Source organism: Ostrinia furnacalis, unplaced genomic scaffold (genome assembly GCF_004193835.3).
Source record: "Ostrinia furnacalis isolate ACB-3 unplaced genomic scaffold, ASM419383v2 OfSCF3993, whole genome shotgun sequence".
NCBI classification, from domain to species: Eukaryota; Metazoa; Arthropoda; class Insecta; order Lepidoptera; family Crambidae; genus Ostrinia; species Ostrinia furnacalis.
The window spans coordinates 1-69,845 of NW_021134232.1; the positions used below are offsets into that span (position 1 = coordinate 1).

At 35.9% G+C, this 69,845-nt stretch overlaps 9 protein-coding genes across 13 annotated transcripts; 4 read left to right on the forward strand and 5 right to left on the reverse strand.

The window, feature by feature from the left end:
• Nucleotides 1–244: 244 nt before the first annotated feature.
• Nucleotides 245–3,243, reverse strand: LOC114358556 (uncharacterized). The gene is made up of 4 exons (XM_028312551.1): nt 2,791–3,243; nt 2,372–2,523; nt 1,551–1,712; nt 245–454 (listed from the first exon to the last, which is right to left on the reverse strand). The coding sequence occupies exons 1-4, from the start codon at nt 2,855–2,857 to the stop codon at nt 260–262; spliced, it is 576 nt and encodes a 191-aa protein (XP_028168352.1). The 5' UTR covers nt 2,858–3,243; the 3' UTR covers nt 245–259.
• A 415-nt stretch (nt 3,244–3,658) lies between these two features.
• Nucleotides 3,659–7,769, reverse strand: Nmd3 (60S ribosomal export protein NMD3). The gene is made up of 10 exons (XM_028312555.1): nt 7,606–7,769; nt 7,456–7,512; nt 6,878–7,012; nt 6,556–6,706; nt 6,115–6,358; nt 5,600–5,893; nt 5,387–5,496; nt 4,957–5,114; nt 4,176–4,358; nt 3,659–3,902 (listed from the first exon to the last, which is right to left on the reverse strand). The coding sequence occupies exons 2-10, from the start codon at nt 7,503–7,505 to the stop codon at nt 3,716–3,718; spliced, it is 1,512 nt and encodes a 503-aa protein (XP_028168356.1). The 5' UTR covers nt 7,506–7,512; nt 7,606–7,769; the 3' UTR covers nt 3,659–3,715.
• A 375-nt stretch (nt 7,770–8,144) lies between these two features.
• On the forward strand, nt 8,145–23,287 carry Atpsyn-beta (H+ transporting ATP synthase beta subunit). Of its 4 annotated transcripts, none has more exons than XM_028312547.1 (2): nt 8,145–8,386; nt 13,644–15,116. In XM_028312547.1, the coding sequence occupies exons 1-2, from the start codon at nt 8,254–8,256 to the stop codon at nt 15,050–15,052; spliced, it is 1,542 nt and encodes a 513-aa protein (XP_028168348.1). In that variant the 5' UTR covers nt 8,145–8,253; the 3' UTR covers nt 15,053–15,116. The 4 variants fall into 4 exon arrangements, with proteins under 4 accessions (XP_028168348.1, XP_028168347.1, XP_028168345.1 ...); XM_028312546.1 differs by having other exon boundaries at nt 8,239–8,331; nt 13,586–15,116; XM_028312544.1 differs by lacking the exon at nt 8,145–8,386 and adding an exon at nt 23,156–23,287 and having other exon boundaries at nt 13,395–15,002.
• On the forward strand, nt 8,822–11,509 carry LOC114358555 (sphingomyelin phosphodiesterase; the record flags this gene model as incomplete). Its single annotated transcript, XM_028312550.1, has 6 exons — nt 8,822–9,205; nt 9,394–9,569; nt 9,884–10,078; nt 10,240–10,410; nt 10,530–10,704; nt 11,131–11,509. Coding segments are annotated over 6 exons (1,437 nt in total), but the record flags the coding sequence as incomplete, so codon positions are not given.
• Nucleotides 11,116–13,053, reverse strand: Uqcc1 (Ubiquinol-cytochrome c reductase complex assembly factor 1). The gene is made up of 5 exons (XM_028312549.1): nt 12,892–13,053; nt 12,612–12,770; nt 12,198–12,476; nt 11,884–12,078; nt 11,116–11,654 (listed from the first exon to the last, which is right to left on the reverse strand). The coding sequence occupies exons 1-5, from the start codon at nt 12,919–12,921 to the stop codon at nt 11,574–11,576; spliced, it is 744 nt and encodes a 247-aa protein (XP_028168350.1). The 5' UTR covers nt 12,922–13,053; the 3' UTR covers nt 11,116–11,573.
• LOC114358551 (zinc finger protein 800) lies at nt 16,341–22,697 on the reverse strand. The gene is made up of 10 exons (XM_028312543.1): nt 22,588–22,697; nt 22,011–22,204; nt 21,746–21,907; nt 21,368–21,649; nt 21,110–21,266; nt 20,741–20,888; nt 20,405–20,558; nt 19,518–19,755; nt 18,208–18,915; nt 16,341–18,107 (listed from the first exon to the last, which is right to left on the reverse strand). The coding sequence occupies exons 2-10, from the start codon at nt 22,194–22,196 to the stop codon at nt 16,843–16,845; spliced, it is 3,300 nt and encodes a 1,099-aa protein (XP_028168344.1). The 5' UTR covers nt 22,197–22,204; nt 22,588–22,697; the 3' UTR covers nt 16,341–16,842.
• A 1,528-nt stretch (nt 23,288–24,815) lies between the features above and the next one.
• RpL24 (ribosomal protein L24) lies at nt 24,816–26,418 on the reverse strand. The gene is made up of 5 exons (XM_028312556.1): nt 26,314–26,418; nt 26,113–26,188; nt 25,718–25,803; nt 25,420–25,581; nt 24,816–24,980 (listed from the first exon to the last, which is right to left on the reverse strand). The coding sequence occupies exons 1-5, from the start codon at nt 26,316–26,318 to the stop codon at nt 24,842–24,844; spliced, it is 468 nt and encodes a 155-aa protein (XP_028168357.1). The 5' UTR covers nt 26,319–26,418; the 3' UTR covers nt 24,816–24,841.
• A 463-nt stretch (nt 26,419–26,881) lies between these two features.
• Nucleotides 26,882–30,924, forward strand: Uba3 (Ubiquitin-like activating enzyme 3). 2 transcript variants are annotated; one of them, XM_028312557.1, is made up of 8 exons: nt 26,882–26,938; nt 27,026–27,132; nt 27,263–27,608; nt 27,680–27,840; nt 27,912–28,080; nt 28,156–28,405; nt 28,568–28,787; nt 30,669–30,924. In XM_028312557.1, the coding sequence occupies exons 3-8, from the start codon at nt 27,271–27,273 to the stop codon at nt 30,881–30,883; spliced, it is 1,353 nt and encodes a 450-aa protein (XP_028168358.1). In that variant the 5' UTR covers nt 26,882–26,938; nt 27,026–27,132; nt 27,263–27,270; the 3' UTR covers nt 30,884–30,924. The 2 variants fall into 2 exon arrangements, with proteins under 2 accessions (XP_028168358.1, XP_028168359.1); XM_028312558.1 differs by lacking the exon at nt 26,882–26,938 and having other exon boundaries at nt 30,669–30,923.
• Nucleotides 30,925–32,100: 1,176 nt separating this feature from the next.
• twr (signal peptidase complex catalytic subunit SEC11 homolog C twr) lies at nt 32,101–33,686 on the forward strand. The gene is made up of 4 exons (XM_028312561.1): nt 32,101–32,262; nt 32,344–32,603; nt 33,072–33,249; nt 33,522–33,686. The coding sequence occupies exons 1-4, from the start codon at nt 32,215–32,217 to the stop codon at nt 33,570–33,572; spliced, it is 537 nt and encodes a 178-aa protein (XP_028168362.1). The 5' UTR covers nt 32,101–32,214; the 3' UTR covers nt 33,573–33,686.
• The last annotated feature ends 36,159 nt before the right edge of the window (nt 33,687–69,845 follow it).

Here is a 69,845-nt window from a genome sequence, read left to right on the forward strand (position 1 = left end):
ATTCCACATTCATTGTAATTGAGACATAAGAATGCCGTTTTCGATATTCAGTATTCCTGAATTGTGTAATGTATGTAAAACACGTAATAAGATAGTATGTACCTACAATTTAATGATACGGGTTAACGGAATAGTGCATACGTGTGGGTGCTCCATAATTATTTTTGCCATCAAATAAGTACACACACATAAACATAGCAGCTTCTATTTGCCTCTTCTAATCATTTTTTATGAATAACACTACAATACTGTAAAACTTCTAAATCCGTGTTCTGATTAATGAAGGTGTACTTACAGGTAATGAGCTGCTTTTTTCTGGTAAATCAACTTGCCATTCGAACCTTGAATCGTTGATCGGGCAAAAATTTGGGTCCGAAACTCTTTGAAGAACTAGCCCGCAAAAAGCGTTCGGTGTAGCTGCTGGTACGGTTCTAATGATGTGAGCTATAATGGGCTGAAAATAGGGGATATTGTGTTTATAAAATCAGTTATAAATTAACCTACGTTTCTCTTGAACAGAGTTGACTCTAAGGCCCGTCATAGCAGCTAGTACTAGCTTCAAGCTACGGCCTGCGACTGCATAGCAAACTACAGTATTCTACGTACACACATAAACACGGAACCGCTAGAAGAGAGACCAGACCAATTCTAAATTATAGAGAATTTCAATAGCAATCAAAAGCTGTTTTTATCAACATTATTATAAACGTCAAGAAGATTGTATTGTCACTTGATTATCAGCATCTGTATCATCATCATCATCATCAAAACTGATCTATCTGGTTGCTGATAGTAAACAGGAATTCAGCAAATAAAATAATAGAGTGACCTAGCATTTTTGTTCAAGTAGTCTTAAAAATTCTTCATAAAAGGGGGCCGGGCGTGTGAAATTGCTGCTTACCTACAATGGAAATTCCATCAAATGTTAATTACAAATTAAAAAAAGAATTTACTGATAGGATAATCCACTTGTTAAGACGTGATAAAAAGTTGATAATATTGACTAATTTATATTCATAACATTTACTTCTCTGGTTTTCTACTGGTTTTACTGTTATTTGCCTGCATGCATGTGTAATCTTAGTGGAACGAGTATAGTTTATTCCATATTTGGTTGAATTACTTTATAGTACCTACTAAACTAAATAAAGTAGTAGTCGTAACTATTATACAGATAGAGTGGGTAAAGTACGGAAGTAAAATGCGTATAAAACGTCACGTAACGTAAAAGGTGGTATGAGGTAGGATTAAATACCAGAATAATCATGTCTTTTCTTTCCTGAGTAAAATTTATTTATTTATTTTATTGGGCTATCAACATGAGATACAGTATTATACACAATTAAAAAAATTAAGCCAAAGGTCTCTAGCTAACTGCTCTCACACAAACGATAACCACAGCATGCATAATATTATAATGTAAGCAACCCGTGAACTTTACGAATGGGAAGGACACTGGGCACATTCTATATCTATGTTTATGCAGGTCTTAACTAATAGTCATGTCTACTAATTTTTAATTTTATCCATTGTTTATACTATATTCTTACAATGTTCAGCGCGACAGCTCCACTGCAGACATTGGCACTCTCGATGCCAAGATTGATACACACTGCAGTCATGTATTCTGCCGCTTCCTCGTCTGTCTGTCCTCGCTGTATACCGGTGAAGAGAGCGCTAAACGCACTTCGGCATATTACACAGTCAAGACTCTGAAACAATGTTAATTGAGGTCGCTTATTACTCAATACAGACCTTCAGGTTCAGAATGTCCAATTAATTACTTAGCCTTCACTGGTTGGGTTTTATTGGGGATCAAGCTGTAGATCCTGGCTACACAGGAGTTACAGCGGTGGGAACGAGAGGTATAGTCCCGTACCCAATGCAGGGATTCCTTTATTTACCACAGATTTCCCTTATCAAATCAATAATTCATTAATTACTTAACCCCACGTTAATCAACTAAAGAAGTGTTACTTAAGTGTTATTATTTTTATCTTTTATATGTACCTACCTATTTATTTTAAACAAAGATTCCTTTGGTTACACTACACTTACGTGCAAACAAAAGACCTAGTTACAACAATGTTACAATATTATCGGGATGATCGAACCACGAAGGTCTTGAAACAATTTGTATGGCTAAACAGATATAAATATAGATAAAGATTAAGTAGGTACTCCTTAGTTTATGTCGAAACGGCGCCGACACAGTTAGACAATAAAATCATTTCATAATATTGTCACTTTTCAAGCATAGTAGCGTAATTACCTTTGTCCAAACGTTGACTGATTTTGTATGGCGGGTTACATCGTGTTTATTGGGTTGGGCATCTTACAAATATTAATTAAGGAAGTAAATAATAATCACCATTCTTGCAAAACTTGCTCTACCAAAAACCGACGATTCTGCCGACCTGGGTTCCGGCAACCGTGCGATATCTAGCGTTTGTTTCAAGACATGTTTTTCGTCTTCCGTCAATTCCTTCAGTACATACTTCGTAAAAAGCCCTTCAATGTCTTCTGTGAAAAAAAAACAGAATAGGAGTTACATTAAAGGTGTTAGCGGTTCGCACTCACTGCGACCTAAAAGTCGCGGGTTTGAATTCGGTCTATTTCCATATTTTTATTTCTTATCTATTGTCATTTTTTTTAAATTCAGTTGATTTATAAATCAAGAAATCTTACTTCCAATATTTTTTTAATTTCAAATGAAATAATTTATTTTTATGTAATAAATTAACTTAGAAACACAATAAAAAATTATTAAGATAAAAAATTGCTACTTACTCGGAGTTAGAATCAAGTTCGCTGCACTAAAACTACACAAAATAAATAAATACACCAACACCTTCATCTTGGCTGCTCACACGTGCCCCAATGACCGATAATGTTAACACAGGCTTTTATAAATGGATGTACCACGCGCGGCATGCGAATTCCTTGAAAGTGTATATCATGCGGGCGCTGTGATGATTTGCTGAGATCTTGGGTGTAATCAAAGGATATTATACTAACGCACCATCCTTCAAAGGAAAATCGATCTGCTCTTGTGGTTTCCAAGCATCTAAATATTTTTTTCACGCACGTAACAACCTCCTACCATTTTATCGTCACCAAATAAGTCAGATACACTATCAATAGTAAGCCGGATTAAAACGAAGATTATTTGTGTTTAATTAATTTCGTAAATAGTATTTTGTTCGACAATGTAGGATCTAGCGAACAGTGCAGCGGCGAAACTAGAGAAAATAATATTATCATCATCATCGTGGATCACGTTTATAAAATACCTATTTCAGATAAAAATATCAGGTAGGATAAGGAGCAATTTCGTAGATAAATTGATATGATTATTATGATTAATACATCTGTTTAAAAAGAACTGACACCCGTGTGGGTATCAGTAAAAATAAGCCTACGACAAGTTCTTTGGTGGTAACTGCTGAATAGGCTTACCTAAAATTGGCATTATTAAAACCAAACAGATATCAAAACTCAATTACTTTCTTTCAATTGCAACTGTCTAGCTATGTATGTATAAACTTGTTTATAATTTAACCAATCACAGAATCGAGTACAAATCGAATGTTATTCAGGACATAAATCAAATATCTTAAGGACTTTGGGACCTTCTCCATGAAATCAAATATCAAAGTTAAAAAATATTATATTTATTATCTATAATATTAATAACAAAGATATAATAGGTATATTAAACTTCACTCATTTCAACATCCTCGATATTGAGATCGTCCAACATTTCTGCGAGGGTGATGCGCGGGAGAGTCGGATCGATTTCATCCGTGTCCACCGCTATCCGGTTTTGATCTTTGAAGATGTTGATGTTCTGTCTGATGGTCGGGTCCTCTTCCAAATCGTCAAGGAAATCGTTGTAATCCCTGCAAAGGAAAAAACGTGGAAATTACTATTATTTAAATAATTTAACATGACATATCAAAGGTTAGCCTGAGCCACTGTGAGCATGAATTCTAGACAAGGTTTGTAGTGTTCTTAAACAGGAATCAAACAGTGGTCTGAGAGCCGAAGATTCGTCTTCAGAGCGTTTACCGAAAGGTTTTTAGTGTGATAAGCGTGCTATCGCGCAGCGAAAAATAAACTATTTTCCCCAAGTAAGTAGACCTAAAGAACATCGCATAGTATATTTTACTTACTCATTAGAAGAACTAAGTCCTTCGTGCAATTCTTCAGCCATGTGTTTCAGCTTCCAGTTGCGAGCGCGACGTCTCGCCGACCTCTCTCCGTAGTGTTTCTTCACTAGGAAGACATCTGGAACCACCGAACGATCTAGCTTGTCGAAATTGCTATCGTTGACGTTGGAATTCTCGAGGTTGTAGCTGTGAACAAATAATTAAATTATTACTCAGGGTTTTTTTGGTTTTCGCGGTTTGCTTTTAGGCACAATGGAGAGGAAGAACTATATTACAGGTCTTGGTCTAGCGCAAACTGAGTCAGTGCCTGAGGTGTGGAAGCGGTACGGGAGGGTGTTTTTGTGAAGTCAAACTCGAGACTGTTATTTGCTAGACCTTAGTACAGACGACGGCACATAATGATTCGTAGGAATTAAAATTCCGTTCTTATTCCCACGTTATTTATTTGTAGATAGAAAATAATAAGATAATATTTAAGCCAGCCATTTTATTTTGAACGTAATGGGGATTAATGAACTTTTTAGTTCATTATTCCCCATTATAAGTTCCAATTTAATGTTAAGGGGGAATAGTGAACAAAAAGTTCACTTATCCCCGTTGACAATCCCCGTCAAGAGTAGTGGAATAAGCAGTAACAGGCTTCGTCGTCCGTCCACCCGTTGTCGTACGTCACACTCACACACTCTGCCTTCTCTTTCACACATCTTAACGTTCCGTTTCCCTCTCATATCCTACACTTAAATGATATTGCTCAAGTAGGTGTAATACGTGCTGGTTTCCTCACCCCAAAACTGTGTCTCCAGGTTTCAGTATGTGTCCAAGATGGGTCCTGGTGTGAACGGGGCTGACGTCTAGCCCTAACTCACTCGCTCGCACCACCCAAACATCTGCGACTACGTGCTTGTTGGATACTGCGCCTTGCCCGGGGAATGATTTCTTTTCCTGGCAATATTAGAACGTTAAAACATTGTCGAAAACCTCTATTATTATATTTAATAGTACCCTTCTTATTGGCTCTTTTAGATCTGCATTTTTATAGGTCTTTTACACTCGTTGGAAACAAACAGTGCTTCAATAACCGGATATGCCTAAACGCGCTCATTCCGAGATTTTGAACGAGTGTAATAGCCATCAAATTAGGCACTGCGCTATGTGCGCGAATTTCAGTGACTGCTAATTTTAATGCGTGAAGACATAGAATAGAAACTACTTACATGCTCTTTTAGGATATCAATGTCCATCACCACATATTCCACCAACTGTTTTGGGTTGCATATTGGCGTGAAAGGGTGTCGCCAATACAACGTTGAGGACAGGTCACACACTGAAAATAAAATGAAATGTGTATGATATAAATATTTGAATACCTAAAAATAATATATTTGACATAATATTTTAGGATTTAATTCATTGAAAAGCATGCCTACCTTGTCCAGAGTTAGCATCAATCAAGTGTATGGTGCTTGTAACTCTGTTCACCAAACAAATTGGCGAAATAGATCCAAGTTGATGCGTCAGTTTCTTGGGTAGACACACCAGACTGTCTTTAGACAACGGAACAATTTCAATACTGAAGGTGAACTTGTAGTTGTAAATGTTGCTGTGAATGTCATGGGATATAAGTTTCTTTGAATGTGTGCATTTTATTGGTAGCACTGATTGCACAAAGTCTACCATTTTGCGTGCATGGCTCTCAGTTGCGTAGAAGAAGTCCAGCCCATCTAAAACAATATGTAGTAGTTATGAAACTACTTTGCAAACTTGACTATGAAGTCAAGTTTGCAAAGTAATAATGAATTAAGTCATCATGGAATTCTCTAGTTTCAATAAAAAAATATGAAAAAGTTCAACTGATAGAGAATACCATAAGGCATTAAGTTCGCCTTTTGTGCTTAATTTTTTTATGTGCAACAATTTTTTTAAATAAATAATAGTAACAAACCATGCTTAGGCTTGATTCCCAGAGTGTTTTCATGCGCCTTGTGTTTCAATATCAGTTGCTCAAGGTAGTAGAATGTCTTCCTGTTATTTGCCCGCTGCCTCACTTGCACCAGAGCTCTCCAATAGTCCTGGGCCTCGGAGCGGTGACAGGCATCACACATCTGATGCTGGATGGTGTATTCTACTATGAATGTCTGTTGGAGAACTGCTCCACCCATAACTTCTCCTTGCACAGTGAGTTTAACCTAAAAATTGTGAGAGTTCAGAGATAAGAAAATTGAGTTAAAAAATAACTAAGTTAATTTAATTACTGAAACTTGTGTCAGGCATAATATTACTTATACAGGTCCCTACTACTACTACTAGGTTAATATCAACATGCTCTACTGTTTATTGGCATGTAAACTACTTTATAATTAGTTTTTAATGTAATACAACTTACTTTAATCCTCTTGGAATGTGGCTCAGTCCAGGCAAAACCAGCATCAACGAGTTTAACTCGGTTCAATCCCTTCAGCCTCTTCAAGCACAGAGCCAGGAGCTCCCTGGACTCCAGAGCACACACCAACCATTCAGCAGGTGGCTGCAAATATCTGTTACAAAACAATAAAAAGAGACATGAAAAAACCAAAGATTTTGGTTGAATTTTATTCATAATGACATTCAGATTTTAAAAATTACAATTAAAAGAAAGTTGAGAACATTAATTAGAATCTAAACTTTATACTTTGTTTCTGAATAAAAGAAAATTGCATTAAGTTTACCTCTCACAGCCCCTGCAGAAAAATAGTGTTGCTTGTTTGGGAATGCCATCTGTGATGTCAACGTGAGCTCGCAAACAAGCCACGCACATGTTGGATGGATTGGCTTCTATGGGCACTGCGCACTGGCAGCATAAACTGTAAACAAAATATAGCCACATAGCTTCAGTTACATGACAAGTTCTCATTGACTGATGTAGTTCACAGTGTTTATCTATTGCATAATTAGTGAAAATGTGTGATTGATTTTCTAAATCAGAGATGGAATTTGCATATTTACTTGAGTTTATGGGTTAAAAAAGGTACACCTTTTGTAGTACTATATGGTATATTAGGTTATGGTATGGTATATAAACATTCAAGTTCTTAAAGCTTTTCAACATCATGATGATGTAGGTATCATGAAAGATCATAGATTAATTCAATTTGTTGTTTCTAATTGGACCTGAGCACTTGTTTATAATATAACACGATAAATGTTGTTTCAGGTTGTTACTATCTTTTCAGTATTACTAAGAGCTTGAACGTTTTAAAACTAGCAGGTAGAATGTATACACATAACCTCAAAATTCAATACTTACATTCGAGTACCATTGGCGTTAGGGATTTCATCTGGTGAAATGTACTCCATATCTGCACTGTAGTTTGATATAAATGTGAATATTTAGAATTGATTTAAAACGTATACACAGCACAACCAAGAAACACGTGCTAAGGTGACGATTACACACCAATTACTCAAATTCTTATTTTGTTACTATCACTATACAGCCAGTAGCTGCTTTATAGATAGCAGGCGCACTCAAATAAAAAATGTAAGACGAAATTGAAAGTAAATACAAGTTTTAAAATACTTTATCGTTTCCAAATTCCTCCCCAATGCCAATGCCCACAGATCAAGTGCACAGATTTTACTTATAGTTCCAAAATACTGGATTGTCCTGTCGATGACATTGACAGTGGGGCGCCACCGTCAATACCGGATCGCTGGTTCAGATTTTTGTCATGTTGGAAACCATATAGTTGAACGATGGTAGCGCCCCCCTGTCATTGAGTTTGGTGGGACAGTTCAGCGTGGGTCATCTATATTTGATCAAGTGCCAAACGTGATGACATTGACAGACATCAGCTGACACCCAAAGATATAATACCTATGAATCAACATTAAAAAAAATACAATGGAGAATATATTTTTTTTGTCTATGGGTAAAGTAAGAGATTGTTTATCTGTGGCCTGTTCAATACTTGCTTGGCCGATTCGGCGACCTCCCCTCCCCCTCAGTCCCTCCTTCCCTCTTACGTAAAGTATTCGTAGGAGATACTTTGCAGTCTTTAATAATTATTATCAAATACTAGTGTAAATCGACAAAACGACGAAAATGTTCTCTACCGTCTGTAGAGCTGGCCGAGTAGCCACAAGGGCGGTAGTAAACAATGCCGCTAAAGAAACGACTCCGGTATCCGGAGTAATTGTGAACAAACGAGATTATGCAGCCAAACCTGCAGGGAAGGGTCAAGGTAAGGTGGTTGCAGTTATCGGNTCATGATCATCTGCCTTATGCTTTGATTTGTGGTTAACGGTGGGTAAGTATAATATATGATATTGTGAAGTGTCAATTTGATCAAACAAATTATTTGGGATATAATATTTGGCAAAATAAAACATTTGCTATATAAACATTTGCCAAATGATAATTTGACCAAATGAATTAGTTGCCAAAAGTACAGTTGCTAAAAGTTCATTTGGGAAATGAAACTTTGGCGATAAGTTGTTTGCGAAGTGATATTTGGCGAAAAGTAATTTGGCCAAACGGAAGGATACCATGTTATTAACTTTTCGTATTATCTCTGCAAAGACCCACTATAATAAAGTTATTGTGGCTTTGAAACTACCTAGGTGTTTCGAAGTTTATAGCGAAATATTGAAAACCAATTTTAAACTAATAATTCCAGGCACCGGTATATGACGAGAAACCACTCAAAGTGGCACTTATAACAGACGTTCACATCGACCCTCTGTACAAAGCGTTCGGAGTAGCAGATTGTGACGAGCCTACCTGTTGTAGAGTAGGACAGAGGCCTAGAAGCAGCTTCTCTTACGTATACAACCATGAGGGGTCCCTCCTCGAGAGAAGCCTAATACATGACCATGGGGAGATAAAATTGAATCTGAGTGCCTCGGATAGCAAAGGAGAACAGTCAGCTCGGATCAGGTACCAGACTAGCAGTCGTCAGTCGCCGCCTGCTGGTTACTGGGGAGACTACAGAAACTGTGACACACCCCTTTGGGCATACGATGACGCGATTGAAAATATTCACGAAAACCATAAGGTAGGCCGAGAAATTTAACATATTGTATAATGGATAATATGTTTTAATGTTTTGTGAGCACCCTGTATAATCAACTCATTGTTTTGTGAGCATCCTGTATAATCAACTCATTGTTTTGTGAGCATCCTGTATAATCAACTCATTGTTTTGTGAGCACCCTATATAATCAACTCATCGTTTTGTTACAGGACATTGACTTGATCTATTACGTGGGAGATACCATCGATCACGGAATTTGGGAGACGTCGTACGAACTGATAAATGATATGAATCTATACCTTGTTAAGAAAATAAAATCAATTTTTGGAGAAGACGTTTTAGTGGTGCCAGCCATTGGAAATCATGAATCTCAACCAACAAACCAGTAAGAAAACTTTAATATCGCTTATGGGCAGTGCCGGATTAAGACTACTAGCTACCCATAAGCAATACTCCTGTGTTGATATCTCCTAACATAAAAGCAACATAAGACACATAGATTAGATAACAGGTCAATAACAGTTATCATAAAATCTTGACTTCAAAGTATCAATATACTTCACTCACCGTCAATACGTCCTTAGTTATACAGGCTGTTATAAATTATCTAATGAAATAGAAGTGCAAATTAACAACTAAAGAATGAAGCAAAATATTTTTATGATTGTTGGTATCACATTAAAATGAAACTTGTTTTAGATTTGCGCCAGCCACAGTTGTTGGACCAAAATTGAACACGACTTGGTTGTACAAATCTTTAGCTGATAAATGGGGACATTATTTATCAGACGAGGCAGTAGATACTCTACTCCAAAGTGGAGGCTTTTCATTACTGGCCAGACCTGGTTTGAGGGTCATATCACTGAATAACAATGTTGCCTACAGAAATAATTGGTGAGTAACATTTTTAGGCTGTGTTTCATACATAACTTAGTCTAGTCTCGTCGACTTTTTTAAATTTCTGGATAAGGAAAGAGAAGGGATATCGTTTTAGTGATGTTTTCCGGAGTATTATTTATTGTAATACATAATTTATTATTTTAAATAATCTGCAGGTGGCTAGTTTATGATCCTCTAGACTCGAAAAAGCATTTGGACTGGCTTATCGAAGAACTACATAAAGCTGAATTAGCTGGTGAGAAAGTGCATATTCTAGCCCACATTCCGCCTGGAGTGCATGATTTGACGCACACGTGGACTAGAGAGTACTACAGAATTGTTAACAGGTGAGAATTATTACTACAGTAATAAAAAAGAAATAAAATAGACTACTTTGGGTACACGTAATAAATCGTATGGCGGCTTTCTCGCAAATGAACAACAATTTTAATTATTTTCGTTTCAGATTCTCAGACACCATCGCCGCTGAATTCAATGGTCACACGCATTCTGATGAATTCAAAGTATTTTATAGTCCTGACAATGAACCTATAAATGTGGCTTGGGGAGGAGGCAGTGTGACTTCCTACACTTTTTACAATCTAAATTATAAAATTGTTACATTCAACCCTCAGAATTTTGTAAGTATTTTAAAATTTAAGTTATTAGAATTTTATCACTGGTTCCCAAAGACTTCGACAAGGCCCCATAACTATTTCACAATTTTGTTAGAATACAAGTTTGACCAATTTTTCAACCTGATAAGAAATGCATTGATCAAATAAATAAATACGAATTAAACAACTCGTCGGGCGCCAACTGTTGCGTCTAAAAGTTAGTCATTACGTTAGGTCTCCTATAGCAGCCGGATTAAGTTCTTTCGGATTAGCTTTGTTAGGACGATAGTGGATGGTGGTAGGACTTGTTCCGCCTGGCTAGCTACCACCATCTTACCTAAGTCTGTCGCCACTCGCCATAATAACAGCATTGTTTGTGTTCCGGCAGTTAAATGTAAATGTCGTTTTAAATTAATATTTTAAGATTTATAATTAACTTTTTGTTCACAGACCCCTGACAGAATTCTGAATTATGCCTACAATCTCACAGAAGCAAATCTCACGCCCAATCGTCGGCCGCACTGGTTTTTGCTGTACGACATGAAGAATACTTTCGGTCTCCCTGACCTTACGCCTAAATCAATGAGTGACCTAGTCTATTCAATGGTTACAACCAATCGTCACTTGCTCGACATTTATAACGCATTTTATTCCAAAATCAGTGACGTGCGCTGGCCTAACTGTAACAATGATTACTGCAAGTTAGACAATCTTTGTAAAATCGTTGTAAATGTACTGTGGGAACGACAGAGATGTGAAGAATTGAGAAGCATGTTTTACTCCTAACAGAAATAATAGATTGTATAATAAATAACCATAATTAATTTCATTTCATATTTACACAACAATCAACAGTATATTACAAAAAAAATCCCTACATAAAACTTATAAAACTAGTGATCTAGTATACTTAACCAAGCAATGTTAGGTTTGAATTTCAAATCTTCACTAGGAATCTTGTCCAATAATGATATCTGAAATTAAGAAATACATTGATTTAATATGTGGAATAAATTCCTGTTTTAATAGTACATTATCAGACCTATGTAAAATTTGTATGTTAACCTTTAATTTAAGAACAGAATAGGATTTATTGCTTTTTCTGTATACAGTCAAGTTTAGGAACTTATGTCTAAAGCTATTAGCAATAATAAAAAAACCAAGTAAAGTTAAACTAGACCAATATGAATCAATATAGCCCACCTGATGTCTGACAAAATGAACAATCCTTTCAACATTTTCTGCCTTGGCATCTTCTGATAATGTATAAAAGCGCCTCCAGATTGCTGCAGCCAGTATTTTGTCATCATTCAATGCCTCATCGTAGCCCACTAAGGCAGCTTGGAACTGCTCAGATAGTTCTGATACTTGTTTTCTTGCTATTGCTGGATTTGCACCCTATAAATTATAAAGGAAATATTTTAATACTGATTTACATGTAGAAGAAAACAGTAAAGTTCTATGAAAATTAATGCAGAGCAAATACTATTAAACTTAAGGAAAGGATCTGTACCAACCTCCAAAAGTTTGATTTTATTTCCAACATCCGCCCATAAAGCTTCAATGATACAGTTCCTTACGAAATGGCCATCTCCTTTCACATATTGTTGATTACCATTGGGTGATGTGATGATATCTTCTGCCATGTATCGCACCATCAACATCCACACATGCAGCTCAGTAATAGTGAACCAAGAAACAAATGTATCTGGCAAATCTAATTTATCAAACCATTCTTTATAAACTACTTTGTCAGGAACACTTTCATACAAGAAGTAGCCAGTTAGTTTGAGACGCTAGAAAAAAAATACACTATTAAGTGACATAATACTGTAAAAATTTGTAAACGAGAAATCTACAGGACATAACCTAAGATCAAGTGTACTAAGTTACTAAAGAACAGATAAGTGATAAACTACAGTTCCACTTACAGTACGTGACTGATCCATCCAACCAACAGCTTTCATGAACTTTTTTACATAACTATCTTCTACGGCAACTGTGCCTTGCTCCCGTTTGTAAACATGGACTTGAGGTTGCAATTGTCTTGCGTAATCGGTGTTAATTTGGTTCCGCTTCAGCCACAAAACCTGAGATATGAAAAAATAATTTTATTTATATAATTATTACTACAAACAGCAGTACTAATAATTAAAAATTGTATTTAATGATTTGTAGGTTATTCGGTAAAGAGAGAATAATAGTACGTACCCCAGGAGTAATAAAGCTTCGACGAAACATTTTTATTAATAGGTACAACCAATTTTAACACTATTATTGCAGATTTTGACTTAATTCATCCATAAAATAGTAAAAAATCTAAATAACTAGACATTTCTCAATGAAGCTCAGAATTTTCTGTTTTGACTTTTTACTTTTTTTTAAAGCGCTCTGTGGTAAAGTGAAGTGAAGAATTTTTAACATAACCATAGAGTAAACTTCTCCATTCATAATGTGAACCAAAGATCTTATAATAGTCGATAGTGAAGGAGAGGTCTTAATAAATTGCAGTTTTTGTTTTAAGCACGCGCTTCAACCTGCATCTCCGTTTTATAATCCTCTTATGATAAAAATGGAATAAATTAATTTTCAATATTTCTCCTCCAATCTCAATTTCAATACAAAGAGTATTTTTTCACTGAGCTCATTTATAGCTCAACTAGTGTGACCAATAGCTGAAAAAGTATAGTCCGCTGTGTTTATGGTCATGTTATCCATTTTCCACCGACCATCCACATTGCATTGTCTATAGTAATTTTAGGTTACATAATTTCGGGCGGCCGCTGAATTTTCTTCGCCCAAGTGCTCCAGATTATTCAAAATGTTCGGGGCTGTAAGTAGGGTTGGAAGCGGCTTTTTAGCCGCTAAAACTGTTGCTGAGAAAACCCTCACAGAATGTGGAAAGGTCGCCGCCGTAACCGCAAGCAACAAGAGGGATTACGCAGCCAAAGCCGCAGGCAAAGGGCAAGGTAAGGTGGTTGCTGTTATCGGTGCCGTCGTCGACGTACAGTTCGAGGACAACCTTCCACCTATCCTAAATGCCTTGGAGGTTCAGAACCGTTCCCCCAGGCTGGTCCTGGAAGTGGCGCAGCACTTGGGAGAGAACACCGTCCGAACCATCGCCATGGACGGTACCGAGGGTCTGGTGCGCGGCCAGCCCGTGCACGACTCCGGCTCGCCCATCCGTATCCCCGTGGGCGCAGAGACCCTCGGCCGCATCATCAACGTCATCGGCGAGCCCATCGACGAGCGCGGCCCCATCCCCACCGACAAGACCGCCGCTATCCACGCCGAGGCGCCCGAGTTCGTGGACATGTCTGTCCAGCAGGAGATCCTGGTCACTGGTATCAAGGTCGTAGATCTTTTGGCTCCCTACGCCAAGGGAGGAAAGATTGGCCTCTTCGGTGGAGCTGGTGTGGGCAAGACCGTATTGATTATGGAGCTCATCAACAACGTAGCCAAGGCCCACGGTGGTTACTCTGTGTTTGCTGGAGTAGGAGAGCGCACCCGTGAGGGTAACGACTTGTACCACGAGATGATTGAGTCTGGGGTAATCTCCCTGAAGGACAAGACCTCCAAGGTAGCTCTTGTGTACGGTCAGATGAACGAGCCCCCGGGCGCGCGTGCCCGTGTCGCCCTGACTGGATTGACCGTCGCCGAGTACTTCCGTGATCAGGAAGGCCAGGACGTGCTACTCTTCATTGACAACATTTTCCGTTTCACCCAGGCTGGTTCTGAGGTGTCTGCCCTGCTGGGTCGTATTCCATCTGCTGTAGGTTACCAACCTACCTTGGCCACTGACATGGGTACCATGCAGGAGCGTATTACCACCACAAAGAAAGGTTCCATTACATCTGTGCAGGCCATCTACGTGCCAGCTGATGACTTGACTGACCCTGCCCCTGCCACTACTTTCGCTCACTTGGACGCTACAACTGTACTGTCCCGTGCCATTGCTGAGTTGGGTATCTACCCAGCCGTCGACCCTCTCGACTCCACCTCGCGTATCATGGACCCCAACATCATTGGCGCCGAGCACTACAATGTCGCACGTGGCGTTCAGAAGATTCTGCAGGACTACAAGTCCCTCCAGGACATCATCGCTATCCTGGGTATGGACGAATTGTCCGAGGAGGACAAGCTGACCGTAGCCCGTGCGCGCAAGATCCAGAGATTCCTGTCACAGCCTTTCCAGGTGGCCGAGGTGTTCACTGGACATGCTGGCAAGTTGGTGCCTCTTGAGGAGACTATCAAGGGCTTCTCCAAGATTCTACAGGGCGAGTATGATCACCTACCTGAGGTTGCTTTCTACATGGTTGGTCCTATTGAGGAAGTTATTGCTAAGGCTGATACTCTCGCCAAGAATGCTTAAGTGTCATTGAGGATGGATGAGAACATGTTAAAATATTCTTATTAAATAAATTAGTGGTAACCTATACTGCATTTTCATTTTTATCACAAATTGGGAATCCATTGTAATAATAACCTATGAATTCTTCTTACATAACCGACATAACATAGCGACATGAACTCGATCAAATCTTGTTTCGTAACATTACTGCGATAATACGAATTTTTATAAGATTTTTCACGCAATTTAATTTGAATCACGGAATAAAACCCTAATAACATAAAGCCTAATAACAATGTCAATAGTATTACATATCTTCCAGTACGAGGTACATAAACCCCCTATTAACCGTGGTCCCACGATCCCACCACCGCTAATACCCACTGGTGGGTCCATTTATTTGCAGCTAGATAAAAAGGAAAGTCATGTGGCCAATACAAATCAATAAATTGAAAAGATAATCCCAGCCAAAAGTTTATTTCCAGCAGAAGAAAAAGTAGGTGGGATAAGTATTCTGGTTTTCAGTTAGCTAGCGCCTTCTAATATTTTCTTAGCAAATCGATCTTAGGCGAATTTCTGGTTGTGGTGATTACCTTGGTTAACGGGTTCGGAACCCTCATGCGGCTTAGATAAAGACCCGGATTGTTATAATAAGAAGCGAGTGAGGCGGGTCGCGGTAATACCCGCATTTGCGATCGTAAATTATAGTTATAATGACGAACATGTTTATCTCCAAGTTCTGTGCCGCATGTATCCTAGGAAGGTTAGACACAAAAGCATGTTAGGTCGGTGGTTAGAGCAGTCACCTGATGCTTACATACTACTAGGCCAAGCGTGAAGAGGGCACCTGAGGTGTACATACGTATGTCTCTTTTCTTTATAAATAAGTACGAGCGTAGCTCTTAACCTATACTGCCCTAATGTTTGTACCCGGGCCCGGCATGCATCTCGATATTCTCAATAAAGTAGCCTTGCCATTGGCCGCCCATCGGAGGTTTTGTCATAAGACTATAGATCGGGACATGAGCTGCCCAAGACCTTTCGCTGTCGCGATATTCGATGTGGCCATGGGCGTACCCAGCTTCTGGCCTAGGCTAGGCCAGTGAGATTTTTTACGTCAGATAAGTAGTTTCTTCAAAGCAACTTCACCCATGGATGTGGCGTACCTACCTACCACATACGATGGGGATCCGTTCGATGCACTCGTTACATTAAATGTAGCAAATTTCGTTATCACACGTAAGGAACCCCAAGCACAGTGCCAGAAGAGTTTCGGGTTTCAGGTATACGATATAGTTAAAAAGATAAGTTCAAGAATAATACATAGGTATTTAATTTCAGTATCTCCTAACTAGCTTATCTAGAATCAATATTACATTTTGAAAAACAAGTTGGAAAATAAAATGCAATTGAACTAAAGAAAATGACTAATTTCCAAATATAAAATTAATAGACCTTTCTAAGTAAAACGAGATGAAATTGACAAACAGAAAAGTACATTGCTAGTCCCTAAATTGTTCAGAGAATTCAACTCATGTCCACAACTTATAAAATACCTACTGAAGATGACTTTAACGATTACTTTATAGTAACCTTCGAAATAATAAAGAAGTGAGTACAATTTTAATACAGTAAATAGTGTTTTAACGAAAGTGCCTAAATGGAACTAGGCAGCGAGGCGTAAATACCATCATTAAAATGAGGTTGAGCAGTGGCAAAAGTAGCATATAAGTATTGGGATAAGAATTATCATCATATAGTACTTTTGCACACATCATTCTTATAAAAGTTAGAATATTTTAACGCACTTGTTATGAGCCATCAGAAATATTTTCCGGAATGTCAGTATCCGTTTTAAGCTCTTTATCTGCACTAACCAGTTTGGATTCCTCAGAATCAGGTAAATTATCACTAGTATCACTTTTTAAAGTTTCTTCAACTTTCACTGAGTCACTTTCGATGTTAGTTTTATCGTCACTAACGTTATTATTTACTGAATTTACATTATTTGCTAAACATTTTGTCTTTTCAGTATTAATGGCATTAGAATCGGCAACAGTTCTAGCAATGGCATCAACTTTAGGAACCTTTACTACTACCACTTGATCAGAAGACTTTTCGTCATTTGACGACGATGAACTCTTTGAAGGATCTTTTAATTTTATAGTCTGGAACTTCAGAGGGGTGTTTGTTGGTGGATGTCCATCTTTAGACCTGTTAATTGGCTTTATTACTAAAATTTTAGTCTTCATTCCAGCTTTTTTGAAATCCGTAATATTTTTATTTATTATAGGATTCTTAATAAATTCTAAACTTTGGCGCCGGAATTTGATAGGCAATACAGCCGGAATATTCATATTTGTAGCAATGGTTTGTCTTACTGTCACGGGTTTTGATGGGTCCTGTTCTTTGCTTGGATTCTCTTTTATCTCCTCACTTGTTTCATTTTCGTTTTCAGAATTTGAAACTGTCTTCTCAACATTTTTATTGGATTCGTCTTCTTTTTGTGGACTAGAGTTATCTTTTGCTTCTTCAACTAATTCCTTTTTTGGGGAGTTCTTTTCTCCTTTAGACATACTTTTAGGTAGCATAGGTCTCACAAATATATTTGAAGGTCGTGATTCTTTAGGAGCAGCATTTATGAAGCTAACATTTTTCATGTGAGCCTTTGATACTTCTACCGCTTTTTTGGACAGTGTGGCCAGTGCTCCACAGCAATCTCTGTTGATGATATCATAAAAGTTATGATTTTCTTGTTGATTAGGCTTTTTCTTGGCTTGATTTGTCTTTGTGGTCACTGAGGACTGGGCATCTCTATAACCTTGTGCTTCCATTTTCAACAAATTTGATAAATCATATTCAAAGTCTTCATTTTTGGGTTTAGTTTTTTTCCTTACTGGTCTTCGCGATGCCACTGATGTAGTCGGTTCCATTGATTGTCTTCTTGATAACTTATCATCAAGATCATCCATATCTGATGAATTTTCTTCGAATGTTTTTGAAATCGATGATGTGTCATTGTCCAACGAATTTGTATCTTTGTCTAAAGAAAGATCTGCTTTATCATCATCCTCATCTGAAAAGAAAAAAGTGTTAATAAGTAAAGGTCTGTAAATATCAGGAAAGGTTTAAAATGGGCGACTGTATTATATTCAATAAAATATTGTTTTATTTACCATTGTTCAAAGACTCCTTCTTTCGTTTTGCGGAGTTTTTAATATGAAACATTTTTCTTTTCCTACTTCCAGCTTCCATGCGAGTGCTGCTTGAGGAACTGTCGTCGGACAGGCGACTCGAGTCACTAGAACATCTGCTTTGACGTCGTGAGTCTGGACTGACATCGTTAGCATCTGATTCCTCTATTACTTCACTCAATTCTAATGCTTCATTACCATCAATAGCTTTAACAGTGCTGAAATAAAATTCGCTATCGCCTTTCAGCTTATGCACCACTTTCACGTGTTCAGGAAGCTTTTCAAATGAGTAAGTCTTAAAATTACATAGTTTACAAGCATACCGCATCCATTTGTAGTGACCGGCCATATGGTCATACAGCTCTTGAACAGAATTATGCTGTATATCACATTTTTTGCACGTTAATGTGTTAACTTCTATGTCTGGTTGAATTTTCTGCCTGAAAGCTGTTAAATTACTTTTTTCTGCTTGTTGTGCGAAAGGTAATTTGATGGTTGGCTTTTTGGAAATTTGCGGAGTCACTTCCATGGGTTTTACAGGTGAATCGGTGTCATCAGATTTTTCGTCGTCATCCATAACATCCATAGCATCTTCTAATTCTTCATTTGGAAGTTGTTTATCAGTGGTCTTATCTTCACTATCTTTTGATGGCTTTGAAGTTGTTGAGGTGTCTTCATTTGCCTTATTTTCTGAAAAGAAATGGTTGATTTTAAATAAAGTACGAAGATTTCGAGGCATTGGGTTCCAGGTTCAATTGCTAGTCGGATCTTTTCCCAATATACTAATTGTCTGATATAAAGGAATCAATACATTATTTCTATCCAGTGAATACTACTCATTCATTCTAAAAAATCGGACTTTCTGTATTTTTTGGTTTACTTTTAAACCAAGTGCTTTTCTGGATATTTTTAATGAACGAATCATACTGAAATTACTTTATTTCTGACATTTGCCTAAACAAAAACTAAATAAAAGCTTGTAAAAAATAGCGCGTCAGAAGACTAAGCGTTCTAGATGCGTACGCGGCATTGTACGATTGTACCCTTGCCTTGGCGTACGCCTGCTTGCAGCTAACAAAACATTGTAACTTTGTCGACGGAGGGGCGGCGTCAAGTACTACTAGTAGCAGCTAGCGTACTTGACGCCGCCGCTCCGTGGACACTCACGCTAAATTATAAATTGCGCTTTATACCGATAAGACCGCCTAGTTGTACCTTGTGTATTTCTTTTTCTTTCTGTTCTGTTCTCTGGTGTACAATAAAGAGTATTTATTATTATTATTGCGCAGTACCTGCAGCCGCATCGGCCTTGACGGGCAGGCTGACGGCGGCGGGCCCCTTATTGTAGTCCTTGCGGATCTGTATCTCGATCTTCTTGGTCTCGGGCAGGCGGCGCGCGGCGGCGAGCGCGCGCGATCGCGGCTGGCACGTGTGCGTGTGTGCAGCCAGCGCCGCGCGCCGCTCGAACGTGCGGCCGCAACCGAAGCAGCGCGGCGTGTCGCCGTCGCCCTCCACGTTGTCCATCCATGCCTGCAACGATATCAATAACAATTTAATCTATTTATAAAAGAGAAAAGTCACTGACTCTCACTCATCACAAAATCTCAGAAAGTACAAGTGCTAGGAGTCTCAAAATATGCATGGTCCTTTTAGATTTAGAACGTAGATGCTCACCAAGACGGGATTTTGCAAAATTCAACCCCTAAAGGAGTAAAACGGGGACCAAGCGTATGAAGTCGCGGGCGGCAGCTAATTTGTCTATATTGACATACATACTAACTATTGAACGTGCTTATCGTAAGAACTACCGGGATTTGATTATTTTCTTTTGTGTTGGATAGCATAGCTTCATTTATTGAGGAAGGCTATAAAGCTATACAACATCACGCTACGACCAACAGGAGCGGAGCATCATTGAAAAATGTTGCGAAAACAGCTTGAATATCAGAAAAATATCTATGTAGCTGAGTTAAAGAGCGTTTAGAAGTCAATCGATTATTCAAGAGAAAAATCTTGGACTGAACACTGATAAAAGTATTTATACAGGATGTCTTTTTAAGTATGGATGAAACAAAAAGGATTGATTCTACTGCTCAAATGCACAAAGCAGATTAGTGATCAATCCTTTGTTTGATCCATACTTAAAAAGACACCCTATAGTATACAGGATGCAACAAACCTGATTCTCTTGATCAAGTCTTTCTTCTTCAGTAATCTTCTGTGCTGCTTTCATAATGTTTTTACGTTTTTCATAGAATGCTGGTGGATTGTTCATTCTAAAAGCTTTAGTTTGTATGGATTCCCTTAGCCTTCGGATTTGAGCAGCTGACTTTCTGCAATGTTCAGTTAAACTAGATGAGTAGGTATAACAAAATAAATGAAGCACCTACTAACTTGCTAAGTATCTACTTATATCATTTTTAAAATACCTAATTTGATAAATATCACTATGTATCATAATAACAGAATAATATTTCCTCTTTTGTAGGTTCATAATATTAGTCTTAGGATATACCGGTGGACTTTGAAGAGATGACGGTATACACTCCAGGAAGTGGAAAATATTTCAAGGCAATCAGGGCATGGGTAGACAAGTCTGCTTTCCAGGTGTTTGTACTTCATATGGAACTTCAATGTTTTTTGGGTGGAGAAGTTCTGATTACCTGTAATGAAACATTTCATACTTTAAAAAGATACAGAATTAAACATACAATTTATAGTTAATAAATTAAGCTCAAATTAAATTTAATAGTAAAAAATGACGTGGTTGGTGTCATGCTAAACATACCAAGTTATTACTGAATTATAGTACCTAGGCATAAAATTATCATAATAAAATTATTATTATCACACTAACAAGATGTTTTGGAGGACATGCACTTACAAATTTTGCACTTTAAATTATCACTGTTGTCATCTTCATCATCACTGATTTGTATAACATTATCTGTCTCAGATGGGACAGAGCTTAGAACACTGAATTTCCCATCATTTTGAAGAATAGCTTTGTCCTTAGACATAAGAGAATCAATCTCCTTTACCTGGAAAAAAAGAGCATTTTTTCATAACAACTGTTACATTCATAATTTAAAATAGTACTTTATTCAATCCTCCATACAATATCAACATCCAAGACTCATACCTGTGCCTTCATTTTATCTTGATTTTCTTCATTATTATCAAGGCTTTGAAAGACAGCCACAGAGCTATTTGGAATTTTTTGTAAGATTACATTTTGCTCTTCGGATATACACCCATTTTCTTCCTTTTTCTTAGCCATCTTTTCAATAATCGTGGTCAGGTCTTTAGTTAAGGGTATACGGTTGTCTACTTCATCAGGATCAACAGTCTCAGTCCCATTTTTATTTTTCATTACTTCCAAGTAACTTTCTTCTAGTTTTTTAATTTTTAATATTTCTTTTACCTGGTAATAATAAAAATTCAATATTAGGATAAAATAATGAGATTATAAGCATTAATCTGGCAAAAAAAAACTTTATTAAGAATAATAAAAACTTACGGTTGAAGTTGTTTTGAAAAAATGTCCATGTAGACAAGAATTAAATTTTTCTGTGCAGTAAATGCGTTTATGAGATATAAAGTTTGCCACACTTCTAAATATATTTCTGCACACTTTACATTCATATAATAAATCACATTCATTGGTTAATAAATCTTTGAGCTGAAAAATTAATGTACTTTAGTAAACAAGATTTAAGAGGAAACATATCACCAAGAGAAGGTGTTATGTAAGCTTTGAGATTGAAGTTTTTTTTTCAACTTACTTCTTCAGTAGCTAAATCAAATATTTTTCTTGCTTGGGCAAATCCTGTGACACTGGTCAGTATTGGTTTTCTGAGTAAAGAGAAGTCCACATCCTCATTATCTTCATTATTTTGAACTATGCTCTTGGTTGCTTTGTTTTTATCCTCCTTTCCCTTGGTTTTTGTATTAATTTTATTTCCAGCCATGTTTGCATCTACAAACAAGATAAAACATGCATTTAATTTCAAATACGTTGCAGAAGATACCGACGCGACATAGGTAAGTGGTACATCGTGAATAATGCTGACCATCAAAATGTCAGTGATATCAACAGTTCCACACTACGACAAAAGTATTTTAGTATACTGTGTAGACTTTCAAGAATAATATGTCAGGTTAAAGAATTATTGTTAACATGAGATACTGATCATAACACATGAATCAAGCATGGTAATATCACGTTACTACACTATCAAGATGCTCAGTCTCTCCCTCAATTTTCAGCAATAAAACTAGTCCTAGGCAGATTTGAATAATTTTATTTAACTTCTTAATATATCTTTCAAACGAAGCCCACATAAAAACACTTCTACTTACTTGGGGTTCACCAATATCGGTAACATGAAAATCCTGGTTTTTCTACAAATGCTCCTTCATCACGCCTCCATTTTCAACAAATGAATATCTCCCACAGAACGTAAATTGTTATGATCGAAATTCTCAACGATAGTCGGTAAATTGAGTGTCTCATAATAAAACGTTGAAAATTAAAAATAAATTTAATAACAAACTAACAAAACTTAATTAATGCAATAATTAATTTTAATGTTCTGTAATAAAATTTAGTGCAATTATTTATTTATTAAAAAATCATGTTAGCTCAAAAGATCAACCACAATGCAATTTTGAGCTACATAATTACAACTCTATTGATCAATGACGGATCACGGCGGATGACACCATGAAGCTACAGATNAAGACAAGCTGACCGTAGCCCGTGCGCGCAAGATCCAGAGATTCCTGTCACAGCCTTTCCAGGTGGCCGAGGTGTTCACTGGACATGCTGGCAAGTTGGTGCCTCTTGAGGAGACGATCAAGGGCTTCTCCAAGATTCTACAGGGCGAGTATGATCACCTACCTGAGGTTGCTTTCTACATGGTTGGTCCTATTGAGGAAGTTATTGCTAAGGCTGATACTCTCGCCAAGAATGCGTAATAAACGAACGAGGTGTTATGTGATGATATTTATTAATAAAATAGTGGTAGTACAAGAAAGACGTCAAGCATCAAGTGTGTGACTCGGTAGAACACGATATGGTGATCATGGAGTAATTCATAAACATGTTGCATATTTATTAGCAATGTTTAATAAACCAATTTATTTATGAAAATAAATGTTTTGTTATTTTCCTTGTTTAATCTGATAGTTATTAAAAAGTATCTGTACCTACGTTATACAATCTTACGGAATTAAATGTTTCTATCGTAATTCATAGAAACAAACTTTAACCAAAGTTTGTTTCTATGATAGCTATACTGGCTAAAAGCCTTCTATGAAATGAATGTATCTTGACAGGTGTTAATGTATTTTTTTAGAGAGATCGCGTCGTTTAAACTTGAATAGGGTGGTGGACGCAAACGGGCGATATGACCCTATAATATTAAGCGTCCATTACTCCATTTTAATCAGGTTTTACGAGGTATTTACCATCATTAAACCCAACTTGCATAGCATCCCATTTTTATAGGACGCTCAAAATGCATTGTTCTCGTAGCTCGCCGTAAGTTTAAATCAACCCGGGCATCATCATATGCGTTAATGTTATTGATGATTACCCTTAGATTAATAAAACGTAATAGTTTTATTAATCTAAGTGATTACCTACCTATCTTTGACGTGAGCAATACTGATTTAATCTAACAATTTAGAGCAAGTTGGTAAATTGAAAAAAAGCTTCGTCTCATATTACCGACCGCCTCTACATAGAAAAAAAATGTGGTCGATACGATATTGCATGCACCACCGACGGCTGGTGGTTCGCGTGGCGTACCCGGATTACCCACTATGCCAGAGTTCGCGGGTTCGATCCTCGCAGAGAAAAAGCAATGTTATTGTGTGTACCTTACCAGTGGCGGGGCAAGACCTAAATTTGATGTGGGCAAGACAGATTTCGCGAGGCCTTGTTCTGTGGCGACCTGAAGACGGATTTTATGAAATAATAAAAAAAACGGGTCAATGGTCTATTCATTGACAGTTTCTGATTTCTTGATTCAGTGATTATTTTTAAAGGAATTTTGCGCCAAAGAATAATGTTTGTCACATAAAACCGTGTTGTTGCTTTGTGTCTGATTATGGCTGAATTTGTTTGGAAAAAAAAATTTTTAACTACATTGTTTAGCTATCAATAATTTATATTTAATAGTATTTAAAAGTTGAATTTGACATGTGAGCAAAATTTTTGATGCGCGAGGCCCCTTGTTCCGCGAGGCCGGCCGTAGGCGGTGGCCCACGTCGCCTACGCCTTACGCCGCCACTGTACCTTACATAGTTTTATTAAATTAGTACGATTGGTACCTATTTACTTACAAACGATTGTACCTATTAGTGTAAAATGTACAAGGATGTTTATTCATTTATTGTGGTAATTTCGAGTGGCAAGTTTATGTATTTTTAACAACTGAATGAAAGTGCTTTGGGTGGTGTGTCAATTTCTGTCTAAATGAAATGTTCATTATGGATTAAGCTTTGTTAGCTGTAGGTAGATAATGATATATTAATGTTCTAGATCTAGTATATTATTGGCATGGGCTAAATGAAAAAAGATATATGAAGTCACTATTTTATTTGAATCTTATCGCTTTCCTCCTACTCTTGGTGCAGACTTCTGACTGACTTTGGCAGCCTTAGCTTTAGGTGCGGTTTTGCTCTTCTGAGGAGGTGCTGCTGCTTTCTTGGCGGCCTTGGTAGATTTCTTTTGCTCCTTGGCGGCTCTGTAAATAGGAAATTGTTTGTTTTTTAGTTATAAAACTTTACATTGTAAGTACACAAACTCATTTTTCACTTCTAAGGCCGAGTTGCACCACCTAACTTTGACCGTAATTTTAACGATAACCGGTGTATTTGTATGTTATATTAAGTTTGACAGATTTTTGACGTTTGTCAAAGTTAAAGTAAGATGGTGCAACCCAGCCTAAGAGTTTGAATAACTAATAACAATCTAAATTTTGCTCAAATCAATGAGTGTTAACAATGCTTTTCTTTATAATTCTTATAGGAATGCCTGTATTCCAGACTAGTCAAACTTTCAATATAATTTTACAAGTCTACATTGAAGTTTGAGATATTTTTCACACTTCAGAGTATCTTTAAAAAAATATATGGAAAGTTTTCTTTAAGTTTAAAACATTTTGCCAGTTTAACAATACTCACTTGATGGCCTGATCTCTTTGAGCCTTGCGTACTTCAGGTTTCATGTTCCTTTTGGCCATGATGTCGCTGAGGGAGGCACCAACGATAGCACGCTGGTACTTCTGGGTCCTCCTTGTGCGCTTCTTAGCCTGTTCTTCTTCTTGGCCTTTCTTGAACTTGCGCCTGGAAATTAAGATTATTAGTAAGTTAGTAAGTATAAGAGTTATTAGTAAGTTAAGGCAAACAGTTAATGTTTAGTACTAATGGATGGATCAGTAAAACTTTTCGGAAGCACAAAAGTTAAGAAATGCAAACATACCTGTAGAGTACAGTCCATGTCACTTTACGAGGATTCCTCCTCATGAGGTGGGCAGCTTCACATTTTGAATTCAAGAATGTGAAAGTCTGGAAATAAAAAAAAAGATCAAAATCATTACTTAGCAGCTATCAGCAATTAAATAGATATTTTAATTTATAACCTATATTTAATTACGACAGATTGCAATACACGTATGATTTAAATGATATTAATGATTTTGAGTGTAGGTGTCTTTAGATTAACTACGGTATTGGAGATTACGAAGGTTTTCCAGAAAGTTAAGGTTATGTTTCAAAACATTGTACACAAACAATTTTATAAATTTCTATGGGATTAATGTCTTAGGTATAATAATAACAACAGACGCGTGAATTATGTTATTTGGTGTAAATTACCTTGCCATCCACCTTAACCATGGTTTTTCCATGGCCAGGATAGATCTTGTATCCACTGTAGGCGCAAAGACCGATCCTGAAAATAGATCACATTTATTACTAAACGGGCACTTTATTCACATCTTTCAAATCATTTATATCAAAATAATTTCAGATCATCATGATTTAACACGATATTACACAAAATTCAAAAAAACCTACTTCATTTTGACTTGGTCAGAAAGAAAAGAGGGTTGACAGTTCTTGTCACTTAAGACACAAATCAAAGACAAACGTCAAATCTTTTTTAATAACACTACGACAGTACGACACAGCAATGAACTCTCTAGTTGTAGCCAAATTGATTGAGCTCAACAGAAAAAAAACACTTGAAAGTTGGCAAATAGGATTGGCATTGAATCACAGTAATTTTCAAACACTATAGAAACCCACAGACTTTTTTTTTCAGCCGATAATTTAGTCGGGCTGTTTATCATGTATGAAAACATATTGGCAAGAAGACCAACCGGTCTGGAAAAAAAGCCCCTCCCTATGTTGTCATTAGTGTCAAAATTGTCAAACAACACCCAATGAACGAAATTGTTTTTTTGGCGGGAAGCTCTCGAGGCGGGAGGTTCAACTTTTTCTTTGCGAGTTAAATAAAATTTAATTAAATAGTTAATCTAACAGTAAATTAGCGGCTGTAGTGGCGNAAGTTTTTGTTCCAACTCTGCCCTCCATTTTTATCTTTAGCTTCATGGATGACACTTATTTAATTTGACAGTGACAGATGTGATTCTTCATTCTATTGTACGTTTTGTGCTCTAATCCATAACTGTGGTTTTGTGTAAGTTATTTAGTAAAATTATTAGTATTATGCATATGCATAATCATTTGTAAAGAAAGATAACTTAAGTTTCTGTCTGTGTTGTAGCTCGCTGGTGATTCATAGCCTAAAACATACTCTTAGAGCATCATAATATCTGAACATTTTCGCCGGTGTTGCGGAATTCAGGCTGGTGGAACTATAACAAAAACTTGGTAAGTATTGGGTTAGATATTACCAATTCCTTAAAATGGCCCTAATTTTTCTGGGCTTGTATTTAAAAATAATGTAAAAATGCAAAGTTTGTAATACCTTGATGAAACCCTTGATTTGAATTGTTCACAGATAAAAAGATGGCTTCTGGTGAAACGCAGACATTAGATTATCAGCAAAGGAGATGGCAACATATCAGGAAGTTGCTGGAGCGCTCGGGCCCATTTTGTCATCCAGATTTCGAACCATCTGCTGAGATACTAGAATTCATTATGAACTCCTGCAAGGTTCTTGTTGTAGGAGCTGGGGGCCTTGGATGTGAATTGCTTAAAGATCTTGCATTAATGGGTTTCAAGAAAATTCACATAGTGGATATGGACACAATTGAACTTTCAAACTTAAATCGGCAATTTTTATTCAGAAAAAATGATATAGGTCTATCTAAAGCTAAATGTGCTGTTGAATTTGTTAACAAAAGGTGAGGAAATCGTGGCTGCATTATTTGTATTATTTTATGATTCATATTTTTGACACATTTTTGTTTTGCAGAATACCTGGTTGTGAAGCAGTTGCACATCATTGTGCTATTCAAGATTTGGATGAAGGATTCTACCGTCAATTTCACATTGTGGTCTGCGGATTGGATTCTATTGTAGCCAGACGCTGGCTGAATGGCATGCTCATGTCATTACTTCAATACAATGATGATAGTATGTCTTTTTCAGATTCTATAGACTTGAGATGATTATGAGTCTTATCGTTAATATTTGACAATTTTCAGGAAGCTTAGATCAAAGCAGCGTAATTCCTCTTGTTGATGGGGGAACTGAAGGGTTCAAAGGAAATGCTAGGGTTATTCTACCTGGAATGAGTGCTTGCATTGAATGCACTTTAGACTTATATCCACCTCAGAAAACATTTCCCCTGTGCACAATTGCTAACACTCCAAGGTAATAGATACATTGTGTACATTTCCATCTAGATGTTTAAAACAACTTATACTTATTTTTTCACTTTTTTTTCAGATTACCAGAACATTGCGTTGAGTATGTAAAAGTAATACAGTGGGCTAAGGAAAATCCTTGGGGCGAAAGTACACCACTCGATGGTGATGATCCACAGCATGTAGGTTGGGTATTGGAGAAGGCTCAGGAGAGAGCCTTAAAGCATGGTATTACAAATGTAACATACCGGCTCACACAAGGTGTTCTCAAAAATATAATACCAGCTGTTGCTAGCACTAATGCTGCCATAGCAGCCGCTTGTGCTACTGAGGTATGTTAGAAACATATTTCTAATTTTCTAGCTTGACAGGACATGCTACCATTTATGTCCTAGATAGGTTCACTGTTAGTGAACAAGACTATCATAAAATATTTTAGTTACACCTATTCCATAAGTGAACAATCTAGGTACTTACTTTAATGCTTTTGGCAGGTATTTAAACTGGCAACGTCTTGCTGCACAAACATGAATAACTATATGGTATTGAATATGGCTGATGGGGTGTACACATACACCTTCAATGCGGAGCGGCGGGCAGACTGCGTCGCTTGCAGCAATACCACGAGGGTACTGGAGATAGAATCTGACGCCACCTTACAAAGAATTTACGACAAGCTTTGTGAAGATCAGGCTTATATGATGAAGAGCCCTGGTTTGTATATTTACTATTTCAAAATCTTCTATTTGTATAAATTATTCGATACCTTCAGGTTCAATTGTCGTATAAACCAAAACCCTACTTTTCAGGAGAGCCAAAAAACGTTTTTTTTTTATAAAAAAATCGTAACTTTTTTATTTGAGAAGTTATAAAAAAATGTCCAAAAGAAAACATTTTTCAATTTTTGCGATGAAAAAGTCTAAATATTTAAAAAATGGGCATCTTCAGTAGTTTTAAAGTTAGCTTGGAGTTACGTCGTTGAAAAAGGCACTTTGTGGTTTATACGACCCATTATATTTGACCTAAAAATAACTCCTTACGTCGTATTTGAATTTTTTGTAAACACGAGACTGAAATTGATGGCTTAAAGACCATTAGATGTTTTTTTTTTGGTTTATATACCCATTGATAAAGTGATTTATTCAAATGTATTATTAAAACTATGTATGTAAATAATGTATTGTTTACTATTTCCAGGCTTTTGTTGTTTAGAGAATTTGCACAAAGATATTTAACAATGTAAAAACTATATTTGGTTGAGGTAGAAATAATAAATTTGCTTGCATACGAAAAATAACATTTTTTTTTACAATTTTGCAGGAAAATTATGGCAAAACAAATAATATTTCTAATAATTCTAAACAAAACTAATCACCATAAATTTTGAACAAAAAAATACAATTACAGCAAAACATTAAGACAGCTTTCCTGGTTCTCTGCTGACGCATATTGATTTCGTTTGGTTATGATAAATGTTGCATAAAGAGAAGAGCCCCAGTATGCTCAGGAGAAGGATTTGTAATTTTTTGAGAATTTCTCTAAGGAATTTATATCTTTACAAGAAACCCAAATTTAAATTACAGCTAAAAGTAACCACTACTGGCAACAATTAAAAGTTGGAGTACTTGTAAAGTAATAAACTATTACAGAGCATCTCAAAAGGGTATAAAATGAGCACACTATGGCTTGTTTTCTTTGTTTAAAAGTCTTGAATTCATCACATTTAGTCGAGATCAATAGGCTAGATGACAAAATTTCAATTATTTGTCCGTCAAACAGATAATTAGAAAATATGAGACTCATATTTTTTATTTTCTTTCATAATTTAATAATAACAGTGCTACATCCAGTTGAAATGGCGCGATACGTCACGCTTGAGTAGAATTTTTGCTCAAAAGTGACGTCACGCGACATTTCAACTCAATATAATACAGTAATTCTTCGATTATGGGAAAAATTAAAAACATGAGTCTAAATTTTCTAATTCTCTGTCTGACGGACTAAATAGAATTTCGATTTCATGACCCAGTCATCATCCTCTATTCACGGATGTACTGGACCTGGAAAGCAACTTTATATATCTAGTTATTATCTTTAAAAGTAGAAACAATCAACTTTCTTTAACTTTATAAATAAGAAAAACTTACTTACTGTACATACATACATATGTGATGCAATAAATAAATGAATATGAATATGAAACAGATAATTACCATATTGAATACGTGGACTTACGACGTTGAATCTGGACATAAAACGCCATGTCTTTAGGCGTAAAAACCATTTTCAATTACGAGAGAGTTTTACGTCCTGGCTTAAAAAAATGTATGGTTGATACATCTTAGCAAAAATACCAAAAACAAGCGTTCGGTTTTTACACTGTTTATAAGGTATTTATTTATCTTTTAGGCTATAGTTTTTTGGGGCGTATAAACATTTTTTTTAGCGAATTTCAATAATTCGAATATACAGCTCGATAGAGAAAAAAATTCTGATTAAAATGGTATATATAACTCGATTTGGCCAAAATGGTTTATACGACAATTGAACCTGAAGGTGTCGAATGCATTCATTCATAACAAAATCTTCTTTCAGGTATAACTACAGTCATAAATGGTCGCAATAAGACACTGTACATGTCTTCAATTAAAAGTATTGAGGAAAGAACCAGGGATAATTTAAAAAAGAAATTATCTGATCTTGGTCTCTTTAATGGAGCTGAAATATTAGTTGCGGATATTACAACTCCTAATACAGTTACAATAAAATTGAAATTTTCGGATAATATTGATGTTGACATGTCGCGTTAAACTTTTTCCAATATACATTTTCCTTAATTGCAATAAAAATCTATATAATCAAAAGTTTTTCCATTGGAGAGTTGCGGTAGCGCCATCTTTGAAAGTTTTGGAACAAAATGTTCGACCCTGGCGCACTGTATTTTTCTCTAATCCATATCTGTGGTATTTTTAGATCGAAAATGCTAAAATTTTTAACGAAAACGTAGTTTAAAAAAAAATTGAAAATATGAAAAAAATCGCTATGGCAACTATAAGTATTTTCGATTTAAAGTGCGCCATAATATGTTTTTGCTGGTTGTGTATGGCAAAACACGCGCTAGAAACCGTAAAGATACAAACTAGGCATGGAAATGATTGCTATTTTTCATTCATTTTCATTCTATGAAATGATGATTTTTTTTCATATGATTTCACATGCGAAATTTCACAGGCAATGATTAATATTCGCAGTGTTTTAATGTAGCTCTCTCATATAATGTGCTACTTTTAATGAAGTATGAATTATGATGAAGGATTGCTTATTAGCTAAAATATGAAATGTAACAACATCTGTTTCATTTATGTCGCACAACAAAAAACAAACAGTTTCACAGCACATCAATAACCGCGCGACTAGTGAAAATCATTCATTTCATCTGCCTGCTATCTAATGAAATCATACGAATGATGACAAGGAAATCTAAACCTTACACCTTTGAGTTTAAAGTTCATATTTAAAATGCCCAGTTTCGTCAGTCATTAATCTCTTGTCCTTTTCTAACACGCACATGATCAAATCATTCCTTCTTACTCGCTCGGTCGCTTCGCAGAGCTGCGCTCACGGACTTCGCTCGAATGAATTAATGAAATTCATGTGATTCGTGATTTCATTGACTGTGAAATTATAGCAGTCTATGTGAAGTAAAATAGCAGGTGTGATTAATGAAATTCATTTCATATGATTTTTCACCTGCTATTCATGAAATGTTCCATGCCTAATACAAACCCGACTTTACCTATTTTTCATAGACAAAACATTATACTATAGCCTAGGTGCACACGGGTAAATTTTGTCACTGTGACAGTGTCTCTCTTTTTCTGTCATTACACGTGCGAAAGAGACAGGTATACTATCACGGCGACAACAAGAACCGTGCGTGCGTAGCCTAAGAGGTAAAGAGCTCATCTGATAATGAGCTCAAACGGCACCACTACCCTGGTAATAAAAAAAATATTGTCTATGGTTGTTATCTGACGTGGATTGTCGAAGTGTCGCTCGATTTGTCGACAACAGGGAAAGGCGAATAACCAAACCAAAAACTTTAGTGTTAAATTCAACATAAAACTATTAAATTATCAAAATGTTGGACAGTTTATTTGATGATGTTAAGCGCATGAACAAGCGACAGGTATGTTTCTTACAAAAATCGCGTCGTTTACAGTTATTTTATACCGGTTGAATAAAATGCAATTTTTTCCTTATTTTCCAGTTCATTTATCAAGTTTTAAGTTTTGGTATGATAGTTTCGTCCGCTCTGATGATATGGAAAGGTTTGATGGTTGTAACTGGCAGTGAAAGTCCTATTGTAGTGGTACTTTCTGGCAGTATGGAGCCAGCATTTCACAGAGGAGATCTCTTATTCTTGACGAACTATCCTGAAGAACCTGTACGAGTTGGAGAAATCGTTGTCTTCAAAGTTGAAGGAAGAGACATTCCTATTGTTCATAGGGTTTTGAAACTTCATGAAAAGTAAGTATAAAATAATAAATGAAAAAATCAAGCATTATTTAATTGCATTTTGTTAAAACTATAGTTGTAAATGTTTATGTGGCCTGCAGAGGTTATGAGTTCGATTGGCAAAATAAGTCTAAATGCAAATCAATTTCATAAGTAAAAGTACAAACTGCGTTATGATATTTCTCTAAAGTATACCTATTAGGTAAAGTTTTCAAGCCAAATACCTGTGTGACCTAATGAGGTTCCTGAACTTCATTCAAAAATGTTTTAGTAGTTTTTGCCTACAATAATTGTAAATAGTTTCTATTACATAGTTTTAACAAAGTTTATTACATTTATAAGTGATCTATCATTTATTTTATATCTTGTATGCTCTATATTTTATGACAGATATCCATAGCAACATTATTTAACTATCTGTCTCATAATGAGAAGCTCTAGTTTTGGTATTTTTAACGTGTGTTTTTCATACAATTCCAGGAACAACGGCACTGTAAAGTTCCTAACCAAAGGTGATAACAACAGTGTTGACGATCGAGGTTTATACGCACAAGGTCAGCTCTGGCTCACCAAAAAAGACGTAGTCGGCCGTGCAAGAGGGTTTTTGCCTTATGTGGGCATGGTTACTATTTATATGAACGAATATCCAAAGTTTAAGGTAATTTCTTTTGTTATAATATTAATTTAGAATTAAGATAGCAATGTAAAAATGTATGTCATAGTGAAATTGTGAACTCCGTCAGTTATATCGCGTGAGATGTAATCTAAATATGTCAGTTTAAAATCTTTATTTAAAAAAAAGATGGAGTTCACTAATATGCTGTGACATACAAATGAAATAATAGTGGGTCCAAATGCCCTCCTAATGTTAAAGTTAATTTAATGAGTCATTTTTTCAATTTAATAATAATGTTGTTTGCTTTGTTTCAGTTTGCTGTTCTGGCATGTTTAGCAATTTACGTGCTAGTACACCGAGAGTGACCACCATACATGATGAGAAGCGTTGTTAAAAATGCTGTATGCTCCTTGGATGAGTTATATTGGCGTTGTGGATGTAATTTTATGATTAAATGAAGTTCTCTCTAGTTTAAAAAATGTTTATTTCGAAAATAATTTCAAGATTCTTGTAATTATAATAAATCAGAGAAATTGAAATTAGAGAGAAGTTAACATTGTTTGAATATCTACACTCGACATCAAATAAATCGACCCTCCCGCGACAAGCACTTTCAAACGTATGCATCCCCACTTCCTTTAAAAGCCTAGTTCTAAACTTCATTTCATTAAAGGATCCCAAAAATGTGTCTGTAGAAGAATCCAGCCACTTCTTCAAAAAATAGGTAGTTACGCTTGAGCCAACTTTTATGGCTATAAAACTGTTAAGTTGGGATTAATCGCTATCCATCTGTTAAAGAGGACACGTGAGATCTTTATTTGGTTTTATAACCATAAAAATTGGTCTAATTGATCCCAGAGGTGAGCCCAAAGTGAGGTCTTTTTTCAAGTCACATTTATGGTATATGTTAATCATTTATTAAGAAATGAAATGTGTTTTTCTTTAAGGATATTTATTGGGCTTTCAAATAACACCAATATTGTTGGGGTACCATGATTGTGTCGGAAGAAAATCTTTTAAGTTCGCGTCGCGGGAGGGTCAAATAAATCATTTGATGTCGAGTGTATTAATCCTGAAGCAAACATGCCAATTAGCTTGTGTAAAAAAAACTTAACTCTTTACTATCAATTTCGTAAGAGTAATAATAAATAAATTATAAATATCCTTGGAGATTTTACACTGCGCCATCCAGTCCCATACTAGCACTATGGGTAACAGACAATGGGTAGACAATATGGACATACTTAAATGTTTTCTTTTGTCTTGTAAATGCATATGTATAATATAGGTAGAAAACACCCAGTCCTTATGCGCGTATATAGTGGGAGGCCGGAGTGGTTTGGCACGGCCCCTCCCCCCAGAATGATCTGGGATAGTCATAGTCATAGGTAGTAATTTATTCCATATCGGTTCAGTGGTTTAGGCGACTAGGCGTGAAAGCAAGACAGACAGAGTTACTTTCGCATTTATAATAATAGTATAGATAATATTCAGCATGTAAATCTCGATCTCTAGTATACCGCTACCTCAGATCATAGAAGGGAATGATCTGAGACCGCTACACATGTTTTAAATGGCATTACAATGTGAAATTTTACTATTGCCTAATTTCACATTATAAAGTTTAGCAAAAGTAGAGTAGTTGCTAAGTGCTATTTTTATGACGTGCGAGTATCATAGTGCGACCTACACGTGGAGTAAATAGTGACTTGGACAATCTCCCTGACTATTGCATCATTACCAAGAGATTTGCAGAAGTACATACCTACATAGGTATAATATTATTGTTAGCTAAAGCACAAGAAACAAACTTACTTTTTTTATCTAGGAAACATCCCTATTGGTTTAGAATTAATGGTTTATTTACTATAAAGAAAAAAAAATACAAATAAAACACTTGTTTAAAACATTTTGAACAGTTTGTTTAAAACTTTTTCAACCTGCATGTAGGTGTACATTGGTAAATTATGTGTGAACTGCACCAATAGTTTAGTGTGATAAAATAAATAATGCTACATATTCATAAAAAACCGACTCCAAAAAACTAACACTAAAAAGTAGAAAAATAATTACCTACTAATTACTTATTTATTAGGACGAATTAATATTTATGTTATACCATGATTGATACTTTAGAGACAATTTTAATTTTAACTAAAATGCTTATTTTGCTTCGAAATCTTTTGTTTTTATTTGAAATCTAACTCGTCTTTATCAAAATAACAAATCTAGAGCCATTTTCAGTTTCGTTGTTAACGAAGCGTTGAATGGCGCGCCCGGAGAGGCTTAGTTCAAACGATCATTGCAAACGTTGTGATAGGGATAGAGATATGCGATTTTTGGTTTTACGAAGGTAATACGATAGAGAATAATACAAAGTAATAAAAACCACCGGTTATAGGGGCATTTTTTGGAGAAATTTATCAAATAACCAAAAAAACACGAATTTTAAAGCAGATTTTTTTCAAAAAGTATCATTTTTTATTATTTGTTGGCCTTTTTTATGTATTTTTTTAGTATTGCCTGTTATTTAGCATTATTACTGTTTTTATTTCATCAAGATATACCTCTTAGTTTAAAAGTTATTACGTTTTCTTTACAATAAGTAATTGGAAGAAAAAAAATTCTATAAAATTTTTTAAAAAAATCTCAAAAATTTTTTGACCTCTTTTTTGTCGATAAAAATAGGTCTAGTTTCATCTATTTTCATATGTACACTTTAACGTGACTCACACTGTATGATGTTTCGTCGGTAGCCATCAGGGTTTCGACTCCAAAATATTTTATTTGCATAAGACAGCGACTGTGTGTACTCACTCGTTGGTTCAAGGAAAATATGTGATATGTTGACGGGATTATCTTCGTTGTAAAAGGAATACAGGTAGGTAGGTATACGCACCTACACACAATGGAGGAAAAATAAACATTCCGCGTTTCTGCGTCTGGTTAGGTATTTCTCGGAACTTGTGCTGAAGCCGTTGTATGGAGATGTGCGTCATTCTACGAGTATATGAAAAAAATCTGCCGATACCGAATTGTGCTTAATGCTAGTCCTGCAAAATACACTAAATAATTTAATTTACACGTGTTTTCATGCGATGGCCAAGTCAATATATTTATGTAAAACGTTAAAGATTTCCTGGCCTGGACTTGGTATTACATGGATCTCACAACTTTTTACCGTAGAACAACTGAGTTGCGAGACTTGGTTTTTTTGACAAGTATTGTTTTTGATGGGATTTTATTATTTGCAGGACTAGCATTAAGCACAATTCGGTATCGGCAGATTTTTTTCATATACTCGTAGAATGACGCACATCTCCATACAACGGCTTCAGCACAAGTTCCGAGAAATACCTAACCAGACGCAGAAACGCGGAATGTTTATTTTTCCTCCATTGTGTGTAGGTGCGTATACCTACCTACCTGTATTCCTTTTACAACGAAGATAATCCCGTCAACATATCACATATTTTCCTTGAACCAACGAGTGAGTACACACAGTCGCTGTCTTATGCAAATAAAATATTTTGGAGTCGAAACCCTGATGGCTACCGACGAAACATCATACAGTGTGAGTCACGTTAAAGTGTACATATGAAAATAGATGAAACTAGACCTATTTTTATCGACAAAAAAGAGGTCAAAAAATTTTTGAGATTTTTTTAAAAAATTTTATAGAATTTTTTTTCTTCCAATTACTTATTGTAAAGAAAACGTAATAACTTTTAAACTAAGAGGTATATCTTGATGAAATAAAAACAGTAATAATGCTAAATAACAGGCAATACTAAAAAAATACATAAAAAAGGCCAACAAATAATAAAAAATGATACTTTTTGAAAAAAATCTGCTTTAAAATTCGTGTTTTTTTGGTTATTTGATAAATTTCTCCAAAAAATGCCCCTATAACCGGTGGTTTTTATTACTTTGTATTATTCTCTATCGTATTACCTTCGTAAAACCAAAAATCGCATATCTCTATCCCTATCACAACGTTTGCAATGATCGTTTGAACTAAGCCTCTCCGGGCGCGCCATTCAACGCTTCGTTAACAACGAAACTGAAAATGGCTCTAGATTTGTCTTGATGTTACCACTGAAGGTAGGCAGTACATTGAGACTATATTCTTCATGTCAAGTGTAAAATAATATTCCCTACAAAATACAGGCTATCATATCGGCAACCTAAAAAGACCTTAAACCGTCAGCCTACCTTAAAAACATGAAATAATACAACTGTGGGTCTAATTGTACCTATAATATTTAAAAAATTATCCTCCAACTCCTAGGCGTTAAGGAGTTGTACCTACCATGACCAGTTCATCATGATGAGATGATGACTATCTGATGCAAACACTTGAATAAATTTAGAAACTATAGTTATCTATAAAATTAAAAGAATTATCCTCCAACTCCTAAGCACCAAGGAGTTGTACCTTCTATCATCAGCTCATCAATATGAGATGATGATTTCCAGGAGCAAATACTTGAATAACTTAAGAAAAAGTTTGAAAAACGATATACGTGCCTATAAAATTTGAGGGTTGCCCTCGATTTCCCTAGGATCCCATCATCAGATCCTGACTTGGTGACAATGGGACCACCTCAGAAGTGTACCCTATCGAACAAAAAAAGAATTTTGAAAATCGGTCCACAATTGACGGAGTAATCGGTGAACATACATAGAAAAAAAAAAACATACATACAGTCGAACATATAACCTCCTCCTTTTTTGAAGTCGGTTAAAAAGAAGGAAATTATTAGGATATCAAGAGTTGATCAGCCAGCCAGCCCTGCTATCTTCAGAATAGACGTTACGTCCGCGCTTAGGTCACCTAAAAGTATCTGGTGCAAAAAATAACTGCCGCATAAGTAGGTAGATAATACAAATTCCGATTTCCTCTTTCTTTCGATTATAATCGAATAATTATTAGAGGAAGTAAGCGCTACGGCACGGTGACAATTTAAAAATCGTTGCTTTAAATTAGTAACTCGCCACATCATAGATTTTCAAGCAGCCCGAAGTTCTATGCTTCATATTTTAACCCTATCAACCAACAGTATCCTTTCCAACACTAAGTAGTCACACTAAAATATAATTTGATGATGTTAACTTTTTAAACCTCCCCCATCAACCATTCATTATAAGCAATAGCGAACGCCTCGGTCTAGCCTAGTGGTTAGGTAAGTAACTGAACGCTCGATGTGGTCTTGGATTCAATTTGGACATTTCAGGCGATCAACGTAATTTTATTGAAGGTGAGTAATTAAGTCATCTTTCCTGGCAGTGCTAGAGTGGTTGGGTCATAAAGTCATCATCTGACCTTCGTTGTCACAACCCAGTGCCCACATGATGGAAGGTAACAATAAATGGAACTTAAAGAAGCGATATCAAGCTTTAAATATTCCTGTGCAGTTTATTAAAGAGGCTCTAGGAACTGGCACACAATATAATATTAAATTAGTATGGAGCTGGGGAATAATTTTATACTTCTTAAGTACTTTATGTAAGTTTGGTTTCATCAACGAGAAATGGTTAGGTAGCCTTGCCTTTCTTTACACGTGGCCAAGTTTAGTTAAAAAAATAAGTACCGTGACACCCACTTATTATGTCTTCGTGACATCTAATAATAATATTTTACTTACCTTGAGTCCTTACTTATTGTGTTGAGCATAAGTACAGCCAAATGCTCATGTCGTTAATATATTATTCATATACTAACAAGGCTCGTTTTTGTACCAAAATATGATAGACAGTATCAAATTACTATGATAGAGCGAACATTAGCTATTATAGATTATGGTGTACCCACGCTACGTGCATTTTCTAGTAGGCAGTTTTTATGTGTAATTTTTACAGTCGATGTAAAGTAAGAAAGTTTATTTTCTGTGTTATTTTGGGAAGGTTATCTATATCATTTGGTAGAGTCTACTATAAATGAATGTAGGTACTACTAAAGTTGGTACTCTAGGTTTGCATTAAAACTTAGCGCGAGTTGTATTTTAGATATTTAAAGAACCGTACTAAAATGTTCTACTAATTTTCGGGGTAGATGTCGAGAATGTTAGATATTGACAGTAACCGTACCTTTTTAAATTTTAATGTTTTAATGTGGCGAGCGAAACCCACCGCTTGGGGCGGCCAGGCAGGTGTCAATATAACTGAACACCAACATTAATAATAGCATTAGAATAATTTATGAGCAAGAAACTCCCCTTGTTTCAACGAAAGATTGCGATTTGAGGTCTCTATTATTCTTCATAATATCAATCTTCTTATAAATAACTTACGAAGTTATATATTATTAGCCACGTGGAAGTTACTGACTGTTCTCTTTTTTTCTTATAGAAGTGAGACATTTGGTCATTAATTTTTTCACAGAATTTAGCCTACTATAAAATAATGAAACATTTTTCACAGTATGTCTTAGTTTGAAAGAAATGGTAATACTTTTTTCTCTTGGGTTTCATTCTTATTCGGGTAGGTATCACGGCTACCACATAGGATAATATTTTGTTTAGAATTTGTCACATCTAGGTAGGCTAACGCCTGGATTAGAACCCAAGACACGCTGCGATACAGAGATTCCTCGCTTACTTAGGTACGTCATGGGCTATGATGCTTGGTAGAGACGTAGAGACACTAGAGTTCTAAATTCGGTTTAATATCCATTATCCTGATTTCGATAACAAAAGATTCTGTACAAAACAGTTAGGTCGAAAACAGATGAAGCCATTTGTGAAATAAGTCATAGAATCCGTTTGTGAAATAAGTAATAGAATCAACAGTATCAAACTCATAAGAATCACCCGATATTAGGTACGTCCTACCCTCCTAAGATGAAATGTCTCATTTAACGACGCTGTGTGCGTTGATTGGTTGTGACTAAAAGGTTGTTTAGGTTTATTTTTGGCTTTAACAACGGTAATCACTTACTGTTACGACCACCGAACGCTTACGACGAGCCCCTAACTTAATTTGTACCTGTCTGTATGATAAAAAGGGGAGTGTTACCATTTGTTCTGTTCCACTGGTTATCATTTATTCACATATAGTTGGTCTCGGGGCGAGAGCTGTATTCATAAACAAGTGCAGCGGAAGTTTGGCAACAAGTTTTTTGTATATATTTACGGTGCTCTGCGGCCATGCGGGACTCTAGGCTGCATCCCAATTCCCACCCTCTATCGCATATGAGACTTTTGGCAAACGTAGCCAAAGTTAAATTTACTTTATTGTTTGGCTATAAAATTGGCCAGTGTTTGTATCGATTCCCACTCTTTTCAGCTTTCAGGTATTGGCTGAAAGTGCACATAGGACTTTCAGCCAATATGTGCACTACAGTGGTGGGTTGCAATGTGATTTAAATATGTTTTTGAACAAAGCGACGTTTCAGCTCATGTATTATACCGGCGGAATACAATTGGAAATGGCGATGTTGGCTCGAATCCCGCGGGGGGTTAAGTGATGAGTACGAGTATTTATTTAGTCATGGAGACTAAGGTAATGTCTTTTATAATATATCTATTCAAGTACTTATGTTTAACTATTATTATTTCAATACTACCAATTTTGCTTAGTTTATTTATATGATTGATGTGATCCGTTTGATCAAACTATACCTAAATTAAAAAGCTCTCTTTACGTAAGTTAATAATGTTTAGAAATAGGTATAATATTATTGACTGATCGCACTAGCTAGACAGAACTCCGTTCCACTCTTAGAAAAGTCAAATAGAAGTCCCATTTCAGTGAGTAGGTAGGTACCTACCTAAATAAATAAGTTATTTTAAAAAAGTTTGGTAAAACTGATGTCAGTATCACTTTACCACTAAATGACTCTATTTATGTTTAAAATGATCCTTATGAAATATGAACAGCAAGTGTGAAGTTTCGCATTCAGCCAAAAAACAAATTCAGAGCAAGAAAGCATATTTCCCTAGCGACCTTTTACAAAGTTAACAAGGTGTAACTTGGGAAATAAATAAGGGAAAGCAACGATTAATATTAAACATACCGTATTTTAATGCTCCAACAAAATAAGGCCATTCAGTTTTAAACGTTTGGCTGTTCTTTATTTTAAATGAGACATTACAGTAATTGAGTCTGAAATGAGTTTGATACAGTTTCACTGACAAAGTTCTTTGTAGGTCTAGGTTAGATTACTTATTACGAGTATTACACGAGCGGTGCTTTTAAAGAAATTGCTACTTATTACTTTAACAAAAGTTCTAATTGAGCTGCAGTAAGCTGACGAATTTGAAAAGATTTATGTAGCGAATATAAGTAGGTAATTACTGGTGTTATGAGTTGGTTTCCATTTTAATTGTTTTACTTTCTATTTCTAAATAGGTAATCATGGGTCTCGACTGAAAGCTCGCATGTGATGGAGGGAGATAAAGATTTAATCGTAAAAAGCGATTTGTTTAAGTTTCGGTACCAAGAATATGTTTATTTTGTAATTTTATCATGTACCTATTCTAGTGGTGTGGCACACGTGTGGTCAGATTCGACACCCCTAACAACCACTTCCGACCTTAATTATGTTAGACGTGAGGGTTCAGCGGAGGAGTGTTCCGCCGCCTCATTAAGTATGTCTTAGACATTTAAGTAATCGTTGCGGGTGAACGTTTATGTTCCTTCTAAAAGGTAGTAATGAACACTCTAAATGATCCCGGCTCCTTTTGTTAATCTTTAAACGATTGCATTCTCATTGTTTACGTTCTCGGTTAAGAGCTCGGTTTTACCGATACAGTTTATTACTGCAAAGAATCACCGTGTTAAAAATAATCTAAGTAGAAATACCTAAATGTTGCTTATACTCGTACCTACTTTAGAGTTGCGAATTTTAGAAGTTGTCTAGAATCTAGAAAAACCTCGTGTTTACGTAGCGATAGTGTTGTTTGACAAATTGAATGTATTCCGAAGCTTTGCTTCACGTCGTCACAGGCATCTTCGTTTTACGATGAATGCTGGCACTAAAGCTCGCGGGCTAATTAACTGCGCAAGCACTGCGCAGAATTTCTCTTTAAACTCCAATATAACTTTTAAGACATCTTCATTCGGGCACACACGCTCCTTCGTCAGGTGAACTTTATCAATTGATATTAATGTAGCAAGTTAGGAGGTATTGCTTTTGATTTTCTACCTTGATTAATGTGTTTTTTGGTGTACATTTCTCTCTTGAGAAACGACCTCAGAGTATGAAGTCCTTTTTCTTTATAAGACAGATTTATTTCAGTAACGATCAGAGAAGAACGAAAAACTCTGACCACAAGAAGTGTTAATGATTGATTCATACAGATTTCTTAATGACCAAAAGCAGGGCTTGTGCCTATGAAAAAAATGTGACGTAGGGGTGGGGCCGATGTAGAGTCGTCATCTAGATAAAAAAGACGAGCTAAATATAAACTAGTATTATATCTGTGATATAAGTTAGATAAGCAGTAGGTACATTATTCCATCATTAGGTACATTTTATAATTTCGGATGTATAATGAAGGCATATTAAAGCAAATAACCACATATCCGCCTAACATCAGGATCTATTATTAGTTAAACAAAAAGTAAAGCTCAGGTTGGGTTCTTACTCGTTAAGTTTACGAGTGGTGCTTAGGCGCTTAGCTAATAATAACAAAGTAAACTACCAATGTCATTATTTCAAACACAGAACCATAAGCTAAGCGCCATATTTCCAGAGAGTAACGACAATAAACCAGTGTTGGCGTAGTAGATGTGGCGTGACTGAGTACGACTCGCGAAACTAATAATGCGAAATGGAAAAGTCCAAATGAGCTCCCGAATAAAGCTTATTAGGTAGGTACAGCTGAATAGTATAATGGCGGTTGAATATTGCTTGTAAACAAGGTAACTTTGGCGGCATAGAAATATGACTACTAAGTGAACTTTGAACAGTAAGTAATTATCTTTTGAATTTTTTTAGTGTCTAAAGGATCTAAGTTCAGCAGCTTCACTAACGATTATTTCTCAAATACTTATTATTTTTCAAAATGCAGAAAAAATTTAATGGTTTTTTCAGTAGTAATTTTAATTTTTGAGTAGGTACTTTCGGTAGGAAAACATTATACAACTGTAACTAAAAGTTATCCCAAATTTTAAATTGGAATTCATATAGGGTACTTAAAAACTTTGTACCGCACGAGTTTTATGTGACCATTTGACTAAACGTAACGTCGCAATGTAGCAATTAAAGTTTCAGCGCTCATTACTTTTTATGCGAACTCTATATTTTATTATGAGTTTTGCATTGTTCTAGTCATTATATTAATTCATAGCACAGTAGAGAGGCTTCCGGCGACTGGGACCGCAATTAACTAGGACCGCGGTCCCAGTCGCCGGATCCATAAAAAAGTAATAATTTTCTTGCGGCGACTGGGACCACTCATAGATAACTTAAAAGAAAATATTATTCAATCCAAAATCGGTACAGTACTAAAATCCATGAGTGGTCCCAGTCGCCGGAAGAAAATTATTTAATTTTTACGCATCCGGCGACTGGGACCGCGGTCCCAGTTAATTGCGGTCCCAGTTGACGGAATCCTCCAGTAGATAGTGACTATGAGCTAACGCTTTTACATAAATTGTAATTTGACACTGAAAATGACAATTTAATTTAAAAGACAATAATATCACGGTGGCAGTACTTCCGCATATTTTATGACGCGTTAAAGCGAATGTTAATAGATACAATTACGAGGTGCTAAACGGTTTCACGAAAAAGGCACCCATCTCATTAAACGACAAGGCCGGCGTATGAATGGTGGATCAAAGGGATGCTCACGAGTCGCCACTCGCGTGGAGAGCCGTTACCCGGCTGAGCACGCCCTACTCCTTTGCCTCCTTTTTAACAATCTCCGACTCAAGAAACGCCAAATTTGATTATTGGGACAATGTTCCATTCAAAGGGCAGTAAGTGTTTTTCATTAAGAACTATCCTGTGACCCTTTGGATGGTCAGAAGTTGTCATTTTTTTTTCACTTAGGTAAAGTTTTGTGTACAGTACTGGACATTCCATCATATGCGATGTTTAAATGTAGTTTGTAAGGTAATTAGAACACACGGATGCCATTTATATTTTAATTAAAAGTCTAAATCATGTAATTCTAAAACATTTATAATCTTTACTCCCGTAGGATAAGATAAGTTGTTGTATTTGAATAGTAAAATTTTCTACAGCGCCGATGTGATTAGCTCCGTGATTAACATAAGTACCACTTACATTACATGGTAGCGTTTCATGCATGGTTTATAGAGTTTTAAAGCCTACGATTTCAAAGACCTGGTTTATGTTTGTAGCTCATTTTGCCTTTGATACTTGTATAAAGGTTGACTGTTTATGCTGAGGAGAATACTCAGGTAAATTATTGTTAATACTTAGGCAAGCAATTTATTATGTTTTCCGGTGCCTTCTCTTCAATTAGCTACTTCGGTACGTAACTATTTAGCGAACCGCACTAATTAATCTCTATAATAATAGTGTCTTATGAGGATAATTAATTGAAGGCAGTTTGCCCTACATTAAACTCCAGATATTTAGAGCTCATCTACGCTGCTGTATTTAATTAAGTTCTACGTATAAAAAGTCTTTTACCTAGGATTGAATACCTCCGAAATAAAATTATTTCATCAAATCTGGGGAGATCCTATTCATATTTTACGCTCCAGAACGGGATAGTCAGTTACAAAGATAAGGAAATTTAATTTTAAAAAGTGCCCCTAAAGCAATTTTTGTGAGATCTACTTGTCGTTGAAGTGAAGAGTATTTTAAAATGATTTTAGCTTTCTTGATTTATTTTTGAACATCAACAAAATGTTTGCAAAGTGTAAGATTATTTCGTTTTGAAAGTGGTAACCTATTTTATATTATTTTAATAACGTTTCATATCGTTTACAAAATATTTTCGTAAAACTTATGTTAGACTGACATCCATGGTGAAACCATATTGTTTTTAAAGTATCTGCAATTGCCGGACCGTGTAAATTTGGGGACAATTGCTACAAGTTATTGTTCCAAGTAAGGTCCCGAGGAATGTTGGTAACATTTTTTATAGTGCTTGATCGCGCAGCCGGGGGACTCGTAAAATGAGATTGGCCCAATCGACGCGGGTTTACAGACTTATTAAATCGATCTTTGAGTCCAATATTCCCCGCGAGTTGTGTGGATGGGCTTCAATTTTCTTTATAAACTATTCTGCTCGTTTCTAAGTGGCTTATGTTTTTATATAAAGGGTATTTGAGTAAACACAGCAGGCCAAACTATGACATCAGTGTATAGACATAGTACATAGTTTGGCCTGCTGTTTTTTGTCTATAGAGACAATTGACTTTTGGGATAGATTCAATTTCGTGATAGCTTCGTGTAATTTGCAAATTTATTACTAATTGCTTAAAAAGACGTAGAGCCTAGCGAACTGATCACGTTCAATCTGTCACGAATGTCAGGTCTAAAAGGGTTAGAAGATTTGACGAAATTGGTAACAACAACAAAATTAGAATAAATCCTAAATTTTTTATGTGAATATTTACATAACAGTGTCCAGTTAAAGCTTTATCGCCTCTTTGTTTAAGCGCGGTATCGTAACCGCGGACTGTTATTCGCTTACATTCATAATTAGCGGTTCTGGTCAGTATATCGGTAGAGCCTTTTAAAGGCAGATACGTTTAGCTAGTAGAGTAGCTTAAAACTGCTTCCAGAATTTTAATCGGGTTGAGCTTGATCCGCCAATTTTTCTGTTATATCCGGCGGGGACCCCTAGTGATGCAAGCTGTCGGAAATTATAGAAACATCTAATGGAACCGTGGCTTTACCTACTGATGCTGATCATCAATAAATATGTGGTGGTTTTAGCTAACTTTATATGTATTAACCGATTGAGTCCCAGACGGCATTAATTAATGTCATAACAATTGATTATCTATTGTGTCTAGATTCGCGGAGCTTGAAGGATTAAGCAGCTATTTATGTATCTTATACATATAACTTCTTGAGGGTAGCGGAGGACGGAGGTATCTAAGTTAGGTTATTCAGCCATGCGGTAATTGGTATAAAGATGATTTCAGAAATTTCAGTTGTCAATTATATAAACCGTTTATTTAATTTAGCGAACATTGTGGACTTGTAGGTACTAAATAAATCATCATCATCATCATTTCAGCCATAGGACGTCCACTGCTGAACATAGGCCTCCCCCAAAACACTTCACACTAAACTAACTAAATAAATAGGGTCACAGAAACAGGTAGAGCGTTTGAGTTTGGTTTTGAAGCTAGATATCTATGTAGAAACAGACTAACCGTAGAAAAATATTAATTCAGTTGTTTGATATTATCATTATTTACAATGGTAGCTGACATCACTAGGGCTAGGGCTGATGTGGCGGCGCATTATTAATTGCCGTCTGCCCAGCGTTTAATATTTCACCTGAGTGCAGGATCGCCTCAACCGCTTGAGCCTTAATCCCCACTTAATTCCCCATATTTCGTCGTTTTCAACGTTTATCCCAAACGGAAACTCGTTTTTTAATTTTAATGCGATCAGATCAGCACTTTTAAATGGTTATGTTGGGTTGTCGCAGTTTTTTTCATCCCATACGGTTTTAGAAGTCATTGATTACAGCAGGCATACTAAACACCTATGTTGTATTCATTCGAAAAATGTTTACTTTAGTCAAAATTTTCAAGGTTTTCCGTACTCACATACCTATATCTAGTTCGAGTAGTCTAGTAGAAAATTATCTATACTCGTACTTAAGAATAATTAAGAGGTTGTCAGACTGTTAATGATTTTAGGAACAGACGTTTAGGCATCTTATAATTTTTCTTGGACTTAACCTTGTTACTTTATCCCAGACAGCAATAATAACGTGTAAATTACGCATTAAGTATTGTCTATAAGATAAAAAAAAAACATCGTATAAAAAGTTTCAACGAAGCTTCTTCTTCAAATAAAGTAAGCAGGTTAAAGTTTGATAGAAGTGATATTTATAATCTAGGCAGTAGAAGAAACACTAGACTGAATAGTTTACATTCCATAAATCGATCTAGCGGGAACGCTCTCGAATGCAATATCCGCTTTTAAACGAGTTTTTGGTTCAAAAAACTATTCGCTCTAGTACTCAGGTAAAGGCGAATTCGTACAATATATCTGCAATACCATTTTTGGATTGTGAATCTGAACTCAAAGATTTGACGAAACCATAACTATGTCAACTCTGAAATCAGCGGTCGTTGATTTATTATAGAATAAATGTGCCAAAATTCCAGGAACCAGGACCTTTCTTTAGCTGTCAGAACTACGTGCCCGGCCTATTATTATCACTTCAGCTTGTTAATCCCCTGGGATATGATTGTTGCTTACTATCGTATTCCTACATATGGTAAAGGGTAATTTTTCGCATGGATAAACTAATTGGTCCTGTCAATAAAAACTGGCCATGTGCGAGTTATACTCATGTGCCGGTACATGGTTCCGGATATTCATCGCATTGTCTACATTTAAGTAGTACCAATACCTATATTTAGTTCAAATTAGAGAAATTCAATTTCTTATAGTATGTTTAGTCAATCACGAAGTTTAAAACATTTGGAATATAACTATAGGGTTAGAAAATTGGCAGAGAGAATTTAAATTGGTAGAAATTGGTATCAATATTTTATTTACTTACTTAAATGTTTTTTAACAATAAGTACCTACTTATGCCATAACCTCCAAAATGAAATCTATCAAGCATTTCTGCGAAAATTTTATATGAGAAACGGCCAGAGACACATTGGATACATACTTAAGTGATATTAAAAGTTTCCGCAAAATTTTCCAAAAATCTAACCAAGTGATGCTCTCCTGCATCTTTCATGTTATCAACCAAATGTAATATATATCGATATTTAATTCATGTGTCACTTCATCAAAGTCCCTTTCGTTTGTGCATGCATTTGTTGCCGTAGTTGCTACAAATTTGAAGCAATCAAGTGTTGAATTGAAATGTTTCGCACAGACAAACACGCACCCATCGGCAGCTTTTATAAACGACTATGCATTTTTAACAACATAGTTTTTTATCGACAGTCAATAAAACTTTTAACGGGTGTCGATCAATAGCTGAATAATTGACAGTTTTCTAAACAGGCTGCGATCCTTCAGACCTCTGAAGAAGGTCAATCGCTATAAATACATTATTCGAATAGTTTTTACTGTCTCATAGATATCTGCTGACCAATATATTCGATTTCTCATCCATTATTGAAACTATTCGAACTATTATAACATTTTGAATCTGTCAATTCTTTCGTTTGATTTTTGCTAGTTGTTTTGGCATAAATGTTGGCAATATTTTTATGTAGCCTGAATTATTTCTAAGTGATTATAGCAGTAGACGTTGTTTTCGAGCAGTAAGTAGAATTTGGTGTAGGTAACTAAATGATTGAAGTTAAAGGTACTGCACTGGTTTATTCATGTACCTACCTACCTATACTGTGGCTTAGTGGTACTTGAGAATCCAAAAGATGTGAAGTTGTTTACAGAGGCCTAATATTAGTAAAGATTTTTTAGCAAAAATGGTTTAGTAAATACCTATCTAAACTAAAACGTGACATCAAGAGCACTATTAGGATTACGTGACCCGCTTTTTTATTGTAACTGTCCCTAAGCCTGGTCACATTATCGTAACATCTGATTTGACATCTAACTGAGTTTTCTCTCCGTATTGCATTACTTTATAGAGTTAGACTCGATCGTAGCAACTGTAACCGATAATGGGATGTGTGCCATGACCCTAAGAACTCTTTTTCTTCTAAAGATACAGTCTTCGGCTCGTCATCTTTTTTATTAAAAAATAGCTTACAAGCATACATAACAAATGCTTAACTTGAAATGTTTCAGTTTGTTTTAAGTGTTATATGTTAATTTTCTTTCCAATACTTATACAGGATTATCTTCAGGGATGTTAATTAATCGAGCGTATTTGTTAACAGGATTTAATAAGGGAAAACAAATTGTTTTCGGGCTGGCAAATGGCGCAATCTTCGCGGCAGATAGTAGTAATTGCTAATGAACCTTTACAAGTGCTTAAGTATCGGAGGGGACTGTTTAGGACCTCATTGGTGTTTCTCTTGACGTGTGCTCGTAAATTTTTTACGTTTCGATTGAATGGTCCACTCGCCCTTAACTAAAACAGGTTATAAACTTTCACGATTTCAGTTTATGGTACTATTCGTGTTCATTTTATAAATGATGTGCTTCAACGGTGCCCTTTATCTGCTGGTTTATATTGTTCCTTTAATTTATCTTCGGCCGTTCGTCTAACATTGGTTTCAGTTAATTACTTTGCTTGTTTCAATATCTTAAGGTCAAGTAGGTTGTCCTATTTTTCTATTAAAATTTCGTAATTCTGTTGTTAATTGAGAAACATGCACGAATATTTTAAATCTCGAATAACTTGACCGGTAAAAAATTTTCAATCTTTAACAAAAAGATGCCTAGTTTCTCCAGTGGTAAAACAAAAATGCCGTCGTTATTGGCTGCAGGGTCAGGGTCCATACATTTTTGTCGGTTCTCCTTTAACACAAAGTTGCCCGTAAGAATTTTGGGCGCAACCGTAGGTAAGTAGGTAAAATATTTTAAGGAAAAGCTTGGTAATATCACGTGTTCGGTTTATTACACGTTCGTTCGGCGTGACCCGCAGAGACGTGTCCGATTGACCAGTCGATGACGCGCCCATCAACTATTTAAAGGCAGGATGCAGGGGATAGGATAAATATAGGATTGGATGAAAATTCAATTATAACTGGCTTTCGTACAACAGTGAATATAGCACGCCGTTGCACGCCGGACTGTCATTTTTGTTGAAAAATCTCTCTCGCGAGACTCTTTCGACTTGAAGACTCTGGGTTTGATTCTTCCCGAGAGGTGGGAAGATATTGCAAAATAGCTCCTACTAGCTGCTACAGCATAACATACTCAGCGTTTTTCTTAATGTACTTTCTTCATTTTGTAACATCAATTATTCTAAGAAATCTACATTTCGTGTAAACCTAAGTATCAGGTAGGTAAAACAATTTATACCGAACGCAAATCGCAACCCTAGTTTTTTATTTCCTGCGGTGAAAGCCCGTCTTTGCTCGGGCATGAAAGCTGTTTTAAATATTGCGTCCCGATTTACCCTACTAAAGCCTTCTTACACATATATTACCTTACATGAGAATTACTTCGGGGAAATAGAGCGTTCTGAATTGGTAAACGTTTTGTTGTGTACTGGTTTGTCCCATGGCAACTCTCGCTTTGTGATTAACTAGATTTATACAGCGTGTCCCGCTCCAGCTGGTCTAAAGGAAAATGAGACGTGTTTACCTTAGCTTTAAAGTCAGACATACACTAGAGACTTTATAAATTAGTAGCTAAGTAGGTACTTTATAAATAAAATATTACTACATACCTATAAGTAGGGTAATTCCAGGATACATGCCCCAGTGGGATAGGTGCCGCGATTTTAAGTACACTATGTTACAAACAATTTAGCCTAAAGTTATAGTACGTATAATAGAAAGGGACCTCCCCGTACCACTTTTCGCCTCGCAAACCATCAAAGAGTGCGTTCGTTTAGCCAGTGAGAGCAAAAATCTTCCGCGGCCAGACCTTAGCGAGCGTCGAAATAATATTGGTATCTTTAAATGGATATTTTTTTTGTCAGCTGTAAAATGAAGCAGATTTTCATATAATTTGATAGACTATCTTATAAATTGTACGGGATAGCTATGTTCAATTCGATTTTTAGTGTTATTATATTTTTTATTAAAAAAGGCACCTATCCTGTGCTAAAAGGATAGTTGCCTAATTTTTTTTGGGTAAAGATGCCCTTAGGGCCATGCCCCATGCACCTATGGGCATCTATCCTAACCTGCTCTTTTTGTCACAGGTAGCAAGTAAGAAGAAAAAAAGAATGTAGTACGGCTAACCTTAGGAAAGTAATAAATACGGTGCCCTTCTGATCGAATTACCTTTTTACCCGACTGCGCTAGAAGGAGTAGTATTATTTTTAATAAAAAATATTAAATTTTATTTTTAATTCATTTAATAACAAACAATCTTAAATAATAATACTTGGCTTGTTTGATTTCAAAATGCATTTGATCCTTAGAATTCAAAAACTATATTAACGAGTCATCTATCCCTGCATCAGGCATCTATCCTTTGAAGCAATCATACAGTGAGTCTTCTATCCCCCACATTAGGCGTCTATCCCACTTTTTAGAGGTCAATTAAAATGGTATTTTCTCAGAATCGGTATAACTTAAACTAAAATAATTATAGTAATATCATAGACGAAATACCAAAGTTTACAGATACTAAGGTCAAATTGTTGATAAAAACTTACTGACTGAGTTACAGAGCTGTTTCAAAAAGTGGGGCATCTATCCTGGAGTTACCCTACGCTCTTTGTAAGTAGGTATTCGTAGATTATGAGAGGTAAGTGGAATTTTGATTATTTATTTAACTCTATATAATTTACTATTTTAAAAAGGCTGTATTTCATAGACAAGATGACTTCCTATGCTAAGCAGGTAAGTCTAAAGTTAAAACCTGTACTAAGTATGTACCTACATATCGTACAGTAGGTACTGAAAAAATTGTACACGTTTTTAAAAACAAAAGCTTAGCTAATGCTGCGAATTCTTTGTTTATATACATTTCGATACGTACCGACAACAATTTAATATAAAAGGCGTCGAATTGACGCCTACAAAGGGCGCATTCGGACGTTGCTCGCCGAGGCGAAAACAAATTAATTGCTATTGGTTACGTTCCAGTGTCGTAATTGCTTTGTTCTCGCGCTCTTCGATCGATCAAGTGAGAAAAATTAATTGAAATGCCTGACGAACCTATAGACGTCATCGTCTATCCCTTTCTTTACCCGGAACGACGCGTGGGGATTGAAAAAAATAATGATTAAAATCGACTCCGAATTAATTTCAGTTGAGATCAACGATTTGGGGAAATCCGTTCATGGATTGACAACCCGTTCGTCATAGTTCCGCGCGCCCGAATTTGTCATAAAGGGCACTAGATCTTGGAAAATAGCTTAGATAGCTACATAATTTTCTTTGGTAATAGTTGATATCAAAAATCAAATCCAGCAGTTTTCTGCGAGTGAAAGATTGATCGTTACCGATAGGTATGAGAACATACGATTAAAGTAGGTACCTACCTACATAGTATACAACTTAGATAAACAACATAGAGGTATTATTTAGGTCGTTACGCATATTTCATATACATATTATAATATCTACTGTTTGGTATAATAACACGTAATACAGTGTGAGTCACGTTAAAGTGTACATATGAAAATAGATGAAACTAGACCTATTTTTATCGACAAAAAAGAGGTCAAAAAATTTTTGAGATTTTTTTTTAATTTTTTATAGAATTTTTTTTCTTCCAATTACTTATTGTAAAGAAAACGTAATAACTTTTAAACTAAGCGGTATATCCTGATAAAATAAAAACAGTAANATTATGAAGATACCTATTTAAATGAACTTCAATTTTTTCTAAAAATCTTAAAATAGGTAGGTTCTAAAAGCATTTTTATCTCTGGAGTACTGGAGTACCTACATAGGTAATTGGTAGGTATAAGCGGTGAGTGTAAGTATGTTACACAGTTCGCTGTAGCGTGTAGGTATGTATTTTTGTGACAAGCCTAAATCGACGCAAGCGGGTACAAGTAGTACAATGTTATATAATACGGAACAGTGGGTTGTCGATTCAGTTATGTACATAAGCGATTGCTTACCTACGCAAATCACTCGTTGAATATGCAACGACTAGTTTAGGAGCTCTGTAAGCACATGCTTAGACTATTAAGTTCCACGTCTCGGTTTAGAATCACTTTATTTTCATCCCTCTGTAATCCCCTCAATATCGATAGTGGATTGTTTGCATTTTAGACGGAAGCTTTGAAATAATCTTGTTATGCTTAAGCGCGGCTTAAGAGTGATTTTTTGCCCACCTACTTCGCAGTGCGAAGTTCGCACACCCACTTGACATTCAGTTAAATAAATTAAGTTTGGGTGCTACTGGTATACAACGTTAACAGCTATACGGTTGCGGGTTTGATTCCTTTAGGGGTCAAAAGGTCAGGGCATATTAGTTGCATTAAATATAGTGTAACGCTGTAAAACAACTATGGCTTTAAAAACGTTTGCAACATGTTGGGCACCATACTCAGAGACGACTTGATTTGAATACTTCACCCGCTTCAATTTGTGATTAGCCCTTCTTCAAAATCAAATCTATCTCTGTACCAAAACTCATTTATTATAGCAATTTAGAATAGTAATAGATTTACTTGTCGAAATCCGCAAACTTTCTGTTTCTAACGCAAATAGCTTTATTCTGAGTTCTATTGGTTCTATTACTCTTATTAATTTGCTTATCCAGTTACTCTAATGATTGAAACTTGCGTCTGGTTTCAGTATGCAACAACATTAATATCGTACAAACTTGGGCTTGCCACCGAACATCGAGTATTACATAGTAGCAAGTGCAGTTTCATAGTAAAAGGGTTAGGCGGCGGGATGCGGGAGGAGGGCGCGTTAAGGAAAATCCAATTAGTTAGATAAACATCCGATTAAACTATACACTTGAGATAAGTTCTATTTACTTGGCAAGTTCGCGAGCTTTATACCTTAACAAATTGTTTGCTAATTGACCACCAATTAATCAAGTGACGCTTTGATTTTGTGAAGTGTAACGACGTTTTTAATTAACTGATATATTCATATATCCTGTTCAGTTTTATAGGAATTATTAAATTGAAAATTCGTTTTACAATATCGGTTTTCGTGATTCGAATATATCGAATATTTGTAGGGTTCAAAAGGAAGATCAAACAATTCTTCAAAATTGGATACTCTGCTTTTACCCAGAATCATGAAAAAACGTGCATATTTGTAAAAATTGTTACAGCAAAGTAGAGTCGAAAGACACCATGTTTAAATATATTTTTGTTTTTAAATTGATGAACGCTGAATATACGTATATATGAATTTTGAAATATTATAGTTAGAGCAATGTTATAAAGAGAAAGTCGTAGTCAGAAAAAGTGGGGATACGGAATCCTTGTACGCGAGTCTGAACCGCACTGGACTAGGTTTTTTATTTATTATTTGATCATTAAATTATACATTTCAAAAGTGACCGTGGTTGGTTAACTGTTCCAATTTATTTGTGGTTATGCTGAAAAGAGAACTTATTTAATAACACGTTTGTAGACGATTTTTTTTCACCAAGTAGGTGTACTCTTTTTGATAATATCTGAGATATTGATAATCAAGTCGTCAACCTATAAAATATCTACAAGTGTGTAAAGTTAAACTTGCAAATTATTATTACAACAATTTAAGGTTTAAATTCTTAACGAGAATAGATTGAAGCAATCTTTTAAAAATTAGCCAAATATTGAGAAATTAACGTTGCTGCAATTGATTTCGCGTAAACAATTTCAGTTTCATCCACCACTATAAACATTTTTAACGGCATTACCTAGGTAAGGTACTTTACAGCTGAAAATGTTTTTTTTTTCCAAACCATGTTTAATGGTTCTACTCTATATTTTGTGGTCTTAACATTAACCATGCTAAAATTAGAGTTTCATACTGGCTCATCTTATTTTTTTAGAAAGGCTATGTACATTTATTACGCGTTCCATCCGCGGAGGATGACGAAGTATAATGCACACCCGCGGAACACACAGCTGCAAACGTCGGATATCCGATTCTCATATTATTCTTGTCCGCGGTGTGTAATGTTAGACCCTCGTCAGGTTATGCCGAGATGTAATTCAATCTAGGCCACCCCATCAATCTGTGAATTCTCACGCATATATTTCTGTTGATTTGACAAATGAGAAGGGTGTGCCGTCGATGTGGATGAGCCATGGAGCCCTGGATCGGTGAAATATAGGTGGCTGATGCCTTCTGAGTTAGGATCTCGCGTGTCAATAATGCCCCGATGCGGGTAGGGTTGGCTGGATTCCATTGTTTTAGGCATTTTCCAACTGCGTAGGAGGGTTAAATTGTGTAAATTCTTACATACGAGTATTACTCGTACGAACGCACGATGAAGCTTGAACGTTTTGATTGATTTCCACAGTTTCTAAGGTTTCATTAGGTAGAGGTATAGTTATAAATGAACTGATTTGTTAGCTAGGAATTTTGAGACGTTGATTTATAAGCTAGGCGGTCCTCAAATTAGTTAAAGTTAAAAGTAGTATCATATACTATGTTCATAATCACTTTTCAACAACAATTTATTGAACTTGTTTTTCTGTAATTTTTTAGGAACACGTTAGTCTGTTAATGTGTCTGAAATGTTTCTTGGTTTTATTAATAGCAGGTATTTATATTATTTAAAAGTTTGTTGGGATATGTAATAACTTTTATATGCATCTGAACGAGTGCTGAAAAAATAATGGACTAAAATGTAATATACCTTGATTTAATTTACAGATTCATAAAATATGGTTCCAAGGCTGCACTGTTTTCTTTTCATCCGTTTGTTTGTATCATATAATAAGGCACTTTCCTTTTTGTAATGCATACAGCATCATAAGAGGGATATGGCTATGTATAATTTTGAATGTTTTTGAATGCGGTAGCCCTGAAAGCGGGGTTAAGTCCCGTATTCATAGCGGGATGATGTTACGATATCAGGCTTACATTTAGTGGATGACGAGAAAGAAATGTTTCCGGAAGTATTTTTAGATGTGGGTTATTAATAACCTTCAAATTAATGTACTTTTCAGATGTTGGATATTATATTTACAACTAGACTTAATTTTCAAAACAACTGAGGCGGATCACAAATATTTCATTGTACGAGTACGCTCTACAATTCTTTTCCATAATTTTTCGTTCATTTACTGTTAGATTTAATTATGTAGGTCACTGCAGGAATGCGACATTCTTGCGTCCATTTCTGCTACGACTTTATACGAATGAGTTTCCCCTACCTACAGTGTGCAGTTCAGTATTGCATTCTTGAAGGAAGACAACGGGCATCGCGTCGTCAGAGCCACTTGAAGAAAGCCGCATCGTTTTCTAATGTCGATAGCCGATAGGGTTGAATAGAGAAAAAGGGGGATATTCCAATCAACCCTTACCGTGTACCTACATCGTAATAATTAGGCTACATATTTTTCTAGATTACAAAAGGAAATTTCTACTTGTTTAACGATCATAAATAGAGTCCTCAGTTTTTATTTTATACCTACAATAACCACCGATAGCGATCACTCAAAATTAGATTGAAACTCAAACATAGGCTTTCTTGTGAATATGAATGAACGAGGCAATAAAGTATTATCTTATCTTATCTTGTTTTTTTTTTTAAATACATCTAAAATTTAACTATTCTTAAGACGGAGCAAGATTATGATGATCTTAAAAAAAGTTGGTAATGTTTAGGTTAGCGTAGAACAAAAAGCAGCGGAGTCATCAAGTGGGCCTGTCATAGGTAATCAAAAATGTAATAATAATGTAAAATACTGATTGCTGGCCACAATTTTTCTCCGCGAATGTTATGGGTACGGCTAATAACTCACGCTGATACCATCGCGGCATTTGCTCGTCAGTTCGGAAGTCGCAGTTTAATGTGCGTATTAGCCCCCGGATTTTTTCCATCAACTCTAATGACCGATATTATGGCAGCGAATGACGTGAAAACTATGTAAATTTCATTACTGACGTAAACGTTTTGGATGTAGAGGTACCTAGTTAATTTTTCGTAGAACTGAACCGGTCATTCAACTCTTATGGTCGATTAGAGATTGATGAAAGACTATGTAAGCTCTTTTTTAAATGTATTTAATTTATATTGAAATGTATAAAAGAATCCTTGAGAAAAACACCCACATTTTCATCAAGTCAATTCGTTTTCGTATCCAAGTATCTTAGTTTTTCATGGAACAAAACTATTTGGCTTCACGCCACTTTACCAAAACTAAAGCAAGTAAATCATCATAAAGTATGTAATAAATGAATGCAGAATAAATAAATAATTTTAATAAGGTTTTCACGAGCGGCCGTGCAGTTATCGATAACGCGCCGCATGGTGCCCGGCGGCCGGCGGTCGGCGGTCGCGGCTCTTTTATTCCACATAATAACATATTAGAAGCTCCCAGAGCACGCCGCATAACGTGTATTTCGTCGGTCGTGTAAATAAAACTCACTTAACTGGCCGCTGCACGAAACGCCACCACTTTTAACATTATAATGTGATTTTGGACGTAAAATTTTTAAACACTCACAAAGGATGTTGGGCCGTATAAATAAAATCATGTGAATGCTGGCCAACTCTACCGCGAAATCAGAGTCCTAACTGAAAATATGTTCCTCCGGGGACTTACACGATAATGTTTGTATATTAAGTCCCCGTTTTTTGTTGTCGTCTTTTACAGCTTGTTTGTAATGGTTATGTATACCTATATCAAAAGAGGTAGAAAATTAATGATTTGGTATGTGTACCTAATTACATTTTTTAGAATCTGTTGTCCTGATTCTGTTAATTCAGTTACGAATAAATAGGTTTTTCCTGTGTATATTGGACGTTTGGATACCAAGAATGAACATTAATAGATCCTACATACACTACAAATACTTACTTTAGTCGAAAGATCAAAAATTTCTTTTTATTTGCTCGCATTTTCCAGCAGTGGACGTCATAAAGCTGAAACGAAATAACGAAAGTATTTATAGAGATAGAGTGAGAAAATTAATCAGAAACGTAATTAGTAGTCGCGACAAATAAACTATATTTTGATCCAATGTAGGATTTTGATAAATGTTTATTCTTTCTTTCTTTCTAAATTACGTTATTTGATTCCCTTTACAATCGGAAATAGAATGATAAAATTAACGGAAATTGGATGCCATTAATTAGGTTTAGTAATCTATAAACTCCCGCTACTGTCAAAGACATAAATAAAATTAAAAAAGCTAAAACATTGAGGGGATACCATCAGAGCGCGGCTCCCTCGCTGACGTCGACTGCACTCTGCAGGGCCCTCGTAAACTCGTTACGGTTATAGGTAGAGACAGTTAGGGAATGTTAGGGCCCTTCACCCTCGCATCATCCACGGATGGGCGGCCGCCGTAATGAGGGCGAGTTGCGTAATTTACGCCATGGGGTACACAACCAGTGCACCGTTTGAAGTTTTTACGCGTGTTTGTCCCGCGATCCAAGGTGACTTTCACCTGGAACGCTAGCCCAACTATCTGAAAGCAGGGACGAGTGAACACCCGCCGACAAACGCCCACAAAGTTGGCGCCGTTTCACTCAAAGCGACATTGATGCCACGTGTCACGAAGTATGAGTCTCGTGCAGATTAATTTTCCGGAAAAACCTATTTTCCAGGTATGGTAGGTATGTACCTATTTCAGTGAAATATATTCTTTAACAAGTTAACAGACTGTGGTCATAACTACATAATATTTTGGACCAGAATCATAGGTGTTAATGGTTTAATTATGGAAATATCACATCCATTTAAAGTGTTCCTTAAAACCTAAAGACTTTCCTCCCGCTAATACGTTTTTAGAATTATCCAGGAGACAAACATAAAAAAATCAGTGATATTTTGAAACAGCCTTATTAATTTAAGTCTTCGCTGTTATTTGTTAATGAGTTACCTGACATTAAATCATCTTTAAATTTTCAGAGATGCAAGAGTTCGTAATCACTGCACAACTGAGAGTGCAAAGCCGCTTAGCAGAGTGGGAGGACTCGCCATGTTTGTGATGAATGACGGTTCCTGTTAAAATGTAGAGTATACGAGTTACGAGTATTTGGTAAGTATTGAAATATTTTACAATATTATTATTGTTGCAGCATTGCATTTTCGAGTTTTGAAATTGTAGGTTTTTAAAGACCGAGTGTTTTCTGAGTATTGGTCTTTACCCTATCATCCCCAAACTGTGCGGCTGCAAACTGAAGGTGTTGCAAACGCGAGCGTGGCGGTGACCTAGTTTATTTTTAAAAAAACCGGCCAAGTGCGAGTCGGGCTCGCGCACAAAGGGTTCCGTAGCAGCAAATATAATAAACTTATTATGTCAATTTATACACCTGGTGAATGGAGCCTAAACTCTCACGATATTTTGCCTTGTACTTTTATGTATGAATATTAATTTTATATATGTATTTATAAATATTCCGAGCTAAAGAGGTGGCAAAAGCAATGGCAAACAAACCACAATCAATAGTATTCGGTTGTCGCTGAACACTTGGAAACTGAATACATGACTCCGATAGATACGGAAACAAGGCTTTTACATATATTTTTTGCGATTTTCCTAGAACACCAACAAGACTATCGTACACACGCAGTATTCCATTAATGTAATAAATACAACTCCAGTGCCCCACTAATCCCACGTCACCGTCATAAATTACTTGAAGGTGCGTCTCATTTTTAGGTACGACAGACGGACAGACGGACAGACGGACAGACGGACATGACGAAACTATAAGGGTTCCGTTTTTGCCATTTTGGCTACGGAACCCTAAAAAGTGCATACAGTGCCTTTCCTTTTAATATCAATCTCATGTTATAATTCGATCGTGCTTGCGTGCGCTGCTCATTAGCGCGCTAACGAACGCATTAGTCTCATTTCCGCGGTAGGGGGCGCGGCAGTCGACCTTCTAGGAGTATGTCAAATTCTTGACTTCACCTTCATATTGCTTATTGTTTTAGGGATTTGAAAATGAGGGCGTAAAAGATTTAAGAAATGATTAGCAAAATAATGAAGATGAATTTCCTGCTTTTACGAGTATGTTTTATCCAATGCCGGTATGGGGAAAGAGCGATGCGTAGGAATTTCAGTGATGCAGAATATTTACTTGGTCTTTTATTCAGTTGTGTTGTGTTGAATTATGTAATAACTAATGATGTGGCTTCAGTAAATCATAAGACACTGTTTTGCGTTATTATAAATATGTGCCACATGTATGATTCAATAACTTTTGAAATAAAACTTTAACAACTTGTCATTTTTTATTAAAAATAAGGCTAATATAGGGTGAATCTATTCGCAAAACATGATTTTATAAAACTCGAACCTGAGATTACTTTGAATATTTTACTCGCTTCGATGAGAATGATAACACTCTCCTCCATGACTTGGAGAAAAGAGAATTAAGGCTAGGTACACGTTGCTAATGGATAGGATAAGAAAAAATGTTCTAAGTTAACAATACCTATGCTCTAAAGCCCATTATTTGCATAACTTTATTTGTAAACCCACATTTGCTTACAAAGGTATTTTTCGGTTCGGTTCCAGTACTTCCAGTGTTTGTACTGCTATGAATATGAATATATTGTTAGCTTACGTGGAATATACAAAGCGTTTTCAATTATCGAAATTCAAACAACCAAGTTAAGGATCTGACAGTTGCTAAATTAGGGGTTTTAACTGTGTCATTGAAAATTTCATTAACAGAATCCACAATCTAACAAACTATTAAGCCCGTTTGTAGATATTATGTAATCATATTTCAGCAAGCTTTGTTGAATTGAAGGTAACTTCTATTACATCATTACCAGTTCCCCTTCAGCAAATAGATTTCTTGCGCTTGTCAAGACGGTGATATTTTCGTGGTGTCGTGTCTGTGTAAGTTTAATATTCGCGAAACCTACATATCTAGGAGCGTCAAACTAAGACATTTCAAATAAGCAATGTGTTCGACAGCGCTGTCACGTTCAGATGGCGTGCCCTGGTGCAATTTGCTTGATCGCACCGCCTACTGTAATAACGACTTCCGTACCCGTCGTGGCGCCTCCTCAAATTGGTCGCTTATCACCAATCTATGGTGTAGAGTAGAATATCAGCTGGGCTGGTCGCAATTTGTCAACGCGTGGCGGTTAGTTGTTCCTAGTTTACAAATTGCTGTATGACTGACTTTGTGATGTATTCGATCGTTGGGTTCAATTGAAATGTCGCGTGGTGTTTAATGGCAATGTTCCTGATGTTAGTGAAGTGTAGTTTATGATGCTGTTAGCATATTCCTGCGGCTCTGCCCTCGTGGTTTTTTGGTTTATCTACGAAAGAGAAGGTATACTTAAACACAGTATTTTAGGGGATTTGTGTACTCGTATATTCTCGAAATATTAATTTTATTTTATTTATGTCTTGTCTTTAGAAGCGATAGAATAACCTACCTACCAGATTTTAGAAAAGAAGTACAACTTTTCTTTTTCCAATTATTTTCACTTAATATTTTTGAAATATCGCCTCCATTTATAGTGAGTCTTTCTTACACAGTCAAGGTTACTCTGAGTAGGTGAATAATATTTTACATTCTGCAAGTTAGTGAATATAAGAAAATTTATTATGTAGGAATACTTACTGAAGTTGCCAATGATTCGAGAACTCAAGTTTGGAACATAATAAGTAAGACACAAATTATTACCTCTGCCTTCTGTGTACTTGCAAGTTACGACTCACACTGAAAACTTGGGTATATTTCTCTGGAGTGTGTTCCAACTTACTGGTTTATAGCTTTAAGAGATATTATTTCAAAGAACTCCTGAATTTATTCTGTCGAATCGTGCGGTGTGGTGATCCCAGCGGTTTTTATTCGGATGTTTAGTACAAACTAAAAGTTTAGTAACGTGTTGAATTGGTCTTGTTTTCGCTTGCTTACTGGCACTGAATGCACATTATAATATGGAAAGTGGATGCATAAGAGTGAACTTCTTTTATGCATAATATAGAGAACACAATAACAGAATTGATATAATTTTAAAACTTGGCACCATACAACTTAATACTAAGGCTGGGTTGCAGCATCTTACTTTAACATTAACAAACGTCAAAAATCTGTCAAACTTCATACAAAAAACGCCGGTTAACGTTACAGTTACCATTTAAGTTAGGTGGTGCAACTCAGTCTATATATTAAAAGAAAGTCGTGTTAGTTACTCCACTTATAACTCAAGAACGGCTGAACCGATTTAGCTGAAAATTGTCAGGGAGGTAGTTTAAAGCCAGGAGAAGGACATAGGATACTTTTTATCCCGTTCGAAATTAAAAAAAAGTCTGCTTATTTATTGCCATTAAGGCGGAACAAAGTTCGCCGGGTCAGCTAGTAGACAATAAAGTTTTGTAGATAAATGATATGAATGATGAAGTATTCCTTTTTGAGAGCTTTGGTAAGTATTTTGATACATATTTCTTTTAAAAGTACCTAGTAATGTCTGAATTTTCTTAAAATACCTACTCATTGAACATTGAATTTAGTCTTAAATATAATAATTGAAAATCGTTCGTCGGTTAGGTGCTCGATGCGACGTAGAGGGACTAAAATATTCCCTTTTAAACATGAACGTCGACAACATCGAATCTCTATTTCCTTTGAATTTGTCTTTCTACTCGGTCTTTATTATTTAAGAAAGCAACATGTATTTTGTGCGGAAGACATATTATACTTCTGTCTATTGTAGGTAACAGTGGCAGGCAATTATTATTAAGTCTTGTCTTGTAGAGTTTATGATAAATTCAATAATTGCTGTCCCTAAAAAGTTGGTCCCAGAATAAGTAGGTACAATAGACAGCACATTAGACTATACATTGTTGTTGCAAAATAACACCTATCGTAACTACATAAAAGACTCAATGTTTGCCTTAATGTGCCGGTCTGTACATAAATAACTTCTTCACTTAGTCACACTCTTAACGAGCTTAAGCTGTTTGTCTAAGATTTGCTGCAGTGCGCCCCAAGGATCAAGGCTCTGGTTTGTTCATCTTATTGATATTTTGCCACGTGGCATCCACTTTAGTGAGGATGTAATGAAGTAATATACTTTCAAGATCCATTGTGTTACATAACATTTTCAAATTATTTGTATCAACTTTATTGGTTTCTTATAGTGCCCTGCTTAATTTGTGTTTTTGAGGATTGAAAGTCGCTAGTTAATTAAGTTAAATCAGCTTTTTCGGGATTTACAATAGATAATTGTAGAGAGTTTTATAAAATAATCCAAGTCTTTAGTTAGTCTGCCAGTGGCTTACGATAAAAGCTGTTTCAACTGAATTCTTATTCGCAAGTGGCGTGTAAAGTAGCGTGTTTCTGAATGTATTAGGCTCCGGTCGCAGGAAAGCAAATATTTTATTCGATGACATGGTCGTCAGCCGCAGAAATGGCTAAGAAACCTCGAAACTTGTAATGCGGGCTTACCTATTTATTAAATTACATGTTTTTGTGTCACGCACGCGTGTAGTTCCGGCGCTACGCCCGGCAACGTTAGAGCTGAAAAAATTGATAACTGTAGCAATTCTAGGACTTCTTTTTACATGAACGAAAACGTCTTAATGTTCTTTACTATACGAGTATAGGGACGGACTATCAAAAGATTAGCCAATTTATAAATTAGGCATGTTTTCTTGCAGTTTCATTGTAATATTTTTTCATAACTAAGAAAGTTTGACTTTAATTTTACTGTTCCTTTACCTTATTAATAAGAGACAAACTCTCAAAATTTGCCATGAGTAAGATAACGTATATTATTTCTTCAACTATCGCATGTTAAATGTCTAATCAACGTACCTATGGTTGCAATTAAAGATTTAAAACTAGTTTTGGTGTCGTAACGAGGCGTTTTCCATCACAGGCAGGGGAAATAGGCGGCTTGCATGCGATAATTTGGGTGAAAATGGAAAGTGTAATAGAGTGTGGAAGGGCTGACGTGTTAATTTACAATTAGCATCAACATTAAAATGCCTTAGTATGAAAAAACGTTCGGGAACATCAATAAAAACAAAGTATTTCTACAGTAGTGACGCAATAGTTTATTTTTTAGAATTAAGTATGTACTGAGTGTAGAGATAGTACTAAATAATGATCAGGTACCTATTTTAGGCAGAAAATTAAAACCAATTTCATTCCAATTTAAACAATATTTATGAATCTAGTAAAAGTGGAAGGTTTACAAAGGTTCTAACTAAAAATGTTGCAAGTTCAACAAAGTAAAACGTATTTGGGTGACTTTGTAGAATGCATAACGAACGCACTCGTGGCGGCCAACCAACAAATGTTTACAGCCAGCTCTCATCGCTCAAACGAAACTTTCATTCTGAATTTAAAAATTTGAACTAGGTAGGTAAATAAATAAGCCTACACTATATTTATACGAATTTAATAAATAGATTTTTTGCATATTTGCACGTTCAACAAAGTAATAAGTATTAACATACTCATTAAAATCTGCTCTTGCAGTCGCCATTTTAAATATTTCATATTAGTATATGCCAAAAAGAAAAAATATTGGGGTAGTTTTTTAACTTACTGTCTTAAATTAGTTCAGTGTTTTTCGAACAGACGTTATTAATTTTATGATATAAGCTTACTCATACTAATTTTGTTCATTGCATTTTATTACGAAATAATTCCTACAACACAGCTTTGTTAATTTCCTCAGTAATTCACCCTAGAAATTATACCCACTTTTGCTCCCCCTGTGGCGTGACGGTGCACAGAGTCAACCTAGAATTAGAAAGGTATAATAAACAAATATCTAAAGATTTATGCCTTTAATAATTAAGCGAAATCGCTGTAATAACATCCGTCGGCATACTTATATGAGCTCTTTTAACAAATATTAGTTCAGTCGAAATGAAAATGGAAAATGAGTACATACTTATGCAGATTGCTAGATCTGATTTCCATTCAAATGAAGCAAGGATGGAGCGATAACGTTGTAGTAAATATCACAGAAATCAATTAAGAAATTAAGAAATACTCATAGTCATAAATGTTTATTGCGTTATGTATCTTACGCGACTTTGGACCTCTAGTGCAGGGTTTCGCTGCTCTAGTGAATACGATGCTTTAGGACATAAATAAATGAAGTCCCGGCCGCGACAAACTTTTTGCGCCTAATTGAATTAACACGAACTGAAAGCCAGTTTTTTCAGAATTTTTAGAAGTTTTACGGTTCAATCAAAGGTTTTAGATGAATTTTAATAATACTGTAGTTAACCGTTGATTTTACAGACAGGATTTATTATTAAGACATAAGCAATCTAAACACAGTCGAAGAAGATACTCGAATAGCGTATGATCTACACTATATGGAACGTTCTTGTGTAACTTTAACTTACATTATTTTACGTCTGTTAACTTGTTCCTTCTTTACAACAACATCGACATCGACGAAGCGATGTGTTTATTTTCTTTGTGGAATAAGCACTGGGTCGTGTTTCTAATGCCCGTGCATTATATTCGCAGCGCATACTTTACATCCAAGGAGGCGTCAATCTAAGACTTGTTAAGTTTGTGCTATGTTGCGGAAACTGCCGCTAGGTGGATAGGGGGCCTCGTTACCGACCGTTACATTTTTATACTCTAAATAACATTCTCATACAGAAACAATTTCAACTTCAACAACTTTTAACGATACTGAAAAATATAGAGAGAGCAAAGTTTTGCGTAATGACTTTGGCGTGTATAAGTTATGACAGAGCGATTGTACGTAAAAAGGCTCTTATAATATTTAACAAAAATATAGCCTAGACAAAGTTTAAGTTGGGGCCAAATAAATATTTATGGAAGCTTTATCATTTTATTATATTCATAATTAATGAGGTATGTCTTTATGGTGTACAAGATTTAATTTAAAAGTTTATAAACTTTCTAACTTGCCGTGGCGTAATTATGAAACAATGCTTTGGTCTGTTATCCCTTTTGAAAGTATTCGGAAAGTTTTCTTTCAGACAAAAGACTGTTTTAATAGTGCTCGGTTTGGAAGTAGATCGATAAGTCACAGAATTCCAATCGGGACATATCGATAATGCTGGTGTGATTAGTGAATCAGGCACACGGCACATTTGGATTCGCAATTGCACGGTGTGTTTAGTAATCTGCCACACGAATGGTTATTTCCGCGGCCGATTTATAAAGAAATCTCGTTAAGATTTCTGAATGTGTAGCAGTCACGTCATAATTCTAACATAGACGTCTATTGTTAGGGCTTGTTTGACGCCTAACCGTAGCACATATATATGATTCCTTGAACAATTTTTGCTTTAGATGCTACAAATGGAAAAGGAAAACTATTGGAACCTTAGCTTTGTTATCCATTTCTATGTTAAATATAGTTTCTGTTCAATAGAATTAATTTATTGCGTTCTGTGGGCATAGATGTTATAAGAGTAAGTAAGGTTCGATTGATGTTTTGTAGAGCCAAAGTTTGGTTATTGGCAAATGTAATCATTATTGTACACATCCGAATATTTTTCTTTTAAAGAATAATTGGAAATAGGATGTCATCGGTTAATTATTTGATTCTTGAATTAAAAGAATTTAGGTAGGGTAAGGNCTTATGTGGTTTAAATAAAATACGGGTATAAAACCCTTAGATATTTCAACCTGTTGTAGTATGTCACCGATTGGCATTACATTAAACAAGAGCGCACACGGCGGTGATCAAACGGCCCCATGATTGAAAGGGACGTATTCTGCAAACAGCCAGTTGGGGACAATACGCCAAAGCGCTTGTTTGCCGTCCACTGACTACTCTTTTGTAATTAGCCTAACATCGGCTTGATGTTACTTTTTTCAAACAATTGTTTACCTACTATTTGGTCATGGTATTATGGTATTGGAGTCTATGATCTAGCGTATTTTTGAAGTGAAAATTGATTTGCCTTGCATTAGTTGCAGCATATATTTTTTAAAATTTTGTTGTATTTTCAGAACTTGTTACCTTCAATGATTCATTTACTTTTCTGCTGCGATTACGTACGGGTTGTTTGAAATGTCATGTTAATTAAGTCAATTGGAAGTTTGAATAATTTTTAGAGCTCCAGTACTTAAAAAAAGATGCGATCTTTTATAAATAATTTTATGAGAAACTGCACGCGAGTATACCACCCACTAGGTCTAATTTAGGTGATATGAATCAATCAAGATCTAAAAAACTAAAATAGGACAATCCCAAAAGGTGGGCGAGAATTGATAGCGTAAATTTGAGTTGTTACCTGGCTGTTAAAAAGTTTCTGCTGGCAATCTGGTGCGAAGCACGCGACCTAACTAGACTGATCGACGTGCCTGCTTACCGACCTCACTGGAAATAAAGACGTGCTATTAATAAAAGAATTTCAGAATCGTTCTTTCGGTACCTTCAAGTATCTTTGCAGCTTGAATGAAGATAAGACATTGAGGAACATAAATGATATAAAATAAATTATATGAATGCTTTCGAGAAAACATTGAAAACGATCCGACTTCAATACGAAACTTCGTGAATTTTCAAAACCTGTCACTATTATGTCGCTGAGTCTAAAAAAGCCTAAGTATCGACACAAATTTTAATCAACAAAAGCCGCGGAACTGCAATATGGCAGTGCTTATTACTTAGCCGAATTTACGATGTTAAAATTCAAATTGAATAAAAACATAAAAGTAAATGCCTAGTTTGAAACAGCTCCGCTATTGCGAACTTGCCTGCCATATTCCCTTTTGTGCTTATGTTCGTGTATTGACCATGCATTGCTTTATTTTATAGCGCCAAAACAAAAGGTGATTCATGGAAAATTCGAAATCCTTTATTAACTAGCAACGCTTGACACAAATAGGGTGCAGTGCTCGCGCATTGAGGGCGAAATTCACTCCGTTCTAAAGGTTATACACGTTTTATTGTGTAATAAGCTTATTAGTAGAGCGAGTAAAATTTAAGTAGTAGAGGTATTCGTAGCCAGTGATGTGTACCATTATTTTCTTACGTAATAGGTCTGCCGCAAAGTTTTTATGTAAAGGATTTATTCTTAGACTAGACTTAGGAGTGTTAAAAAGTGATAATTAAAAAAATTAAACAAGTGTTAATAAAGATAAATAGGTATGTAAGGATCATAGTCTACAATAAACTAAAATATGCCACATTAGACTATTTATGGTTTAAGTTTATAGCCAAGTAACAAGAACTTAATGCTTGCCATCACCGACACTTCAATCATTGATTCGTCACCCTGTCCCAATACCTTCAAATATGACAGCTATCGGCGTTACTCCATACAGCCCTATTTGGCAATTTCAGTACGGGCCACTAAAGACGTGGGCACAAAGGTTTCCCTTAGCTCCTTCATAAAACTAACAATATTGCTGTGGTAACAAGGCAAGAACGTTCTCGCGAGCCCATATTCGCGCCGCATTGTCTCTTTAGGGACTTGAGCCCGTTAGACCATTGTTTAGCTACCTTCACCTGCAAGACGGATTTCAGACAAAGGCAAGGCTTTCTGCACTTGTGTATGTTTTTGTTATGCAATTGTAGGTTTTGAGTATGCCACGTGAGGGCGTCTCAGCGCTCGTTTGTGAATTGGAGTGTGGGCTTCCCCTACTACCAGTGCAAAGATCGTTTATTGATGGTTATGACGTCAGCAATTTTAGCTCTCAATAAGTTCTTAAAACGCATAGCTAATGGATTTCTCGACGTCAAGATATATATGATGTAAATGTAAGAGTTATAAGTTTATTTTCTCGTTCTTCAATATTGCCCATAAGTTTGTAGGTAATAATTATCAGAAATATCTACGTAGGTGGTAAGAGGATAAAATGTCGGGCATTTTCTATTCTAGAACTTGTAGTAATGGTCGGAATGAGGTTTAGAATAGCCTGTACGGAGTTGAAGCATCTTGCACAGGCACCTTACGAGCCGCGAAATAGCGTAAGAGGTAGTATCAGACGTGAAAATACGTTTCTTTCTTTTTCTTGAAAATTCCCTCACTTTGCTGATGTGTGGTGCGGGGCTAAGCCATAATTTCCGAATATAACTAAAACGCCGAAGCAACGGTCCTCTCATAATGCTGTGGTGTATGGCGGCGAGCAATTTGCATTTTATGCTCCGACGCGAGACTAACAAAGGCTAGTAAAGGAACGAAGAAATGAAAGAATTTTTAGTTTAGCCGAAATATTGTAAAGATCTCCTGCATCTATGAAAGAATTGAAAAAGGCTGCTGCCTCGCCGACAGCTGTTCGTTTCTGGAAAAATAGTAGTATTTTTTATAATTTCCGTTGATTTATTTTTGTAATTAAATAGTCGTCAGGCAGTATGTGTAGGTAGGTACTGCAGTTTAAATATCACTCTTATTTAAGGTGTGAGTTGTTGAAAAAGTAGACATGAGAAAGATCATTCATACATATCTATATTGCTAGTTTGAAAGTAGCGGTAAAGTAGGTAACTATCGCGGTGGTAAGTTAAGTGAAATGGGTAAATAAGTAAAAAGGTTTTTCTTTACAGCCCAACGTGGTGTATTCCACTTCAATTACTCTGCGTCGTTTTATTTTCGAGAAGTAATTTATAATCATCGTGAATTGATAATCTTAGCAGTGGTGCATGTTCTTTGGTCTAAAGTTCTTAACCCATCAAACTTTGAAAGTGATATATCTAAATATTCTATTTATTAATAAGTGTCAATTTTAAAAGTGTTCCTCAGTAGGCATCCAAGCTAATATTCGTATTAGTGAATGTTAAATTATTTTTGTCGTTATTATACATTATTAAATAATATTTTGTCAATTACTTTGTAGCCCGAATGATATCTCATTGCATAGCATTAGGACTGTAGTAACCACA

Excerpts from the sequence above, each read along its gene's own strand:
- LOC114358556 (XM_028312551.1), bottom strand. The coding sequence starts at position 2,857 with ATGAAGGTGTTGGTGTATTTATTTATTTTGTGTAGTTTTAGTGCAGCG. Across the intron at positions 2,524-2,790 it reads GAACTTGATTCTAACTCCGA|AAGACATTGAAGGGCTTTTT; the intron begins GTAAGTAGCAAT and ends TTTTTTTCACAG. Across the intron at positions 1,713-2,371 it reads GAGCAAGTTTTGCAAGAATG|AGTCTTGACTGTGTAATATG; the intron begins GTGATTATTATT and ends ACATTGTTTCAG.
- Nmd3 (XM_028312555.1), bottom strand. The coding sequence starts at position 7,505 with ATGGAGTACATTTCACCAGATGAAATCCCTAACGCCAATGGTACTCGA. Across the intron at positions 6,707-6,877 it reads TTCTGCAGGGGCTGTGAGAG|ATATTTGCAGCCACCTGCTG; the intron begins GTAAACTTAATG and ends GTTTTGTAACAG. Across the intron at positions 5,497-5,599 it reads TGATGCTAACTCTGGACAAG|TGTGTGACCTGTCCTCAACG; the intron begins GTAGGCATGCTT and ends TTTTATTTTCAG.
- Uqcc1 (XM_028312549.1), bottom strand. The coding sequence starts at position 12,921 with ATGTTTCGTCGAAGCTTTATTACTCCTGGG. Across the intron at positions 12,771-12,891 it reads GAAGCTTTATTACTCCTGGG|GTTTTGTGGCTGAAGCGGAA; the intron begins GTACGTACTATT and ends TTCATATCTCAG. Across the intron at positions 12,079-12,197 it reads ATAAAATCAAACTTTTGGAG|GGTGCAAATCCAGCAATAGC; the intron begins GTTGGTACAGAT and ends TATAATTTATAG.
- Atpsyn-beta (XM_028312544.1), top strand. The coding sequence starts at position 13,502 with ATGTTCGGGGCTGTAAGTAGGGTTGGAAGCGGCTTTTTAGCCGCTAAA. Across the intron at positions 15,003-23,155 it reads TGCTTTCTACATGGTTGGTC|CTATTGAGGAAGTTATTGCT; the intron begins CTATTGAGGAAG and ends ACATGGTTGGTC.
- LOC114358551 (XM_028312543.1), bottom strand. The coding sequence starts at position 22,196 with ATGGCTGGAAATAAAATTAATACAAAAACCAAGGGAAAGGAGGATAAA. Across the intron at positions 20,889-21,109 it reads TAATTTAAAGTGCAAAATTT|GTAATCAGAACTTCTCCACC; the intron begins GTAAGTGCATGT and ends GTTTCATTACAG. Across the intron at positions 18,916-19,517 it reads CAAGGCCGATGCGGCTGCAG|AAAATAAGGCAAATGAAGAC; the intron begins GTACTGCGCAAT and ends ATTTCTTTTCAG.
- RpL24 (XM_028312556.1), bottom strand. Across the intron at positions 25,804-26,112 it reads TGGTTAAGGTGGATGGCAAG|ACTTTCACATTCTTGAATTC; the intron begins GTAATTTACACC and ends TTTTATTTCCAG. Across the intron at positions 25,582-25,717 it reads ACATGGACTGTACTCTACAG|GCGCAAGTTCAAGAAAGGCC; the intron begins GTATGTTTGCAT and ends CTTAATTTCCAG.
- Uba3 (XM_028312557.1), top strand. The coding sequence starts at position 27,271 with ATGGCTTCTGGTGAAACGCAGACATTAGATTATCAGCAAAGGAGATGG. Across the intron at positions 27,841-27,911 it reads ACTTCAATACAATGATGATA|GAAGCTTAGATCAAAGCAGC; the intron begins GTATGTCTTTTT and ends GACAATTTTCAG. Across the intron at positions 28,406-28,567 it reads CAGCCGCTTGTGCTACTGAG|GTATTTAAACTGGCAACGTC; the intron begins GTATGTTAGAAA and ends TGCTTTTGGCAG.
- twr (XM_028312561.1), top strand. The coding sequence starts at position 32,215 with ATGTTGGACAGTTTATTTGATGATGTTAAGCGCATGAACAAGCGACAG. Across the intron at positions 32,263-32,343 it reads AGCGCATGAACAAGCGACAG|TTCATTTATCAAGTTTTAAG; the intron begins GTATGTTTCTTA and ends CTTATTTTCCAG. Across the intron at positions 33,250-33,521 it reads ACGAATATCCAAAGTTTAAG|TTTGCTGTTCTGGCATGTTT; the intron begins GTAATTTCTTTT and ends GCTTTGTTTCAG.